We start from the raw sequence: 66,761 nt of genomic DNA, 5'->3' as shown, positions 1-66,761 counted from the left end.
CTGAGCATTGTACCGGTGTGTGTGTGTGTGTGTGTGTGTGTGTGTGTGTGTGTTAGCTCAGTCCTTCTTCCTCTCTCATGCCTGTACCTTAAACAAACACTGAACAGACGGCTGCAGAAACAGTAGCACCTTATTTAGTTGTCCTTATCTTTGCCTGATTTGGTTGTGAAGCCGTTGCATGCAGCCGTGTTAGGACTCCTGCTTATCGCTCCCTGTTTGTCTCTTATTGCATGCAATTGTCTGAGTGTGCAGCTGACCTAATAGATTAAAGTGGCTCCATTTTTGCTTGTGTTCCTTCAACTGATGAACAAAATATGCTGCATTAATTTACTCTGCCTGCTTGATTTATATGACAATGTCATGCTGGCTATCTAATGTAGTGAAGGCTCAGAATACCTCCGTCAGTGACCTAATCTATGCTCTTAATGGGTTTATTTACTGGTTTGTGATGTCATTTTAGTAAAACATTAACATTACTTTGTCAGATCAGTATTCTTTGATGTGAAATATACTCAACAAATCATCTTTTCAATTCTCTGAGAGTATTTAAGTCACATGAATTTGTTCCCAGTTCTCCGAGCAATGGACTGCAGTGTCAGCTGGTCAAGCTTTTTGGTTATTTTCCTATAGAACACCAGTTCTGATCATTGGCAAGGAACATTTGTTCATATTGGGATTCATGCCCATATTTATTCATGTTTAATTCTTTTTGTTTTTCCACAGAGGAGTATGGCTCAGTGGCATCGACTCCAGACTCAACACCTCCATGTACTGACGGTAAGAAACATTCATCCATTAAATTTGTGATTTCAGCTGTTAAGTTGTTTTTCTAAGTTTGGTTTTAAAAAAATCTGCAGGTTAAGAGAAATGTCCCTTTATTCTTTGGAAAGGATTTTTTTCTATTTTTAAAGAGGGTTTTCTCTTTAGATCCCACACTGTCGTTCTAAATCAAATGACACCTGGTTGCTTTTATCTGATGAACCCATTGAGCAGGATTACTGTCCATTCAGATAACTAACCTCATGCTGAACGTAGCTGCTGCAGTCGCTTCAATCAAACAACTGTCTGATGTTTGGAGTCAAATGTGTTTTTATCTACTGCTCAGTTTCATACACAAGTTTTAGACCACCTCAAATTTATTTGAATACTTTGCTTCAAAAGTGCCAGAAGTGGGCTTGATCTGTAGTTTCTCATGTTTTCTGGGTATATTTTACAGTTTTCCACTCATTTCCTGTCCAGTTCTTGTACCCGACCATGACGGCATGATGTGCAGCGTGTGATTAAAAAGCGATGAGAGCGTGTGTTTATAGATCCAATAAGGAAAATCGGAACAAACATTTTTTTGTTTTTGTTTTGTTTTTTTACAAACTGTTGTATCAGTGTCTAAACGCCAAATGCAAAATAGTTTCTTTGCTAAGTTGTCTGTGTTGACCCAACACTGGTGTCTTTTTATGCCTGAATGAGTCACAGGTCGGAGTCAAGTGGTTTAATACAAACACCATTCAACTCAAACTGGTCAAATACTAGACTGAAAATAAGTGAAAAAGCAGCCGAACAACCAAAAATAAAAGTTCAGAGGACCGTTAGACAGCTTGAAAAGCTGTAGATTGGAAGTAAAATGTAAAAGAAACGAGGGACAGATCAAATTGTTTAAGCAGGATTGACTGTTTTCTACATTGTCTGGGCTTCATCTAGGTGGAAACGAGGAGTCAGAGGTGTTTGAGCTGCAAACAGCCAGAGAGTGGTCTGACGACGACGAGGTGGGAGGTCCTGATGATGACGAAGGACAGGCTTCCTCCTCGTCCATCTGGGGGACCCCTCGCCAGAACTCCTTCGAGCAGACTTTCTCCTACATCGCCATCGCGGAGGCCGAAGCCGCTGGAGCTTCGCGGCAGCATCGAGAGCGACGCAGGGCCGGCCCTCGGGGATGTCGCTCTCCTTTGATTCGAACGGACACTTTGGAACTGCTGCTGGACTCCCCCGATGTGGACTGGGACCCTCAGGCTTTTCTCAGTCAGGAGGAAGAGATTTCGCAGGAGAGGGTCGAACTGAGGACACCAAGCCCTGCAGGAAGGGGAGGCGAGGAGCAAACTGAAACTCAAGGGAGAGATGCGGGAGTCCAAAGAGAGGGGACATCGAGCCAGAATGTCCATCCGGCCTCACTGATCCAACAGAACCCCTCACAGACAGTTCAGGGTAAGAAACAAGACAGAAGACTATGGTCAGTGACGTATACTGTCATTCGTTTGTTCTGTATTTTCTCATTCAGACTTTTTTCAGTTCGTCTGCTGAACGTGTCACTGAGCTGCAGTCAACATATCAAACACAACTCAACGTAGAGCAGATCTTAGCGTTTATAGTCGTCATCCATCCATTCATCCATTATCTTTACCCGCTTCTTCCTTTTTGGGTCATGGGGTCACTGGTGCCCATGGAGAACATGCAAACTCCACCCAGAAATGTCCCTGGTTGGGGTTCGATCAAGCAACCTTCTCACTGAGAGGGGGCAGCGTTACCAACTGAGCCACCGTGCTGCCCATTTTAGTCGTTATTTGCAAACATTGATTTCCCCCAACATTATAAACACAATATATGAGTTTATTCATTATTATTTAATGGACTCAGTCTTTTTTTTTTTTTTTTGCAACTTTAGCCTTTAGTTTGTCTTTGCTGTCTGTAATAATTTGTATCAAACCATTTCATAAATGCCAAGAGCGGATTATAAAATTAGACATACAGTGTGATGACCTTTTTTTTTTTACTTTTTCCTGAGGCGCACGTGATCTGATGTGACTGAGACACAAATTAGAACAAGAAAGTTCAAAAGTCAGAGGACCTTAGACGAATAGTTTACATCTTTTGCAGAGAATAGAGATTTGATGCAGAGATTTATAGTTTATATTTTTGCTGTTGTTGGATGTAACTGGGACCTTGAGTACACAGTTTCGTTCCACCTCATGTACCACATGTGATGAGAATGAAAAGAACGAACTTTGAACTTTTAGAAGTTTGGGGAAAATATTCTGAACAATTATATCTTACCTGTTGAAGAGAGCATTTTGAACAAACTCATTTTGGAGAAATCTAGTAAAAATATTATTGATTTGATGAACTAATGACTAGTTTGAGCAAACTGAAGCCCAAAGAGGATCACTTCCATCTTTCACAGTTCTTTAAAAATAATTTAAAGGTATTTGCAATAAACAGCTGCAGCAATTAGCTGCCACACTTCCAGTGCACACTGAGGGGTTTCTGGCAGGAATATTGGACTGTTTCTTCCAAAACCATCATGAGAAGTGAAATTAATAATTAATAGTAATTAATAATTAAGCAACTTTGAGTATTTAGAAAAGTGCTATACAAATAAAATTTACTATAATAATAATAATAATAATAAATATGTAAATGTTTAGGGTTTAACCTTTTGCACATACCACTATATTTTTAAATAAAATTTATTTTAAAACAACAGAAATCCGTTGGTGACATTAGCTAGTTGGTTTGAATATTGTTGTCTTTTTTGCCTAACAGGATTCATTAAACAACAGGTAAGATATTTATTGTTCTTAAGCTTTTTACAGAACCACACTACAGGGTAGCTAAACTCTCCCTTTGAGTTTGAAAAAGGTCCAGCAAACAATATGGTTTTGCTTTAAAAGTATGCAATACAGTAATTGTTTAATCAAACTGGTCATTTTATTTTCTAGATGTAACTGTTGACACACTATAAACAACAAACAATAACTTAAATATACAACACATGATTCTTCGGTGCTTGTATGAATTAAACTTCCAAACAACTCCAGCACACTTGGATAAAACAGCATTTGATGTGACTCACTGATGTCGTCATTATATTAAGGTCAGCTCTTTTTTTATTTATTTATTCCCAGCCTCTCCGACCCCAGAGCCTGAGTCTCCTGTCACCATGGAAACATTTTCAGTTTCTCTGCTCACATCTGTGCGACCCACAGATCAAGTGAGCTTGTCGCCGGCCGTCGTTGGCCCTAATTCTCAGGAACAGCTGGTCAGCGATCACTGGTTTTCAACACGCAACCTAACAGAGGACCAGAGGGTTTATGCCCACACAGCAGGTACAACATTTCACCACCCAGCTCTCTTTATGTTCGTTTTTGTGACTTTAGTTCCTCTTCCTAAACATGTTGGTCCGTCTTTGCTCTGCTGCTCACAGAGATTCCTCCACTCAGCTCACAAATCAATACTTTAATTAAAAAAAATATATCAGATTTCACTTTTAGCATCTGCCTTCAGGGGCAGAAACAAAAGGTCGGGCTGTTCTTTGTTTCTGCTTTGTAACTTTCTCCTGGGGCTTCGGGAACAGTTGGCAAACTGAGGTGGAGACATTCCTGGCTTCAGCTGACTCTCTGGAATTGTTTTTTACATGTGCTGTAGATAATAACATTCACTGCAAAATGTCTTATGGTGCAGGTTTGTGGGAACTGGAGTTAAAAGAAAACAGACTAAGGAAGCCAACAAGATAAGATTCTGTCTTCCAGCCTGATAACACTTCAAGTGGACAATTGCTGCAGTCAGAAGGGAGCTTTGACTCATTTTAGTGGAAGTGGGGGTGCTGTCAGTGACTGTAAGGTCAGACTGATGACGGTTCAAAGTGTCACATTTAAAGTATTCAGAAGAGATTCATGTTTTATTGTCCCCGATTACAGTGCTAAGAACGGAATTGGAAATGATCCGGCTCGAAGGACCAAAACTGTTGGATAATTTAATTAGCCCATCATAGCTCATTAAATAAATAAGCCACACAGGAAGAAGAAGATATTTTCTTAACACAGGATTTAATCTTGCAAGATGGAGCAGCATTTAAAAAAACAAGCATCAAGAATGTCGCTTCGTCTCCAAGTCTGCTTAAAGAGCGCATAAAGAAGTGTCTTTTTATAAATATGGTTCTCAGACAGAAGCGAGGTCAGACAACTCTGCTTTCCAGCTTAGGGCCTTGACTTTATCAGGTGAAAGGCTCCATGCTTCTGTAGCTCCACTCTGTTCAGCCAAGACAGCTCTAACACCACGCATGGTTCATATACATTTGTCATTAATAAGTGAAAAACATCCGTGACCTTTCACATCTCCATCACCCTCTGTCTGTCTTGTGAGCTGGATAACTTTAAAACTAAGTGAGGTGCCAACTTCCTTCTTGGTGTGTGCTGCATCTTGGTGTAAGAAAGGTCACGGTCAAAAATTGGGTTGCCACGTCAAAATCCAAGATGGCTGCCGCCATATGTGTGTGTGTATGTGTATGGGAGGGGTGTGTAAATATAGAATATGGTATAAAAAAATTAGAAGCATGGACTATTTTCAGGCATAGGTGGTTGGTAGAGCTGTTGCTGGCTGCTGGATCGAATCCCGGCCAGGGGTCTTTCTGGGTGGAGTTTGCATGTTCTCTCTGTGCATGCTTGGGTTTTCTCCAGGTACTCCAGTTTCCTCTCACAGACCAAAAACATGCATGTTAGGCTGATTGGTAACTCTAAATTGTCCCTAAGTGTGAGTGAGAGAGTGAATGGTTCTTTGTCTCTGTGTCCCTGTGATGGACTTGGACCTGTCCAGGTTGTCCCCCGCCTCTCGCATAGATTGCTGGATATGGGCACCAGTGACCCCCGTGAATCGAAAATATGGATGGATGGATGGATGGATGGATGGATGGATGGATGGAAAGTACTGATAAATTAAAAAAAATTAAAAACTTTAGCTATTTTTTTGAAACCAGTATTTTACAACAAAAACATCAGCTCATTTTTTTAGGTGTCAGAGACAATAAAATATTACCAAAAATCCTTTAAATAAAATTGTGGAATTTTACTAAAACCAACAAAATATTGTGTTTATAAACAATGTCTTATATATGATTGTCCCTTTGAGTGTGAAACCCTGGTAGTCTTAAGGAGCGGTGGGAGGTGCTGTGGACACGATTATTTTGGGCTGTTGGGGCTTCAGCCTGCTGATCCAAAAACAGCTCAAAGTGGTGAGGGGAGTCCGGCTGGGAGGCAGAGAGGGCCAGAGGGTGCAGGGATACAAGAACAGCAACCAAAATGACCAGTAAAGGTGAGGCCTGTTTGAGTCAAACTGCATTTGTTCAGTTCTAGAGTGGGTGTTTTCATTTTTGAGCTGAAGTGACAACGAACCCCCTTTGAAAGATTTGTTTGATCGAAGATCAAACTAAGCAGGAGAAAAGGTAACAGAAAGCAACAGATTTAAATGTGGATAGATCAAAACCATTTTTCATTGTTTGTGGCGCAATCTTCAGTGTTGTCACTTTGACATGGGGAAGTCCTTTTGTAAGAGGACGGGCCTCACTGATCAGCTCACAAACCGAGCCTATGAAGACGGCAGCTGCAGCGCTGTTGGACTTTAAACTCATGGCTGCTCCAACAAGTGGGTAGAATCTGTATTTGTATTAAAATTTTTGAAGCGGCGGCTTCAAATTATGATCTGCCATTTAAATGAGTTCAAACAGTGCTGCTGTTATGGGGTGTAGCAGTCCAGCTGGCTTCTTCCATGTTTTAAAATTCCCACTTTGAGCTGAACAGATGGTGTGTGCAGAGTCATTTCTGTGACATTTTGTTCATGCTAATGAGCTGTAAGGTCGAGTGAGGTCAAACAAGCCACATCATCATTAATTTTACCTAAACGCAAAGGCAGCACAATGCTTTTATCTGAGTGTGTGGATGGATTTGAATTAATCTTTCAGGAAGTAGTCAACAACGAGATACATTTTTGAAGTCAACCACCGTAAATGTAATATGGCTGCCATAACACAGCAACCTTAGCAAACACTAAAATGGCTCAGGTTTACAGATAATTACCTAAACCTTGGTGAGGTAGTAGCTGAGACTAATCCCTAACATACATTTTGAACACCAACCGATTGCACAGGAAATGTGTTTAAAACTTTGCCATTAACAATTGGGATCAACTCTGTCTGTTGGCAAAATATCTTATGCACCACTGAATTTATTTTTAATGAAGCTCTCAGAAAGTAATCACTGGATGGACCTCTACAACTGATTACCTTTTAGAATCAACTCACTTCAAGATGGCCACCACAGCCAACTGACCATAGGAAAAAGAAAACCACCTATGACCCAGCCATTTTTACAGATTTTGAGCTCAAATTTGATGTGTTAGTGCCTTAGCATAGTCTCTAACACATGGAGCGCAACACATTGTGGGAACATCAAAGTTCATGCTCAATAATCCAGGTAAAAAATACAACAAAGTTAAATCAGGTCCTATGAACGTTTTTTTTTTTTTGGTTGAAACGTTTCGTCTTTCATCCAAAAGACTTCATCAGTCCGAGGAGCCACAACAAACTCAGTCTTATAAGTAGCACACTCGCATAGTGCACCAACCTATTTGATGGTGATAAGATGGTTTCTGGAGTCTGCCCTCTCCCCCGCCGACTCGTCTGAGGCAGCCATGGCTAAAGTGGTTCAAAACATCAAAGCCATGGCTGCCTCAGCCGAGTTGGTGGGGGAGAGGACGGTGGTTGTATGTTGATATATTCGGTCTGTTTGAAAAGAGGTTATTAACATAATTTCACTGTATCCCGGTACAATGATGATAAAGCTTATTCTGGTTCTGATTCTTAAAAAATGTGACGTCATCCCAGTTTGGTGCATATACTGAAATCACTGGGAGTGTGTATACCTTCCCTACCACTATAACATACCGCCCAGCAGTGTCAGTATGTATACTCGAGGCTGTAAATTGTACCTGCTTGCCAAACATGATGGCTGCCCCCTCTTGACTTGGATTGAAAATTAGATTCAAACACCTGACCGGACCATTTTTAACCAAAACTTACACTGTCTGCATCACACACATGGGTCTCTTGTAAAAAAACGCAATATCAGTGTTAAGATGTTTCAGTTTTGACATAATTTTCCAAATTTCACTGGTCCATTAAGGGATTTTACATTCCAGCTTACACAGTTAACTGGACAGCCATTAAAGTGACCATCATCCTTAAAATTAGTCATAATTGAACAATAATATTTTATTTACATGCAAATTATCACAAGCCAATACATGACCGAAAAAAATCTCCCAGACAAACTGATCAAGTAATGAACCCACCCCTCTCTCCTACATGAACATGGAGAGAACAAGAACTCTCAACGAAAAATCCACACATATATGTGCTTGTGTTGAGGAACACAGCTCTAATTGCCTGGGCTCCTGCCTGCCCACATATGGAGAAAAAAATAAATGGCAAGTAACACAGTGAATATCTCAATCCAGAGTGCTGATACCCATACAGTCACCTTTCAATATAAATAAAATGGAAGCCATAGCCTCATCAAAGGTCCATCCATCCATTATCTTTTACCTGCTTCTTCCATTTTGGGTCACAGGGATCGCCGGTGCCCATGTCCCCCATCAAAGGTCCAAACAGCCAAATATTTGGTCAAACATAAACCTGAAAAAAATTGCCCCCCCCCTGGAACAAGGCATGACATTCAAAAATATAACAAAATATGAAGTGGGACAAATAAGCAATTGATGTAGGCCAATCTAACTAGCCCTACCGTTTTTTCCCGTCCTCGCCACAGGTTACTGAGATGATATTCTTTGTGACATATACACCATGGATTTATCTGGGTCCACAAACTCCTTCTCCACACCACCGTGAATGATTCGAAGCCGCGCAGGAAAAAGTAGCCCATAGCGAACGTCTCGCCAGCCACAAAGAAGCCTCTTCACCTCTGTGAAGGCCGTGTGAGCCTTGGCCACTCCTGCTGCATAGTCTGCTGTGATGATGATGATGAGGGATTCGTTGAAGCAAAGCGGGCTGCGACTGCACACATGCTGTAATATTTCCGCGCAGTCTTGGTTGTAGTGCAATTTAGCTACAATAACTCTCAGCTTATTACCTGACTTCTTCCCGCCCGGCGTCCGGTGCGAGTGGGCGATCAGCAGCGTCTTGTCCAGCTGCAGCACCTCAGGGTGCATATTGGCAACTGCTGTGGTGGAGCTTGATATCAGTGTCTCCGGGACTCCAAGGATCCTCACATTGCACCTTCTCATATGCCCTCCACATCCTCATTTCTTTTTCAGCCCATTTATCTCGTCCTTCAGATCTGTCATGGTACTGCGCAGAGTCGCAACTTCATCCAATCAGGTGGACAGTCCATCTTCAACATCTTTAACACTAAGTCTCGCCTGGTCAATTTCTGCTCTGAATGCCGTGATGCTGTTAGCCGCCTCCACTCTCACTGCTTGAACCTCACCCTTAATAAAGGCGAGAGTCTTTGCGAGGGCAGCTTTAATTTCAGATTTAATCACTGCTGAAATTTCTGCTTTATTGAAGCCAGAATGTTCGAATTCAGGGCTGATATGCCCGTCTTTCTGGGATCTGGAGGGGGCAGAGCTGAGTCCCTGGCTTTAGAAGTATCGTGGCCCGAGGCGGTGTCGGGCCCTGTGGCCACGGAACTCGTATACTTGTATTTCTTCAATTTTGTCGCCATTCTACAGCTTTGCCAAGTCAATCAAACAACAATGTCGAATACTGGAGCATCCAATACAAAGGTAGCGAGAATATCTTCATGTAAGGCAGTTTTCAGGCAGCACTGGTGGGAGCCTATGCTAGACCACATCACCGCCACCATCTTGTCCTCCATTATTAAGTTAAATTTGTCACCTGTGTCCATGTGTTGCAGAAAGTGTGTATGGAAAGGTGTATTCAGGGTCTCTGAGGGTAGTAATCGGGTACAGGGATGCTTATAAAAACCTGAGCTGCTGTCTGTGGTTCTGTGTAGAGCTAAATCTCAATGTTTTACTGAAAGAAAAGCACAAAGAGCTGCATCTGTGTCATATAGCACACTCTGGGATTACATAACACAACAACATTACTTTGAATGTTTAGACCTAATCTGTCTGACTTCCATCCATCCAACCATTATCTTAAGCTTGATTCAGGGGACAGCAGCTTGATCAGGGAGGTGCAGTCATCTCTTTCCACAGCCACTTCTGGGAGAACTCCAAGGCATTCCCCAGGTCAGGCAAGAGACGGTCTCTCCAGCATGTCCTTGGTCTTCCCTGGGGTCTCCCCCTCAGTTTAACATGTCTAGAAAACATCCCTAGGGAGGCATCCAGGGGGCATCCTTACCAGATACCAGTTCCACCTCAAGTGGCTGCACTCGATGTGGATGTGCAGCAGCTTTACTCAAAGTCTGTCCCAGATAACTAAACTTCTCACTCAGTCCCTAAGGGAGATTTCAGGTACTCGGTGGAGAAAACTCATTTCAACTACTTGTATCTCAGTCTTTTGGTCACTACCAAAGGTTTGTGACCACAGGTGAGGGTAGGAACATAGACCGACCAATAAACAGAAAGCTGTGGTTAAATAATAAAGCTGTTCATCATTGTAAAACAGGCCTCTGAGAATGCTGCCGTCTCCACGGCAGCTGTTGCTGAGTGACAAAGAGGAGAAATGACAGTCTGACATCTGACAGCAGGTGCTGTGATGGGCTGTTTAAATTCTGCTCAACTTACTCGCTTCTCTCTGATCTGAGGGCTATATTTAGTCGAGGCTTGAGCCTGACATGTTGTAGCTGCAGTGTGATCGCTCTTGTTTGACGATGGAAAGTACCCCCTTTTTGTTTCATGTCTCTGGACTTTCTTCCTCATCGTATCCCATTGTCAGAAATGGTGAATGTTTACATCACTCTTCCTTCACAAACAGCTCTTTAGTGATGGGCTGAGGAGTTAATGTGACATTACTGCAGTCGTTTGTTACTGTAGGGTGTGCAGAGACTCACAATCTTTAACTTTTGTATTTGGTTTGAAACATTTCCAAGGAACCTACACAATGAAAACAACTTCCACCCCAAACTGTTTCAAAGTACCTATAAAATTGTACATTCTTATCATTCTACTCAAAACTTATGGTCAAATGACAGCTACACTTCTGTTAATTTTATTATATATTTTAAATTTCCCTCCACCTACTTTTCTTTCAGCGATAGACCTGATCTACTGGAAGGACATGGAGCGAACCGGCATGGTGCTCACTGGGTTAGTGGTGGGTTTACTGTCCCTGTTCCAGCTCAGCATTATTACCGTCGTCTCCACAGTCTCCCTGGCCTTCATGTGCTTCACCATCTCAGTGCGCATCTATTACTACTTCCTCTACATCCTCGGCTGGGGGGACGGAGAGCATCCCTTCAAGTATGACACTTTTATTTTAATACCATACCAGTGTTATTTATAGAGAACTTTAAACACCCACAGGACCAAAGTGCTGTGCACATAATAAAACAACCATACAGTCGGATAATAAGGAAACCAGGCATTCATTCTTTTGTTTATTTATTTATACTTCTTTCTGGTCAGTTTTTCTGTAATGAACTTGAGCTATGATTGAACACAGTGGGGGGGGTGGGGGGGGGTCATATTTTGGAGGCTTCCTAATGATAATTTGAATTAGTTGGCATAGCCTTATAGCCTTACCACCAATATCTGGGGGGCTGAGATGGGGTAGAGGCAGGGCAGCCGACCTGGGACCAGAAAGTCATGGTTCAATTCCCAGCCATTCCCACATGCCGTGGTGTCTCTGAGCAAGACACCTAATCCCCATTTGCTCCCTGGTCTCTTACATAGCTGCCCACTGCTCCAACCTGGGTATATCCCAGCTGTAATGGGTTAAATGCAGATAACCAATTTTGCCATTGTATGGGAACATACAGGTCCTTCTCAAAAAATTAGCATATTGTGATAAAGGTCATTATTTTCCATAATGTAATGATAAAAATGAAACTTTCCTATATTTAAGATTCATTGCACACCTACTGAAATATTTCAGGTCTTTAATTGTTTTAATACTGATGATTATGGCATACAGCTCATGAAAACCCAAAATGCCTGTCCCAAAAAATTAGTATATCATGAAAAGGTTCTCTAAACAAGCTATTAACCTAACCATCTGAATCAACGACGTAACTCTAAACACCTGCAAAAGATTCCTGAGACTTTTCAAAACTCCCAGCCTTGTTCATTACTCAAAACCGCAATCATGGGTAAGACTGCCGACCTGACTGCTGTCCAGAAGGCCATCATTGACACACTCAAGCAAGAGGGCAAGACACAGAAAGAAATTGCTGAACCAATAGGCTGTTCCCAGAGTGCTGTATCAAGGCACCTCAGTGGGAAGTCTGTGGGAAGGGAAAAGTGTGGCAGAAAACGCTGCACAGCGAGAAGAGGTGACCGCACCCTGAGGAGGATTGTGGAGAAGGGCCGATTCCAGACCTTGGGGGACCAGCGGAAGCAGTGGACTGAGTCTGGAGTAGAAACATCCAGAGCCACCGTACACAGGCGTGTGCAGGAAATGGGCTACAGGTGCTGCATTCCCCAGATCAAGCCACTTTTGAACCAGAAACAGCGGCAGAAGCGCCTGACCTGGGCTACAGAGAAGCAGCACTGGACTGTTGCTCAGTGGTCCAAAGTACTTTTTTCGGATGAAAGCAAATTTTGCATGTCATTCAGAAATCAAGGTGCCAGAGTCTGGAGGAAGACTGGGGAGAAGGAAATGCCAAAATGCCAGAAGTCCAGTGTGAAGCACTCACAGTCAGTGATGGTCTGGGGTGCCATGTCAGCTGCTGGTGTTGGTCCACTGTGTTTTATCAAGCGCAGGGTCAATGCAGCTAGCTATCAGGAGATTTTGGAGCACTTCATGCTTCCATCTGCTGAAAATCTTTATGGAGATGAAGATTTCATTTTTCAGCACGACCTGGCACCTGCTCACAGTGCCAAAACCACTGGTAAATGGTTTACTGACCATGGTATTACTGTGCTCAATTGGTCTGCCAACTCTCCTGACCTGAACCCCATAGAGAACCTGTGGGATATTGTGAAGAGAAAGTTGAGAGACGCAAGACCCAACACTCTGGATGAGCTTAAGGCCGCTATCGAAGCATCCTGGGCCTCCATAACACCTCAGCAGTGCCACAGGCTGATTGCCTCCATGCCACGCCGCATTGAAGCAGTCATTCATGCAAAAGGATTCCCGACCAAGTATTGAGTGCATAACTGAACATGATTATTTGAAGGTTGGCGTTTTTTGTATTAAAAACACTTGTCTTTCATTGGTGGGATGAAATATGCTAATTTTTTGGGACAGGCATTTTGGGTTTTCATGAGCTGTATGCCATAATCATCAGTATTAAAACAATTAAAGACCTGAAATATTTCAGTTGGTGTGCAATGAATCTGAAATATATGAAAGTTTCATTTTTATCATTACATTATGGAAAATAATGACCTTTATCACAATATGCTAATTTTTTGAGAAGGACCTGTACAATGATGACAATCTTGACTTGCTTTCCCTTCCCAAGGGAGATGGTGGTTGACTTTAGGAGGGTTATTAATCAGCATCATTTACCTCTGGCTGTGTTAGGAAGTGTCATCCACATCAGATTCCTTGGGGTCCATCTGATCTTTGTTGTCAACACCACAGCTATTATTAAAAAGGCCACCACTGGTTTCACTCCCTCTGGCACCTGAAAAAGGCAGGTCTACCTGCACCCCGTCTTGTCACTATTTACAGAGGATCTGTGGAGTGGAGTTTGTGCTAACGTACAGCCTCACCTCCTGGTTTTGCAATTGCAAAACTCTGGAGAAACACCAGTTAAGCAGGACTGTTAATATTTGGTGCTCACTGCTGTAGATTTTTTTTACCAATGCTGTGTTTGCAGGTCTAACAATATTTTAAAGAACCCCCACCACCCTGCCTATGGTCTGATCTCACTCCTTCCATGTTGGAAAAGGCATCAAAGCCTTTGTTCCAGATTCAGCAGGATACTGAATAGTTTCAAGGGACTGTTAGTTCAGACTCTAATTTAACAATAAAGGAAGATACTGTAGCAGTACAAACTACAGACACTGATAATGTCACCCGTCTTTTGTTAAATATACTTGCACTATTCAGTTCTTTTATTACCATTATTCTTTTTACTGCCATCACAGCTAATAATGGTAATTTGTGTATTTATTTAATGTTTAATATGTTTTAGCAGCTTCTCTGTTTGTTGTTCTTTTTCTGCTACTTCACCAACTTTTGGGGCGGCTGTAGCTGACTGGTTAGAGCAGTCGTCCTCCAATGGGAGAGTTGGGGGTTCGATTCCATCAGTGTCCATGTGCAAGACACCGAACCCCTCATTGCCACCGATGTGTGTCCCATCGGTGTATGAATGTGATCTAAAGCAATGATTAGTCTCTACAAATTAGCTTTGCAGAGATGTAGTAGAGTGCTGTATGAGTGTGTGGAGGTAAATGAGGACACAGATTGTGTTGTAAAACATTTTGAGTATCTTGATTAGATAGAAAGGTGCTATAAAAGTACAGTCTATTTATCAAACAAGAGGTAAAACTGCAGCAGGAAGGAGCAGCTTAGTGCACTTTGCTGAGCAGATGAAAAATGTGGCCATGACAAAGACAAAAATGTATAAACTTTGCACTTCTTTAAAGTTTAGCAACAGAAATTAGAAGACATTTCAGATGAATGGTAGTTTCCAGAAAACAGCAGCAGGATGGCTTTTATAAGCTTTAAAATGGAAAACCTGTTTGTTGCACAGTAATGTCTCAGCTTTACTATGCAAATGATCCCAGCAAGAAAGCTTATAGGTGCTTTAGCTGACTGGTTCAGCCCAGTTTCCTGTCTGTAAAAAAAGTTAGGATGCCTCTGAGTGTGTTCAGATTGAACTTAAATGTATGTTTCCTTTGGCTTTTTCCTGCAGTTTATTGTCCATGGAGCAAAAATGAGGAATTGGAAATATCCTCCATCTGTGAATATTGTGAGCATAACTTGAAAAATAAGTGAGATACCGACTTTCTTTTTGGTTTGTGGCTACATCTTGGTGTAAGAAAGGTTCCTTTCAAAAATTGGGTTGCCACATCAAAATTCAAGATGGCCACCACCATTTATATGTAAACTTTGTGAGCTGGATAACTTGAAAAGTAAGGTAGTTGCAAACTTCCTTTTTAGTGTGTAGCTACATCTAGGCTTAAGAAATGTTCCTTTTGAAAATTTAGTTGCCACGTTGAAATCCAAGATGGCCACCACCATTATGGTTCGTGTATGTAAACCGACCACTTTTTGTCATTTGAGGAAACTATGCTTTCTAGTTTTTTATATTTCTTTAAATTATAGTTCCAAATGATTGGGGTGGCTGAAGATGAATCTATAGTGGCCAAGGCCACCATTGGCCACCCCCTGGCTCCACCATTGTGCCTGGTGGAGAATAAAATTGCTCCCTCCACTTGCCAGAATTCGTCACTCTGCGTCGCCTCCACAAGGAAAATAAAAAACTTCCTGATATTGTACACAACATAACTCCTACTTCATTTGAATATGTTGCACCAAAAACATTCAGGTTTACTTGCTTTCACAGTTCAAATCCAGTCTAGAAAAACTCTCATCTCGAAAACTAAAAACATTTATTATTCAAATTCTTCAGTGACGGGGGACATTGTTTGTTGCTTGTTTAGTGAAAAGGTCATTTTGACAAAAGTAAATGGTCTGTACTTATATAGCGCCTTTCTGTCTTACTGAGATACTCAAAGTGCTTTACACTACAATCTGTGTCCTCATTTACCCATTCATACAGCACTCTACTAGATCTCTACAAAGCTAATTGAACAAATCATTCTAAAGAGACTAATCAGAGCTTTATCACATTCATACACCAATGGGACACACATCAGAGGCTATGAGGGGTTCATTGTCTTGCCCATGGACACTTTGGCATGTGACTGCTGGTGGATTCGAACCCCCAACTCTTGCATTGGAGGACGACCGCTCTAACCACTCAGCCACAACCGCCCCAGTGTGGCTAAAGGTTTGTCAACAATCTCCTCACCAGTCTTTATTTAAAATTTTAAAAAGCTAATATTTTGCTCACAGCCTGCTCTGTAATTTGTGGTCTTAAAGGAAACCTCTCGTAAACTCTGGTTTCTCCAGATTGGATGCGAGTCTTCAGTCCCTGTAGTTGGCTCACTCGTTTGTGAGACCTGTTTCTTTAAAACCTAACAAAACATTAAGAAGTTGAAGATTTTGACTGCTACTAATTAGCAAAATATTTAAACTGTAATAGAAGTTTTAAACTTTTCAAGCCTAAAACAGACAAACTGCTCACGTCCGAGGTAAGCTAACTGTAGCTTACATGAGTGTTAGGCATTTGATTACTAATAAAGAAAAATGCTTTAAAATATATTTGTAAAAATAATAAGCATAGAAAAATCTACATTTAAATAGTCATTAAGGGAGGCTATGAAAAAGTTGAAAGCACATCATTAAGCCAAGACACTGCATTTAGAATAAAGTGCTGGTTTCTTTTAATTCACACCTCATGAACCAACTGAATCTAAAGGTTTATTGCTTCAGAAATGTACTTTAGATGTCAGAAAATACATTTTTAGAACATTGCCAGTGCGTTGGAGGCTTCGACGTTCCCTTTTTCTTTAAATAAGTCAATGAGCCTGCAGAGGTACGTTTCTACACAAACATGTTTTTTTTATTTTTTATTCTGGTCTGATACTGATGGTGCTTCGTCTTCCATCAGGTCATACTTGGGGCGGGACGTCAGCTTCAGTGGAGAGCAGGCAGACCTGTTCATGCAGAAAGCCATCGTCCTGACTCTGTCTGCTGCTGAATCTCTGAAGAGACTCATTTTTGTAGGAAACCTTTTTGAATCTCTTAAGGTAAGATGTCCTACTTGACCTGTTGTGTTTGTGATATTATATCATAAAGTCAAGTCAAAAATTTTTATAAAGCACATTTAAAACGGCAGCTGTTACGAAAGTGCTTAATAAGATCAAGTCAGTAATTAAAGAAAAAAATAATAACAAGATGTAATTAAAAGCATCAAAACTAAAAACATAAAACACAAAAACAATGAGAAACAATCAAATAGTAAATCAAATCATACTATGTTAAATGTCAGTGAAAACACGTGAGTTTTTAGGGGAGATTCAAAAGCAGGGAGTGAAGTGGCCTGTCTAATGTTGAAGGGCAGATTGTTCCAGAGTTTAGGGTCAATGACTGAAAAAGCCCGATCTCCTCTGAGCTTCAACATAGTTTTTGGTACAACCAAAAACAGCTGGTCAGATGATCTCAGTTCCCAAGAAGGAACAAATGGTTGAAGTAGGTCAGAGAGGTATGAGGGTGCAAGGCCATTTATGCACTCAAAGGTCAACCGGAGAATTTTAAAACCAATTCTGACATGTACAAGGAGCCAGTGAAGAGAGAACAAAACTGGTGAAATATGTTCATACCATACCATACCATTTTATTTATAGAGCACTTAAAACAGCGACAAGGCCAACCAAAGTGCTGTACAAACAGAACAACAGGTAACACACAAAGCAAAATACAAAATGAAGTAAATCAGAAATATAGACATAAAAACGATACAGACAATGACGACAAACCAGTGTGGAGCGTACAGGTTCAAAACACAGATCCTCTGGTGTTGAATGCTACTGAATAGTAGTGAGTTTTTAAACGGGACTTGAAAACCGAGAGGGTGGGGGCCTGTCTGACAAGCAGAGGTAACTCGTTCCAGAGTCTTGGTCCTGCTACAGAGAAGGCCCTGTCACCTCTGCACTTAAGATGAGTTCCTGGAACTGTGAGGAACCCATGAGTTCCAGTTAACAGCCAAGCTGCAGCATTCTGGATGAACTGGAGACATGAAAGGGACACCTGACTGACCCCAATATAAAGTGTGTTACAGTAGTCTGTCAAGTTGTAACAAATGCATGGACTATATTTTTCAAGGTCAGATCTGGTCAACACAGACTTAAGCTTAGCTATCTGTCTTAATTGGAAGAAGCTTTTTTTTGTAGAACAGAGTTTGTCTGTTGTTTTTAAACTTGAGCTCTGAGTCTAAAACCATCCCGAGATTTGTAACAGAGCGCTTAAGATATGGCTGAAGAGAGTCAAAGTTAACAGGAACAGAGACAGTGGTAGAGCTAGGGCTAAACACAATGACTTCAGTTTTCTGATCGTTGAAACGTAAAAACTTTGAAGCCATCCATGACTTAACGTCTAGACATTTTAACAGAGGGTGAACTGTGCATGAACTATTTGGATTTAAGGGCAGATGCATCTCACAATCATCAGCATAGCAATGAAATGAAGACTATGTTTCCTCAGGATAGGGGAGCAGATACAATGAAAACAGAAGGGGTCCAAGAATCGAGCCTTGCGGGACCCCGCAGGAAAGAGACACTGAAGCAGATAAACTATGAACATGTTTGTCTCTGCTTCCTCTTAATTTTTCTCCCATCATCTGTAATGTTCCTCAGTCTACCCTTTCAGCCCCCTGGAGTTTTCATATGCCAGCTTTTTTCAAGTGTGAAATTTTCTTAAAAGACAGCAGCTGTCAGTTCATATACATTTACTGATTATTTAGAAAAGGATCTGGCCTTTATAAATTACAATAAACCTAAATTCTCTTTAGGGTATTAAAATGTGACTTTGCTCTTCATATCTGTCTTGTTCATTCATCTTCTTTTTATGCCACTTTATACTACAAATGACAAAACATTATGTTTGTATCAATCCTGAATAAATCTGTTAGTGTTGTAATTTTATACTCCTGTTGAAATGCAGACATATAGTATTATAGAATAGTCTCTGTCTGCCCATCTGTAAACTTTCTTTTCTCTCAACCATAACTTCTGATCTACTCAAAATACAAACCGGATTCCATAAAAGTTGGGACACTAAACAAATTGTGAATAAAAACTGAATGCAATGATGTGGAGGTGCCAACATCTAATATTTTATTCAGAATAGAACACAAATCACAGATCAAAAGTTTAAACTGAGAGAATGAATCATTTTAAGGGAAGAATCTGTTGTTTCCAAATTTCATGGCGTCAACAAATCCCCAAAAAGTTGGGACAAGTCCATTTTTACCACTGTGTGGCATCCCCCCTTCTTCTTACAACACTCAACAGATGTCTGGGGACATAGGAGACCAGTTTCTCAAGTTTAGAAATAGGAATGCCCTCCCATTCATGTCTAATACAGGCCTCTAACTGTTCAATCGTCTTGGGCCTTCTTTGTCGCACCTTCCTCTTTATGATGCGCCAAATGTTCTCTATAGGTGAAAGATCTGGACTGCAGGCTGGCCATTTCAGTACCCGGATCCTTCTCCTACGTAGCCATGATGTTGTGATTGCTGCAGAATGTGGTCTGGCATTATCGTGTTGAAAAATGCAGGGTCTTCCCTGAAAGAGATGACGTCTAGATGGGCGCATGTTGTTCTAGAACCTGAACATAGTTCTCTGCATTAATGGTGCCTTTCCAGACATGCAAGCTGCCCCTGCCACAAGCGCTCATGCAACCCCATACCATCAGTGATGCAGGCTTTTGAACGGAGCGTTGATAACAACTTGGGCTATCCTTGTCCTCTCTGGTCCGGATGACATGGCATCCCAGTGTTCCATAAAGAACTTCAAATCGTGACTCATCTGACCTCAGAACAGTCTTCCATTTTGCCACACTCCATTTTAAATGACCCCTGGCCCAGTGCAAATGTCTGAGCTTGTGGAGCTTGCTTAGAAATGGCTTCCTCTTTGCACTGTAGAGTTTCATCTGGCAACGGCAGATGGCACGGTGGATTGTGTTCACTGACAATGCTTTCTGGAAGTATTCCTGAGCCCATTCTGTTATTTCCTTGACAGTGGCATTCCTGTTTGAGGTGCAGTGATGTTTAAGGGCCCGGAGATCACGAGCATCCAGTAGAGTTTTACGGCCTTGACCCTTACGCACAGTGATTGTTCCAGATTCTCTGAATCTTTTGATGATGTTATGCACGGTTGATGATGATAACTTAAAAGTCTTTGCTATTTTACACTGGGTAACACCATTCTGGTATTGCTGCACTATCTTTCTGTGCAACAATGGTGGAATTGGTGATCCTCTTATCATCTTGGCTTCTGAGAGACACTGACACTCTGAGAAGCTCTTTTTATACCCAATCATGTTGTCAATTGACCTAATTAGTGTTAACTGGTCTTCCAGCTGTTCGTTATATGCTCAATTTCCTTTTTCCAGCCACTTATTGCTACTTGCCCCAACTTTTTGGGGATTTGTTGACACTGTGAAATTTTGAATCAACATATTTTTCCTTTAAAATGTTACATTTACTCAGATTAAACTTTTGATCTGTCATCTATGTTATATTACGAATAAAATATTGACATTTGCCATCTCCACATCATTGCATTCAGTTTTTATTCACAATTTGTTTAGTGTCCCAACTTTTTTGGAATCCGGTTTGTAATTTAATAAAAATTCATACACATGCATAACCACTAGATGTAGTTTTGCTTACACTTTTCATCACCTCAGTTCCAAGGTAAAGGACACAAATCAAGGTCAAAGTTTAAACAAGGTTTTTGCTTGTCTAGACCATTGCTATAGATTATAATAGTTTGTCAACAGCCGTATAATATGCCGTATGTGGTAATCTATTAATGATAAAGGTAATTCTTACAAACTGGTGGCATCCTAACAGTTTGATTGGCTGATGCTTTGTTGCATTTTTCCATAAACCCTTAACAGAGCGGTGTGAAGTACAACGCAGCATTATTACCAGTCTCGTATTTTTCTCTACTGACTGAAACTTCCAATCACCTGAATAGTTGTTCTAGTCGTCTAATTTTATAACTTATCACTTAAATCTGTTTTCATTCACACTTTAGTTGTTTAATGCCAGTTCAACTGTTCTGATTCCTCAGTCCTCAGCTGTTGTTTTTTTTTGTTTGTTTTGTTTTTTTTTACAAAGGTTACAGCTGTTAAATGCCACAGACATCACATTTTTCCTTTAGTTTCTATATTTGTACTAAATCGTATGTGATTTATTGTAGCATGTAGTGCATTTCCTGCCTTTCTGTTAGTAAATGCTACAGCTAAACATCAGCTCTTGAAACTAGCATTTCTTGAATGCTTTTTTTTTTGAAGGACCAATTTTTGTTTATTAGATGTGGCGACCATTTTGAATTAAGTTGACTTCAGCAGTTAATCAGTTGTAGGTGAACATGAAAGAGTTCCTTTCTCAGAGCTTTATCAAAACCTATTCACTGGTTTGTGAGATATTTTGCTAACAGACGAGCACAAGGGTGCTGTTGGTAGAGCCGCCACCTCTCAGCGAGAAGGTTGCTGGATCAAATCCCAGCCATGGACGTCTCGGGGTGGAGTTTGCATGTTCTCTCCGTGCATGCGTGGGTTTCCTCCAGGTACTCGTTTCCTCCCACAGACCAAAAACATGCATGTTAGGCTGATTGATAACTCTAAATTGTCCCTAGGTGTGAGTGAGAGAGTGAATGGTTGTTTGTCTCTGTGTCCCTGTGATGGACAGGAGACCTGTGCAGGGTGTCCCCCGCCTTTCACATAGTGACTGCTGGATATGAGCACAAGTGACCCCCGTGACCCCAAAAAGGGAAGAAGCAGATAAAAATGATGGATGGTTGGATGTACATGAATACAAACACACAGTTACATGATCGCCCACTACCATAATTGTTTTGTGTATTTATATTTTATATCATCCTCATTTAAATGTTAATATAACAGAAGTATTTGAGGTATTAGCAGCAGACACAGATATAGTAAATGTAAATCAGTGTGAGCTGTCAGTCCTCCCAGTCCTCCTAGTTTGAACTCTGACCTGGTCAGTATGTGCAGAAACCTGAACCATAGGCAAGAGTCTTTTTTTTCAGTCTGAGACAGAGGTGTCCGATATCTGGGAGCTGGAATGTCTTCACAGTGACACTCAATCTGCTGTGCTCAGCAGGGTTGTCCAGTCCTGGTCCTCAAGGGCCACTATCCTGCATGTTTTACTCGTTTTCCCGCTCAAACGCACCTGATCAATGGTTGAATCACCTCGTTGTGTTCTGTAGAAGCCTGTTAATCACACATTGATTCCAACCAGGTGTGCTGGAGCAAAGAAACATCTAAAACGTGCAGGATAGTGGTCCTTGATGACCAGGATTGGACAGCCTTTGCTCTAAGCAACACTAAGCATCGCTTTATGATTATCTTGACTTCTGCTTGTTCCTTTTTAACCTTCAACTAACTTCCTGCAGTTGATTTCTTTGTTTTTTTTACCCAGTCTGTATTTTGTCTGTCCTAGTTGCTGTTTCTGATGTACCTCGTGACGTACCTGGGAGACCTGTGCAATGGCCTTACTCTCATCATCATCTGTAAGGAACAGATTACACCAACAGATAAAATGTTTTAACAACTTGCACTCTGGTTCACACAATACCTGCTCTTCTTCTCGATCTTCCTCTCTCCAGTTGTGATCGCTGTCTTTTCTTTGCCACTTTTCTATAAACAACATCAGGTAAGAATCCTTGACACTGCTACATAAACTATCTCTTCAATCTTGCTACAGCAACTGCTTTTGTTTTGTCCTGAATGTGGCATTGCAGGAGGAGGTGGACGGCTTCTTTGCAAAACTCCAGGCCCATGTTGACAACACGAAGGACTTGTGAGTGTAGCACCATCTTTTGGTTTTATGTGGTTGTTTTTCTTACTGAGGGAACATCAGATATTTGTGTTTCATTGTGAATACTGGTCTAATGATCAGCTTCAAAACTGATGGCAACAGTTAACTTACATTAACTCAGAGGTCTAGTTGGGTTAATTGAATTCTCCTTAAAATAAATGATTACGTAGATTTAGCAACACTGACAATCAATTAAATCAAGAATGACTTTCAGGAGCAGAGTGAAATTATACAGGCACTACTCTGAAAAGATGTTCTTTCAGTTCTTCATAAAATCCCATCCAGTTGTGATTCAGGGCTCAGACAGGTTGAGGTGGAAACTGGCACTGAATAGTTCCTGTTTGATAAAGTTTCAGATAAAAAAAATCCTTTATTTTCTTTGTCTAACTTAATTACCATCATCAAAACAATTCGTTAGGACGTTAACATTGAAGAAAGTGTATAAAGTACAACCTTAAACTCCACTTTGGGTAATCCAAAGGTCCTTTTTTATTCTGTCATTCATAAAACCTTCTGCAGGCATTTTCAGATTGTATTCTCATTACTTATAAACTATTGAACAGCAGGTGGTGGTGAACTCACTGACGAAGGCTGAAAACACTGCTGTTGAAATCTTCCCCAATTGTGTTTTTGCATCAACTTTTTCTTGAAATCAATTAACTGTAAATTTTCTAAGGCATTTTAATTAATGTTTCAACGATTCCCGTTATTGAACACATGCAGTGAAAAGAAACCTCTAATATAGATCTACATTTGCAGCAAAAACACTCCAAATTCATTGGGAATTATGTATTTTTATATTCCTTTTTAGTTTTACCAGTCAGATGAATCATTATGGACTTGTGTCTGGCACTGACAGAGGGATCAGGCTGGAAAGGATGTGCAGCAGGTTAGGCTTGTTAAAGACTGGAATGGTGATGTTCTACCAAGTGAGGAGAGCGTGATGGAAAGATGGAAGGAGTACAGACCCTTTCCAAAAAATTAGAATATCATGGGAAAGTTGTTTTAACTTCCATAATTTAATTCAAAAAGTTAATCTTTAATAGATGATAGATTCAGGGCCCAAAATTTTAACGATTTCAAGTATTTGCTTATTTTTACATAATTTGGGCTTCCAGCTCATGAAACCCACAAAAATGAGATTTCAAAAAATTAGAATATGGTGGAGAAATCAGCCCAAATTTTGCAGGGCATGAAAGTTTTAAACTGACTGACGCACACTAATCATCTACTAAACTCAAAGCTCCTGCACAGGTTTCCCCAGGTGTCATTAAATTGCTTGAGTTTGGTTCAATTGTCTCAGTTCAGTTCAATAAGTGGAAGACTGCAGACATGACTGGCCAGAAGACCATCACTGATTCCCTTCATAGGATGGGTAAGCTGCAAAAGTTCATAGCTAAGAGGCTGGCTGTTCACAGAGTGCTGTGTCCAAGCATATCAATGGAAAGTCTAGTTGAAGGGCAAAATGTGGCAGGAGAAGATGCACCAGCAAAAGAGATGACTGTGGGCTTCAGCAGATTATCAAACAGAGAAGATTCCAGAATCTGGCAGAGATCCAGAAAGAGTGGAATGAGGCGGGAGTCACAGCTTCAAAAACCACTACATACACACGCATCCGGGAGATGGACTACAACTGTCGGGTTCCTCGGTCCTCTTTTCCGATGAAAGTAAAGTTGTCTTTCATTCAGAAATCAAGGTCCAAGGGTTTGGAGGAAGAAGGGTGAGGAACAGAACCCATACTGCTTGAGGTCCAGTGTGAAATATCCAGTCGGTCATGATTTGGGGTGCAGGTGTTGATAAACTGTGCTTTCTTAAATCCAAGGTCACCGCAACAGTCTACCAGAATGTTTTAGAGGACTTCATAATTTCTTCTGCTGAGGATCTGTATGGAGATGCAGATTTCATCTTCCAGCAGGACCTGGCCCCTGCCCATGCCGCCAGAAACACCAAAACCTGGTTTGATGTCCATGCCACAGTGCTTGACTGGCCAGCCAACTCGCCGGACCTAAACCCCATTGAGAGTCTATGAGGTATTCTCAAGAGGAACATGAGGGGCACCAGACCCAACAACAAAGAAGAGCTGACAGAAAACATCAAGGAAATCTGGGTTTCCATAACTCCCAGTCAATGCCACGTCGCATCGAGGCAGTGATTAAGGCAAAGGGATTCCCAACCAAGTATTGAAGATTGACATATCGTTTTGAAAATACCATATTTTGACTGATTTGTTGTGATCCTAATTTCTTTTTTTTCCTGCATAAACTGAGTAGTGTGGGCTGATGTCTTCACGTTATTCTAATTTTTTGAAATCCTGTTTTTCTGGGTTTCATGAGCTAGAAGCCCAAATTATGTAAAAATAAAAAGATAAATACTTGAAATCGTTTAAATTGTGGGCCCTGAATCTATCATCTGTTAAAGATTAACGTTTTGAATGGAATTATGGAAGTTAAACAATTTTTCCATGATATTCTAATTTTTTGGAAAGGGTCTGAGAAGCTAATGTATGAAAGGAAGAGAAGAGGTCTTAGAAACTATGGACCAGGAACGGGAAAGATTACTCCAGGATTAATTTGGAACACTTTGAAACAGCTTAAGGGGAAGGCAGTAGGACCTGACGACTTACCAGTGCAGGTATGAAAATATCTAGGAGAGATGACGGGAAGGTTTTTGACAAAGATTTTCTGAAGAGTGAGAAAATGCCAGAGGAATGGAGAAGTGTGCTGGTGTCCATTTTTAAAAACAAGAATACGCTCACCTGTGACCATAGTTTCCACTTTATTATCCTTTCAAAATAAACAATAAAAGCAGAAACAAACGCAGTACCCCAAATTAAAAGGTGCTGTTGAGAAACTTCACCACCATTTGCTGATGGGTATAAAAACCATAAAATCTGATATAGAAGTATGAGTTGAGTGTTTGTATTTAGTTTCACCGCTTATCAAAAAAACTTAAACCCATCAAAATAAAACAACCATGTCTGGATTTACAGTGTGTGACTTCAGAGTTGGTAGTGGCATTAATCATGATGGAACAGGAGGCTCTCCTGTTCACAGAAGGGCACGTAAGAGCTTCTTAATGCAGTACTGGTACTGACCCAATCTCTGTCTTCCTCAGTCTGCGAAGACTTGTCCAGGGCGGCGGTCCTCCTCCCGATACAACTCCAGGTGGCGCCAAACCTAAAGCCCAGTAAATGCTTGTGGAAAACAACTTTAGAGAAACTACAGACTGACTCAGCAGCCTGTCCTCAGAGGGTGGTGCTCCAGAGACCAGAGAACTAAAAAGAAGTGATTTAAAAGAGCAACGAGGAGGAGGATGCATGGTACTGTACACTCTAACTGTATTTAAGCCGAAGGTGATGGATTTATACGAGTCAGAGGAGTCCTGATTGAAACTCTTGGTGCTGATGTCAGAAGGGAACACCGTTTTTTGGAAAGAGTTTTTAAATATGTGTTAAAACATCTGTAGTAAGAGCTGTAGTCCAAATGTGGTTCCAAGACCACGAGAGTAAACTCGTCTCCCAGACAACGGCGGAGAGGATGGAAAAAAAAAAGGGGTCGCTTTTTGTCACGACCGTATAAAACTGACGACGATGAAACGAACACAGCTGTTTGTGTGAGATGTTCCTGAAGAAAAGCTCTGAATTGATGCCGTTTTCCACCATCTTTTATTTTTTATTTTTACCACAGCTTAACTTTCGTTCACGCATTTTCTATTCTTTTCACAATCACCTGATGCTTTCCCCTCATAAACAATCGTCAAAGATAAACTGCGATTGTTCAGCAGATCATTAAGAGGAAAGACATCCGTCTTCAGATGGGCAAACGGACCATAAGTGAAGGAACGTCTTCACACAGATCATCTCAGTGCTCCTCATGAGCTCTCCTCCAGCTGTGGACGAAGCGTGAAGCCGTGAGACGCAGCAGGTGCCTTTTTTAGAACTGCAGGATTTGATTCGAAGAACCACCTCTTAAACCCGCCGGACCATCGTTTCCCGGAGAACAGTGTTTCACAGAACTGCAAGCGAATCGGCTTCAGGAATAATAAAACGATTCAGGATACTATGCTTTTATTAGTCGATGCTTTAAAACTTTTGTTGCCATGGTAACCCAGAGGAGAAGCCTAGATGCGTTGGCAGGTATGATCCATGCAACTTGATGGCATGTCAGCCAAAAACCAAAACATGTCGTCTTGAATGTCTTCGTGACTTTTTTTTTTTTTTTTACCATATTTACTGTACCATGAATGGAAGTGTACTCAAGGTAGTTTGAACTGGGTCACGCTGTGGTGGGGAAATTCAACTCAACATGTTGGCTGGCTTTGAAAATGTAAAATAAAACCAGTACAGTGATTTCCATGTTTCATGACCTGCTGTTAAGTACTAAAGAAACTACTTTAGACTCCAAATCTTTATTTAAATAGTGTATATACGTACTTTGAGAGGGATTTTAGCAATATATTTGTTGAAAGTTGCATCATTTGTACTCTGTACGCAGTAAGGAACATCTGAAACCAGTTGGTGCAGTGTAGAAACACAATCTGTCCCTCTCTTCAACTGCTCAAAAGGTTGGTTTTTATGTCAAAACATTTGTACACGTGACAGATCTGAGGGATGAGTTCATCACTATAGTTCAGATCTTTAGAAGCTGGGTTCTGTTAAAAGATAATAAATGGTATCTTACCTGTTGTAGGCAGTTCTTTGAATGGCCTCAGCTTGGAGAAGCAGTTTAATTCTGACCAGATTGATGGGCTAATAACTAGTCCAAGTAGTAATAATAATAAATAAATGGAAAATTATTATTTTTAATTGTATAAATAATAGACCAAAGCAAATTGCTTGTAGCTTTAACCCTCCTGCTACCTATGGGGTCAAAATGACCCACAAGGCTTCAGTCTTGACTCCATCCTCAACACGATATAATTCTTTAAATTGCTTTCATTTATGCTTGACCCTAATTTTTACCTAGATCTCAATGGTCATTTGCAAGTGTAAATAGCTGCGGCAGCACCTAGCTGTAGCACTATCAGAGCATCATTGTAATGTTGTGTTTATTTGTCGTATGCAGGTTAACAATGCAATGATATTATTAGGATGAGAAGAACCGATTTGACTCGCTAAAAACAAGAAATACTAAAGCATTCATTAAGGGTACAAAATAAAATCCTAAAAAAGTGAAAAAGAAATATATTTACAAGGTCCAAAAAAAAATATGGTAAACAACAACGGTAGAATATAACAGTGCAGGTAGGATGACTTTGTAGGAATAAGTATTTCACGAGGGACTTCTTGCAGGAACGCCATAACAAATAACTAATGCAAAATTACCAACAAAATAAAGGTTTTTATAAAATGGCATTCACAAGAAGCGCTCTAAAACTTTTTGAGGATGAAGTTGCATTAGGACGACAGTAACCCACATTTTACTTGGCTCCGCTCAGACTAGCCATTAGCTCATCAACCCAATCTGAACTAAATATTTCTCCAAAAGTCAAAGAACTGTCTGCAGCAGGTATGATGATACCTGTTCACAACCCCTCTACTGAACCCCACTTGAAAAGAGCTGAGTTATTCTTTGAACACGTGGAGTTGTGAATATCTTGCTGAAATAAGCAAGTGTTTCTGTGAAAACAGGGACTCCACGGCAGCACCATGTTCCATCATCACACAGCGATGACGGATGGATAAACTGGACAGTTCAGGTCTGTCGTTTCAAAAATTATCTAAATTTTGAGGTTTATTTTTATTTTGCCTTGTTAGTGTTTTTATTGACTTGAAGGCTTTCATTTCTTTATGCATCTGTTTTCCCAACAAATTTTAAAATGAGCCTCATGTTTTCTAAAACCAGTTCTTTTAATTTGAGCATTTTATTTTGTTGGCTTTAAGTTTTTTTTTTTTTTTAATGGTTAACAGGGTTGAAAAGGTTTGCATCTTGCTCTGTTTTTATTTATATTTGAATACTTTTGGACATACGGTTGTAAATCCAAACACGAAGGTGACTTTTGGTGGTTTTAAAATCAACAGTGATATGCTTTACAGTGCTACACCAATTATTTTATATTCTGGAAAGCAGCTATTTAACCTTGGGTGGTGGAGAAAAACAATAAAAAACTAAACAAATTTATGGTGTGATGAATGTTTTTTTTTTTTTTTTTACATGTAGACAGTACTTCAAACTTGTTGGTTTAGAAGATAAAAAAACATTCCTGGATCTGCACGACTTTTGGAAACATCTCGTTAAACTAAGTCGTCATGATGAACGGAGTAATCCACCTCTGCATCCAGAAACATGGACTGAAACGCTACAGTTCAAGGAACAAATCATCCCATGATCTCTCGCATGCAGACAGACCACCGAGTCACCAGCTCATCTATTCTCTCATTTTTACTTGTAAACGTTGATTTTGATGAGTTATAATGAATTCACTGACTTGAGATTTTGCAGGACTTTTCTAAATTTCTGAACAGTTACCGTAACATTGAGCTTTGAGGTGCCATCCACACAGGAACGTGTTTTTTTTAGAATCATGTCAGCCTTTTACATCCTATTATCAATTCAATGACTTTAAAACTTGTTTATGGCATTTCACACAGTGTGAATTGATTTAGTATTTGTTCTGTTTTTATGTTTTCTATTTAATGCTTTTAATTTTCAGTATCATTACTGTTTTTTGTTTTTTTTCATTAATTTTACTCATTGTCTAGCACTTTGATAACAGCTGCTGTTTTAAAAATAGTTGACTTGTCAAAAGGTCATTGCTGCTTTGGCCACTAGGTGGCGGCAGAGGTCAAGTTTTTGAAAAGTGAACTGAAAGTTGTTTTTTTTTTTTTGAAAGGCCTAAAGAAAAAAGTCACGTTGACATTTTCATTCATCTCTAGATCATGCACTTAGTTGTCTTGACTAATTTTAGGTTGTGACTCTAACCCGTCAGCTCCGTTTAAAGTGGGTCAGAGTGAGTTCAACATGTTGAAAATTAACCTCAAGCTTTCAGAGAAGACAAGTCCAGACTTGTCTTCAGGAGCTCAAACGCACTGACCTTATAACTACATTCAACCAAAGGGATTACATGGATGAATCGGCATTAATCAATATTATTGCAATATTAGTTTCCTGTTTAATATTCTCAGTATGATTTTGCAATCTAGTTACTTCTATATATTTTTTCCATTCAATCAATCAATCAATCACTACGTTTTGATGTATTAACAGCTAAAGTGTTACTTTAGCTGTTAATACATCAAAACGTTCAGCTCTTTTAGATGGTGGGTGTTTTTTTTTTACTTTTGAAAATATTTATTTAGAAATGTCTCCATAGAAATCTGTTGAGGTCCTTTCAAATGCTTCAAAACGTTTCTTTGAAATCTGCTTCAGTTAATACTTTTATTTTTAGCTTCTAATGCAGTTTTTGTTTTAGCTAATGGTCTGCTGCTTTTAGCTTTAAACCATCCATCCATCCGTTTTCTTCCGCTTATCCGGAGTCGGTTCGCGGGGGTAGCAGCCTAAGTAGGGAGGCCCAGACTTCCCTCTCCCCAGCCACTTGGGCCAGCTCTTCCGGGGGAATCCCGAGGCGTTCCCAGGCCAGCCAAGAAACATAGTCCCTCCAGCGTGTCCTGGGTCTTCCTCTGGGCCTCCTCCTGGTGGGACGTGTTCGGAACACCTCACCAGGAAGGCATCCTAACCAGATGCCTGAGCCACCTCAACTGGCTCCTCTCGACGTGGAGAAGCAGCGGCTCTACTCTGAGTAGTACTCTACTCCCGGATGATCGAGCTTCTCACCCTATCTCGGAGGGAGAGCCCAGACATCCTGCAGAGAAAACTCATTTCGGCCGCTTGTATCCGAGATCTCGTTCTTTTGGTCACAACCCAAAGCTCATGACCATAGATGAGGGTAGGAACGTAGATCGATCGGTAAATTGAGAGCTTCACCTTTTGACTCAGCTCTCTCTTCACCACGACAGACCTGTACAGCGCCTGCTTCACTGCAGACGCTGCACCTATCTGCCTATCGATCTCACACTCCATTTTTCCCTCATTCGTGAACAAGACCCCAAGATACTTGAACTCCTCCACTTGGGGCAGGACCTCCTCCCTGACCCGGAGAGGGCACTCTACCCTTTTCCGGCTCAAGACCATGGCCTCGGATTTGGAGGAACTGATCTTCATCCCAGCCGCATCGCATTCGGCTGCGAACCGCTCCAGCGAAAGCTGTAGCTCACGATCTGATGAAGCCAATAAGACCACAACATCTGCAAAAAGCAGAGACGCGATCCTAAGGCCACCAAAACGGATCCCCTCAACACCTTGGCTGCGCCTAGAAATTCTGTCCATAAAAGTTATGAACAGAATCGGTGACAAAGGGCAACCTTGGCGGAGTCCAACTCTCACCGGGAACAAGCCCGACTTACTGCCGGCGATGTGGACCAGGCTCTGACACCGGTCATACAGGGACCTAACAGCCCGTATCAAAGGGCCCGGTACCCCATACTCCCAGAGTACCCCCCACAGGGTTCCCCGAGAGACGTGGTCGAACACCTTCTCCAAGTCCACAAAGCACATGTAGACTGGTTGGGCAAACTCCCACGCACCCTCCAGGACCCTGCTGAGAGTGTATCAATCAACCTTTATTTATACAGGTAAATCCCATTGAGCCTCGAGGACTCATTTACAAGAGAGACCTGATTTAGTGTAGAGCTGGTCCAGTGTTCCACGGCCAGGATGAAAACCGCACTGCTCCTCCTGAATCTGAGGTTCGACTATCCGACGGACCCTCCTCTCCAGAACCCCCGAATAGACCTTACCAGGGAGGCTTAAGAGCGTGATTCCCCTATAGTTGGAACACACTCTACGGTCCCCCTTTTTGAATAGGAGGACCACCACCTCAATCCGCCAATCCAGGGGAACTTCCCCCGAAGTCCACGCAATATTGCAGAGTCGCGTAAGCCAACACAACCCTACAACATCCAGAGCCTTAAGGAACTCCGGGCGAATCTCATCCACCCCTGGGGCCCTGCCACTGAGGAGCTTTTTAACCACCTCAACCTCAGCACCAGAGATTTGAGAGCCCGACCCAGAGTCCCCAGGCTCCGCTTCCTCAGTGGAAGACGTGCCGGTGGGATTGAGGAGGTCTTCAAAGTATTCTGCCCACCGACCCACAACATTTGAGTTGAGGTCAGCAGCACACCACTCCCACTATAAACAGTGTTTGTGGCGTACACCCCCCCCCCCCAGCTTTAAACTAGTCTTCTACTTTTAGATAGCCCCTTTCTGCTCTAGCTATAAGTTTTGAACATTTAGCTATAATTTAGCTAGTGCTTTGTTAACATGTAGCTTTTGCTCAATTTTGCCAGGGTTTTAGCTTTGAGCTAGAACTTTATTTTGGTTAGCTTTTATATAGTGTTTTTGCTCCCTTTTAGGTATTTTTAAAACTAATTTTAGTTATTGTTCTGCTAGCTTTTTTTTAATTATTTTTTTATATTTGCTAGCTATTGTAGCTGCCATTTAGCAACTTTTAGTTTCTGGCTAATGTTGAGCTCTATTTTAGCCAGTGTTTGGTTACTTTTGGCAATAACTTTTTGCCTTTTTAGCTAGTGTTTCACAACTTTCAGCTAATGTTTTGTTACTGTTAGCTAGTGTTTTGCTTCCTTTAGCGTTTAGTGAGTCTAGTGTTCTTCTCATTTTTAGTTTTTAGCTAGCCTTATACTTATTAGCTTTTAGCTAGTGTTCTGCTAATTTTAGGGGCGACGTTATAAAACAAAAAATATCCAATAACTGTAAACATTTATTGATATTTTTGACAATAAATGACAAAGAAACCTTGATTTGTACATTTTAAGTCAAAAGAAAAGACTAGATTCATGTAAACAGAAAAAAAAAAGTTTTTATTCATTTACAAAAAAATAAAACGCTGAACTTCAAAAGAACCACTGCAGCGGGACCAAAGAGCTGCATGCGGCCCCAGAGCCGCAGGTTGCAGACCCCTGGTCTGAAGAAAATAGAAACTTCTAGATGGAGGGGGAACTGGACCTGGAGAAGCTGAAATTGATGTTAAAGCTAAAAGAAGCTGAACAAAAGTGAAAATCAACAAAGCACTGTCAAAAATAGTAAACCACTAGCTACTGGCCCAAAAAGCCCCTCTCCAACAACTTGACATGGCCCATGGGCCACCACTTGATAATCACAGTTGTAGCAGGTTTTGTGGCGGAACATTAAGAACAAAGGAGCAGAAATTACTCTTTTTGTCATGGAGGTGGCAGCCCTCTGCCATAGACCCCCCCTGTGGACTCAGACCTCTTCTCCTCAGACTTTAGACCTCCTCCCTGTGGACTCAAGACCTCAGACCTCCTCCCTGTGGACTCAAACCCCCCTCTCCTCAGACCTTAGACCTCCTCCCCGTGGACTTTGGTGGACTCGCCCCCCCTCTCTGCAGGGAGGTGCAGTGGGAGGGTTTAGTCAAATCATCAGTAACATAAGTGTGCTTGGCCCGGCCTCCAGCTGAGTCCTGCAGGATGTAGATCTTGTCAGAGGTTCTGTTGGATCAGCTCTGGCAGCAGCGCAGAAGAAGGAGAGGCTTGTTCAGAAACAGAAAGGATTGTAGGGACTGAGATCTGTTCTCATGTCGGGAGGTGTGCCGCCGTGCAGCGCGGGTTGTCTCTGAATGTCCCCCGCAGCCATGGACCAGGGTCGGACCGTCATCATGGCCCCCCCGGTGCCGCCGCACAAAGCCCAAGCCGCCCGGCCGGGTCAGAACCAGGAGCGGCTGCTGAAGTGCGTCCTGCTGGGTGACGGGGCGGTGGGGAAGACCAGCCTGGTGGTCAGCTACACCACCAACGGCTACCCCACCAGATATGTCCCCACCGCCTTCGATGACTTCTCTGGTAGGTCCAAACTCTGCAGCTCGTCTTTAATTTTACAATAAATCGCATTGTATGTTTACATGGAGCCCACCCCACCCAGATCCTCCTCCTAGCCCCCCCCGCATGACAGTGCGCTCCTCAGGTGTGCGCCCTGATCCATTTGACCCGGTTCCACCGAACCGACGCGCCCCTGCAAGCTCAGTTTGTGCAACATTTGTCTTGAACTCATCACAGCATGGTTTAAATAACTCACCTGTTCTCCATCTTTTATTGGTCCACGAGCACAACATTTACTAAATCAGGATAAAGAGTTAAAGTTGGGTATTTTCCCATTATTTCGTTTTTGTCACAAAGTTCAGCTTAAAAAAAGATTTGCATGTTTGTACATTTGATGGAGACTTTCTAGAAAATTCTACAAGTTCCTCAATAATGTGTTGGTTTGAGGGGAGGGGGGGGGGGGGGGAGGCGCGGTTTTTGGGGGGGGGGGGGGGGGGTTGACTCAGTCTTCTGTGGAGTTCTGCAGCTTAGGCAGACTTTACTGTAGAAACTTTGTTTAAAATGTAACCGGGTCGTGGAAAGTTGAGCTGGTGTTTTATTAAATGTAATAGTTTTTAAGGTTGAAGGGTCATGGTGTTTCAGGGAGACTGATCAAATTACAGAGTGATGCTGTATAAAAGTTTTGCAAACCAACTCTCTTTACTCCCATTTTTATACAGTTTAGACATGAGAACATAGAACGTTGTCCTCTTTCCCTCAGCGTGTCTCTGACGACCCATAGTTCTCTCTCAAATCATCCCAGAAGCAGAGAAAGTCTTCCATAGACACTTCCTTTGAATTTGAACAAGATTCAATTCAGAACAAGTGAAGAATCTACAAAACATTAAATTCAACATGTGTGACCGACTCCTATAGCAACTGTGTAATTTAGTTGAGGAAAAAGGTGGGAATCACCATGGTAACCCAAGTACCTGGAACGTTGGCTTTCACAAAACGCGTCCTTTTTTAAGAGGTTTATAAAACAACGTTCTCAGAATTCAATATTTCAAGACAAAAGTAATCAACCTGGAGTTTCAGAACAAGAGTCTGTCTCTGTTGGCGGTTTGAGTTGTGCTTTTCTAAAATTTCTTCAGAACTCTTCTAGTCTTGGTTTTCTGCCAGAGACGAGCATAGACAAAAAAAAACCTTCTCACACAAAAAAAAAAGGCCACTTCATATGAACACACACACCGCCCTCAGAGAAAAGTCGCTCCGGTTCAGAGGTTTTGAATTGCACAACTCGGCCCATTGTTGTGGGCCCCGACCCGTGAGCCCTCGTCTCCACGCTGGAATGGGCACATCTGTTGCAGAGGCTCTGAGGCGGAGATTGTCTTTCGCCGCTGCGCTGACAGGGACTTATTGTGCCGTTTGGGGGCCCTCAGCAGTGATGTCACCTCTCGGCGCCCGGATTCACAGCGGTCTCCTTGAGAGCAGACTTCTGGGCGGTGACGCAATCCCACAGGTGGCAGAGGAGAGGACAGGAGTTTCTGATCTCTGTCCGACTGCAGGAAACGTTCCAGCGAGTCTTTCTGATCAGGTGGCACGACCAGCCGCCCTCTGCGTCATAAAACACCCTCAAGCCTTCTGTAGAGTGAATGTTATGAAACTGGCCGAGCGATGACTCATCCACTGTCCCAGTCTGAAAACAGAAGAGTTACCGTGTAAACACAATCTGCTTCTTTGTTGTTTTAGTTTTTGTTGCCCTCCTCATTGGAGCATCTCGGAGAGGCGCCTGCCAAAACGTAGCAAGGAACAAAGTCCAAGAGACCGTAAAGAGTTATGGCCTCGATAAAGACGGGAAGAGAGTGTGTGTGTGTGTGTGTGTTGGGGGGGGGGGGGGGTCGTCGTCGTGTTTTTAACCGTCAGGTTGTTGTTGGGCTGTGAACGCAGCGTGCAGAGGGTTAAAATCCTGTTTTTGTCTGTCTGCAGCTGTGGTTCAGGTGGACGGGAGCCCGGTGAGGCTGCAGCTGTGCGACACTGCAGGACAGGTGAGTGTTGTGCACACGCTCATCATGTGACCTTCCAGCAGCTCCTGCAGGCCTTTGAACGCAGCACATTTTAGCGTGCCGGCTGGTTGATGCAGCTGTGGTCTGGACTGAAACATCAGGAGAGGGATTTATTAACAGGTTCAGGGTAGAAGCTGTTCCTCAGTCTAGTGGTTCTACACTTAATGCTCCTTATTCTCCATCTCAGGAGCTTCAAAATGGTTGAATGACAATGTAATGAGTTCAACTTTGGCAGCTCATCACCTGGCAACAAGTTAGTCTTGTTTACGAGAGCGCCGGGTTGAAAATTTAGATTTTTATTGGTCTGGAGAGACGTCATCAGGAACTCCAGCCCTAGATTTAAAATAAGGCCTAGCCAAACGTCACAATGACACCAAACATTATACGAAGGGATTTCCTAGCACTGTTGCAGTCGACAGAATTTTTTTTTTTTTTTGTTTGCCAATTTTAAAGGAAATTAAAAAGATTGTTTTTAAAGACATACATGTTATAAAACTGTGATTTTAAAGTAGATTGGGGAAACTATTTGCTATTTTAGTTACTGGGATCACTAGCTGGAGTTGTTCTTATATAAATAAAGTGTTGGTGTGTTGTGGCTCATTTCGCCAGCACACTTGCTTTAAAGTCTTAAAATAATGATTCATGACATTAGTAAAGGCTCTGTGCAAAGATTCTGATCAATTAATATCTTAAGAGTTGTGAATAGCTATTTAGTTGGTTTAGTTTAGCTCTAGTCCAAACAGAGCCGAGCTTGGTGTGGCTTGCGGTCTCCAAAATATCAATAGTTTACACCGATGGTTTTCGCAAACCTTTACACAGCTGCCAGTTTTGCATCATGTGGTTATTTCTACAGATACAATAATAATAATAATAATAATAAAATGCTAGCTGCTGCTGCCACAGATATCTTTGTAAATTATTGTTGCTTTAAGATGGCAGCAATCCACTTCAGCCTTGGCCCAACTTGTCTGTCCAATCAAAATTAAACTTTTTATTTATTTATTTATAACTGGGAATCGGTCAATGTTCTATCTACATCAGGTAAGATATTAATTGCTCCATTTTAAAAGATCTCAGTTATCACTTTATAATAAAGTTTTGGTAGCATTTCGCCTAAGCAGTTTAGACCTTGCAGCTTTATTTACTGCTTACATTCTACATAAAATACTCAAATCCTCTGCACAATATATTTGCAGTATTACAGTAAAACATCAATTTATAAAAACCAGTTGGGAGGTAAACGTGGAGAAAATTTTGGTAAACCTGAACATATTTCTGTATTTTCCTGTTAAATTAGCAGATGAACACATTTCATGTAACGCGTCGCAGACTTGCCAAGCTGTTTGGGCGGCACTCTGCCTCCAGGAGAGCAGAGGAGGAGAGTTAAGTTTATATCTGTAATAAAACTCAAATGATAATTATTTGGCATGAGTCATAACTGCTAACCTGAACACATGCAGATAATTTATGGAGCTGCAGTGTATTCTGGGAGCACGACTTCATCTCTGCCTGGTTAGATCATCGAGATACGAGCTGACTGGTTTGATCCCTGAAACGGGCACCCATCTCATCTAACTATAGATGTTTATGTCACATCAAGTTGAGACTCTGCTCTTCCATTTTTAGCTCAGATTTAGCCTAAACATGTCGTTTTTAGACATATTTATACCAAACGAGTTGCATAGTGAATTGTTTCAAGGCTTTCCTTGAAACAATTCAGCAAAGTTTGACTTTAAATGTAAATGTATACATTTTTCATTATAACTTATGGGCAGATCTCTCGAACAGTAACATAATATGAACATGTTGATAGGCCTGTCGTGATAACAAATTTTACTGGGCGATTAATTGTCTCAGAAATTATTGCGATAACCGATAATATTGTTTGAAATCTGACAATAATTAGTAATTGTCAAGCTCAAGAAGAAATGTTTGTTAATTTTGTGTGTAGTACCTTTTTTGAACACTGGATGGCAGTATAAGACTGTTTGAACTGAAGGATGGATAGTGAGGGAGCGAGCAGCGTATCTTTTTAAGAAAAATGGAAGGGAGGCCCCTTGACATGACATGGGCTGTCTTGCGTTCCTGTTTTTCTGTTCTCAAAATGGCAGATGCTCGGTGTGCTTTGAGCTCTTTAGCGTAGCTAGCTATAGCAAAGCATAGCATTGAGCATTCATCAGGATCTTTAGCATAGCATTTGTCACACAAATCTTTTGTTGGTTTTAATTTAAAAAAAACATCAGTAAACAAGTTCTCAGCTTCTTTTGCAGAGAAAAACAACTTTTTAGACTAAGGCACGGGTTGCAACCGTAAATTTTGGAGCTTCGACAAGACGGAGGTTTTTTCCAGAAGTCAGCCTGCCTGTTAGCTTAGCTCATAGCTTAGCTGCTGTTAACAATCCAAAAATGTGATCTTGGATGGTTTCAGTAAAAAGAGAGAGACACAAAGAAACAATAAAGCTGATAAATGAAAATGAGGTTGATGATTTTCATTTATCATGCGATTTATTGATTTATTGTGACAGACCTACATGTTGACACTTAAGAGCTGGAAAAGGCAAAGAGTTTAAACGCCTGGTCTGAAAACCAGGGATGCACGATATTGAATTTTTAGCTGATATCCGATATGTCAATATGTTATAACTTATTTGGCTGATAACCGATACTGATACAAATTCCAGTACTTTTCTTCCTAGACCTACTTACAGAGACTACATAGCTTTCTCTGCTGTGGAATTAAACTACTGCATTATTCTGCATGGTCTTTGTCAATTTGGCCTGATAACAAATGCAGATGCCAAAAAGGGGGCTGAAATTGATGTAATGCTTCAACTTGGATTATATTTGAATATACTTGGATATTATATATCTGTTTGTTTTTTTTGATGGAATGGCCGATAGCCGATATTTAATTTTAACACTAATATCAGTCGATACCGATACCATGCCGATAATATCATGCATCCTTACTGAAAACATATGGATTAGGCATAGATTGGGAGTAAATATGTACCTTGACTTTGTTTTTTTTAACCACCTCCTTCTTGTAATATTCGATTTTGGCCTCGCTCAGTTGAAATCCATCAACATCTAAAGGACTTTTCAGGTTTTATTTTCACTCCATCTGACCGTCACTGTAAACACACAACTTGTATCTGCCAGTTTTTGTAAAGAACACATGCAAAGTGTTCTGGGTAAATGTATGAATTATCTTTTTTTAAATAACTGGTTTGTCAAAACAGATTTTTACATTTCTGGGGCCTAAAGGAGGGGGTGTTTTCTAATCCTGCTCAGTGTTTCTCCCTGCCCCAGGAGCAGCATATTTGACATTGAAAAAAGCTGCGTGGGCGCCGCCAGTTCCGAACCAGACTCGTAGATGGCTTGTTCTTTGGAATTGAGGCTTTAGAGCAAACGCTAATACGTGTAAAACCTCACGGTGCGCTCCAAGCTGTACTCGGCGTCAGAAACCTCACACACAGACAAGCTCTGGCAAATGAGGGTAGATAAAATCGACAAACACTGAACTGATGCAATATTCTGAGGGAGGGGAGTGAGAGGGTTTAGTCGAGGTGTGCCAACGAAGCTGACGGGGGAGAGATGATGAGAGGAGCTGTCATCAAATCCGACGGCCAGCGTTGTTTATGACTGAGAAAAGCTGACGGACTCGCGTCAGGAGACGTGTTCGCCTCAAGATTCAGTGTCTAGAAGGTTCCAGCTGTGTTTGGGGATCAGATTGTGACGGGAAGGATTCAGAGAAAGAAGAGGGTTAAACTCAAAGAGTTTATTCTGTGTGCTCGAGGAGGTGGGAGAGTCATTCTGTCAAAGCCGTGTGGCTCCAATGTGTTAATTTTAAAGATTTACTGCAGATGAGCTAAATGAATGGGCGGGGTCTGTCTGTGTATATAAACACTGTTTATGCAGGTTGTTATTGAACAACTGCTGGCACAGTTCTCTTTTCTGCACTGTGAGAAAAAGAGCAGTAATTAAAGACCAGGGCGGCGCAGTTGGTAGAGATGTTGCCTCTCGGTGAGAAGGTTGCCAGATCGAATCCAGGCTTGGGACTTTTCTGGGTGGAGTTTGCATGTTCTGTCTGCATGCGTGTGATTTCTCCAGGTGCTCCGGTTTCTTTAGGCTAATTGGTAACGCTAAATTGTCCCTAGGTGTGAGCGAGAGTGTGAATATTTGTCTCATTGTGACCCTGTGATGGACTTTCAACCAGTCATGGGTGTACTCTGCTTCTCACACAGTGACTCTGGCGACCCAGAAAGGAAGAAGCAGATAGATAATGGATAGATGAATGAAAGACCTGGTGTACCTTGAAGGATTGCATATCAGCAGCAGCATTTTATTCCAGGATCCTCTCATGTCGAGTAATGGCGGTGTTATAGGGCGGCTGTGGCTGAGTGTTTAGAGCAGTCGTCCTCTAATGCAAGAGTTGGGGGTTTGATTCCACCAGTAGTCACATGCCGAAGTGTCCCTAGGCAAGACACTGAACTCCTCATTGCCTACAACGTGTGTCCCATTGATGTATGAATGTGATAAAGCTCTGATTATTATTTGTAGAGATCTAGTAGAGTGCTGTATGAATGGGTAAATGAGGACAGATTGTAGTGTAAACTGCTTTGAGTGTCTTGATAAGATAGAAAGACACTATATAAGTACAGTCCATTTACCATTTTTATTGTTATTTTGGTCAAATCCCAAAATTTACATTTTTCTCATGCCTTTTATGATGAGTTAGCACTTGTAGCTTGCACTAATGACTCAACTACTACAACACCAAATGTTAGCTTAATATTTATGAAATTGGTTGAGTTATACTCTTTATTTTTTGTTGTTGTTGTTGCCTACCTATGTCCATCATGTCCATTATGCCTGTGAGCAATAATGAAGGCTTTGACTGAACAAAACGTAAGATCTTTGTGAGTTTTCTGACAACAACCTTTGCTCAGTATCTTTCTCTTTGTCCATCAGGATGAGTTTGACAAACTCCGCCACTTCTGCTACAGCCGAACTGATGCCCTGCTGCTCTGCTTCAGCGTGGTCAGCCCCGCCTCCTTTCAGAACGTCTGGGAGAAGTGGGTCCCCGAGATCCGCCGCCGCTGCCCTCTCACCCCCATCCTCCTGGTGGGGACGCAGTGCGACCTGCGGGAGGACGTCAAAGTGCTGATCGATCTGGCGAGGCGGAGGGAGAAGCCCGTTCCTGAGGAGGACGCCAGAGCGCTGGCGGAGAAAGTGGGGGCCGTCATGTACGTGGAGTGCTCTGCGCTGACGCAGAAGAATCTGAAGGAGGTGTTCGACGCCGCCATCTCCGTGGGGCTGAGACACTCCGACAGGAGGGCGCGGCGAGAGAGGAAGGTCCGCAGCACGGCAGACAAAATGAAGATGCTGTCCAAGTCCTGGTGGAAAAAGTATGTGTGCGTCCAGTAGGAAGGGAAGATCGTTGGGGGGACGCCCTGGAACTGATTCTAAACTGGAACTGCTGAGGTTGTTTTTTAGAAGACCGAGTTGAGAGTTGAATGTAAGGACTTCCTTTACGTTCAGATGGACGACCACCAAATAAGCTCGTCTGAAAGTCTTCAGAGGAAAAACAGGCAAAAGATGCCAAGAGTTCCTGCCTGAACTGTGACCACATGGGTTCAGAAAATACTTCTGTTGGTGGTACATAAAAGACAGCACAAGGTTGGAACCATCCTAAAAATGACTGACCAGCATTTAGCCATAAATACTGGTGCCGAGAGGGCACGTGGACTGAATATCATACCGGACTCGTCCAGACGGAATGTGATCCGACACGGAGCGGGAAAGCAGAAGACGGCTGATGTTACGTGCCAAGAGTTTACACCTTTCTGTCTTAGTTTTCTTTTGTGGAAAGTCCATTATTTCACGTGTTCTACACTGTTATTCAAACCCCAGAACATCTTTATGTAACATACGTGAAGTTGATGCAAATCGCTCAACTTTAAGGATCCAAATCAAAGATGTGTTTACTGTGCACTGTTAGAGAGAGAATACAGCACCTCGTTACAGAAATCACTTCAACTGGAAAATAAATCGGTGTGAAAACTTATCATTCTACAATCAAGTGTTTGCATATAAATTTAGCTCAAATCTAAGACGTCTTGAACTGTTCTGGCTTTTTGCTCTGAATCTTCAGTCGTACGACAGTTTGAAATGTTTTAATGCTGTTAGACCTGTGCCATAAACTGACCATAATGTGGGAATATGGTTATTTGGACTCAAAATGTGTATTTTGAACTAACTTATATACTGGATAATACATTAATTGTAGATAAAAACTGAAGTATTTAAAGAGTTACCAAGTTGTGTACCTTGTTTTTGGCTTAAACTAGAGTGCGACAATGTTGGTCTGTCTTTCAACCAGTCTTCTGTTTCCAGAGTTTTGTATGCAGTCATCTGTCACTCATAATTTGCCTAAATTATATTTCAAACCTGCAGGGGTTTTTTTTATATTCACAAAGATGCGTCGAGTTCCCATTTTCCTCAGAAATGCTCCGCTCTGAAAGAAAATGGAGTATGTTGTCCAGAAGTTTAGAGTTTTAAAATCTGATCACTGCCCCAGTTCACTAAACTGACGTGGGTAACCGTGTCTGTCTACAGGGCAGTGATGATTGCAGACAACAAATTAGGGTTTTCCCTCCATATACTCAGGTTTTCATGCAGTACATCTGGCTGCTGAGCCAAGTCTTTGATCACAGACCATTTTGCACGTATTCTCTAACTGAAAACTTGTAGATGTAATAACTTGAAACCATCTGTGACAGTGTGGCTGTCAAACGTCCCCAGATTTTATGTGAATGTTGGTCAGTGATGGGAGCAAACATCTGGAAGTTGCAATGCAAGTTTGGTTGATGCGAAAGACAAAGTGGGCAAAGTATTTCGGCTAAAACTCGTCTACGTATTGGTCTGCAGCAGGTGCCACTGTAAGTCATATTTACACAATCCAAAGTCGTCACTGAGGTTTAGCCATAAAATGGCCTTTCCATCAGTGGAAAAGGAGCCTGTATCCTCATAAAAGTTACCGCTGTGCCCGAGATGAGAAAGGATGGATGCAAGTTGAGGAAAAGATTTTAGTGACTGTAAAACGAAAGCACCCGATCCAAGTCAGGTCCTCTGGATGGTTTCTTTGTGTTGAAACATTTTGTCTTTCATCCAAAGGACTTAAATCAGTCCAAGGAGCCACAAGTAGCACACTCACATGGGCCAACCAGTTTGATGGTGATGAGATGGTCTCTGGAGTCCGCCCTCTCCCCTGTCGACTCCTCTGACCTGAGGCAGCCATGGCCATAGTGGCTCAAAACATCAAAGTTCATGCTCAAAGCACCCGATGTTTGTTCTTACTGCTCATGGTGTCGAACAGTGTTGTCATTTAACAGATAATCATCAGTCAGTATTTCCTAATTTTCTCCTCTCTTTTTTTTTTTTTTGAATGACCAAAGAGACTGATTCTTTGTTTGCTTCTTATTTTTCAGAAGCCTGTTGTTCCAACTCTTTGTCTATTTATCTGTTTAATTCAGGCTGAAAACAGCAGATGTACGTCTGTTCAGTAATCATTCATGATGTTTGTGACGCCATCAGGACAAATCTGTGTGCGCACGTGCAAATGCCTCGGTCAGTGGCTGTGCTGTCCAACTCCAAACGATACCGGACAGTACGAGCATTTCAGTTTTTGTCTGAATTTTGACGTGAAAGGAGCAAAACTAAATAAAATGTGAAATATACAATGTGTATTTTTGTTTTTTTATGCTGCCTATTTAGGAAACATTTTTATATAAGTTTGAGAAAAGTACCGGTATTCATCAGTCACAAGGTATTAAAAAACATTTCAGTATATATATTTTAATTTTCTGTTAACATTTTACTACTTTTTATGATAGAATTTAACAATTGTGTATTTATGATCCTTATTATTTGTGTTTTTAAAGGAAAACAAGAACAATATGTGTAATTTGAACATGTGTTGCCTTAAGTATCTAGGTATTTATTTATTTTTACAAATTTATGATTCGAATTACAATTTAATATAATAAACACCATAAGAATGTACAAAAATATTTCAAGACATTGTACTTGTATGACAAAATATTTACTTGATAGTCCAATATATATGACCCATGCTGGCAAAATGAGTTGCAAAAAACATGAAAATGTAGATTTTTGGCAAAATTGAGATAAAAATGAGTCCATAAAAACACAATCTAGCAATCTCAGGACCTAAAAAAGCTCGTTGTTTCGAACAAGTATCTCTTCAGAAATAATCATTTAAATTTGTTTTTAAATTGACTGGTTTTCGCCTGGAAATCCTGTCCTATAATCTTTATTGTAAAGCTTAAAGTTTTCAACATAGGGCTGGAATTTGTAATGACATTTCACCAAGCTTTATACAGACCAATACAATTTTTATTTTCAAACTGGTGCTACCATGAACAAAACTAGCTTGCTGTCAGGTCAGGTGATAAATTGTCGACTTTCAGTAAACTATCTCATTTTGAAGCTTTTGAAAATGTGAAAAATTCCTAAGTGTGATTCATTTTGTCAGCACGAGTCATAAATCAATCCATTCATGATCGTCTGCTTGTCTGTGGTCGGGTAGCAGAGGCAACGGGTCCAGCATGGAACTCCAGACTGAGATCCCTCTCCCCAGACTTGAACTTGTAACAGAGACTCAGTCTGAACCCAAAGCAAGCATTCCACCTTTCTCCAGTTAAGAACCGTGGCCTCTAACTTGAAGGAGCTGATTCACACTTGGCTGCGAAACGCCCCAGTGAGCGCTTAAAGGTCATAGCTTGAAGAGTAGTGTTCAAATTTAGACCTTTCAGAATAAAAAAAGCTGTGTCTGTGGTACCTGGGCCAAAAACTCTCCCAAACCTTTCACTAAGGGCTCAAGAAACTGATTGAGAAAATTGCTGTATCTACGATCACAATTCAATGGGTCTACTATGAATATTATGACATGAGTAACAATCATGTACACAGTTTATCTGGATTGAAAAACAGATCTTTGGTAAAGTTAAGAAAGAGTTCTTTTTTTTTTTAGCCTGAGAGGTTGTACTGGTCCCCAGGCTTCTAATTATGCAGAATCAGATGAATATAATTTCCTAAAATAGGCTTTTTTTTCTTTTCTTAGCCACGTCTACACCACAATATACAACAACGAGCAGAGAACAACAGTCAGCTCTTAGTATTGTTTAGAAGAGCTAATAATAGGTTAGAAAAGGGAGTTTGTGTCTGGCTGGCTGCAGATGAGTATGTTGTCCAGCCTCAGAGTGGATCAAACTAAGGTACGAGTCTAGAGGTTTAATTATTATGGTCTGGATGTCTCCATTTTCCAGCAATATTTTAGCAGAAAAAAAAACATTGTTGTGTCTCGGCACGGCTGCCAGCTTGTGAAAAGCCCTGTGATTTAGGACTGTGGCTTGTGCAATACCTACCTGTCTGCTAGAAGTGTCTTGTTGAAGTCCTCCTCTGTCAGGCACGAGACAAACACATAGGACACAATACATATCAAGGAGATTATTTCTTTGACGAAGGGTCAGAAAAAAGGTCTTTCTGCTACTTTAATCTTGGCTTAACTCAAATACCAGAACTGCCTCTAGAGTAAAGAAGTTGATAAATGCCCAACGAACCAGGCAAACCTACTGTTAGATGAATATGTCGATGTTTGTGTAACTATATGTAAAATACACAAACCAACAGAGCAACATCAATGAATTGACAATAGTTGGTTTTTTGTTTTGTTTTGTTTTTAATCAGAAGAAAAAAATAATTTGGCTATTTTTAAACTGTAAGACATTGATTGAAAACAGTGGAAGCAGTTTTGAGACATATACAGTACATACAAGTAAAGAAGTCATACAAAAACATTTTTGTTCCTAAATTATGAACTGAGAATGTAAATATTCTAAACTAACATTTACAAAGTGGCATTCCTTGAGGCAGTCTGTTCTAGTATTGAGGATGGGTTTCAGCTACCTACTATCACAACAAATTTCAGATCAATATCTATAAAATTAACAGAGTTATAGCCTTATTTGTTTTTTACTAAGGTTGATAAGCTGTGGCAGCCATCTTGAATTGGGAAGGCTCTAAAAACATCATCAGCTGCAGACGGACATCCAGTGATTACTGCTACAAAAACCAAGAACACGCACAAACGCACACAGCAAATTGCATTATCGCTCATCTTTCGTGGCAGCATGGTGGACAGTTAAAAATGTCTCGCAAATAAATGTTCACCAATAACCTCTGTTAAGTTACTTTGTCAATTTTTGAACAGAATACCAAACTTATAACTATGCAGTAAAGCTTAATTTTAGCGTCGCGGCTAGGCATGTGTGGTTTACTTTTATGCTAGGCTAAGCTAACACAGCTAGCCTAAAAACTAAGCTAACAATCTAGCAAGAAAATACTGAGTCATGTTTGATTAAGTGTCACCTCAGGCATTATGGTGCACTATTTTTACTGCATCACATGACCAGTTTCTAGAGTGCTATGTAGTGAATAAAGAAAACTGTTCAGATTTAAACAGCACTACCAAATGGCTGACTCATCATTTAGTGCACTATATAGCAAATGTTTCTTTGTGGTTTTTAGCGGTCTCCTTTAGATTAATTCCCTTTATTGGTTATGTTTATTTTCTGTATTTTGTGTTTGATTCTGTTCTTGTGTGTCCTCTGTGCCTTCACTTCCTGCCTCCCAGCTCTTGCCCCGCCCTCTCTCACCTGTTCCCTGTTGTCATTTTGCACAGGTGTCCACTCTGTTCATCAGCCCCTGTCCATATAGTCTCGTAGTTTTCATTCCCCCTGCAGGTGAGCATTGTTGTGCTTCTTTACCATGTCTGGTTGCTGCCACCTCTAAATGTTATTTTATTTTTTTAAATAATTTTTAAGGTTTAATTCAAGTTGTTGTCTTGAATATTCAAACCACAGCAGCAGTTAATCTGAACTGTTTTTATTTAAAATGTATGAGATGTAAAATTGACTAATTGCAAGCAATCTTATCAAGGAAAGTTTATTCATAAGATGTCCAACTCCCTTAAAAAAAAATCACAAGATGGCTCAAGATTTTAAAAAAATAATAATAATAAAATAAAAAAGACCTCGTGCCATGTACCTCATAAATTAAAAGGAACATTACTGGAGTGTTGTACACTTGTACCATAACAGACAGTTTGAAATTAATGTTCATGTTGATAAATTGTGAAATGGGTGGCCTAGTCAGCTGTATCCTTCAGCTGTAATATCTCAAGTGGTCAATGAACTTTCCATTCCTATAAACACTTACTTGCATAATGTCTGAGAATCGTTTTGTAACAAGTGAACTCTGACTCCACATGAAAGAGCAGTGCTGTGGTTGGTTTTTATGTCTTGAAGTTGATGAAGGATTTTTCTGGCACCCCTCAGATAATTACCAGCGTAATGACTTGAGCTCAGCCCTGTGGGTGGGATTACTGATGAACATTAACTATGTTAAGCAGGACTGTGGGTTGGGAATGGGTCCAACATATGGACTGTGGTCCACTTTGTACATTGTCTTAAGGATTAAGAGTTTACCCAAGCTCTTGTAATGCGATGCAATACGTCTGGGGCCCTGATTAAAACATCCACACATAGATTAAGTATAATTTATTATTCTTGATGGCATCTGACAACAAATTATGTTTAAAACACCTGCAGGACACCCAAGAATTCAGATGAATGTCTTTATATACATTTAATAAAGTGTTAAAGAAAAATGCATTTAAGACACCACTGGATTTGATATATTCATAAGTGTTCTCTTTGAAAAAGAAAGTCTAACATTTGTCAAACCTCCTGCTGTGCTCAACAGTACTCCTGAAAACTTTGCTTTGTACAAAGTCCTCCCCAGGCCATAGATAACAACATGCATCTTTAGTAGAGTTTTCTTGGAAGAGAGCTGCAGCAGGAGTCATGTGATGCAAGAATACAGCTTTCAGTAAATTTGTCTCATTTGCCTTTGAGTCTTGCATCTTTAAGATGTTTTTCGAGTATAAACTTAGCAATTTAATGTCACTGCTTTTGTCATCGTTCTCAAACAGGATGCACAGTTGATGCAATAGTAGAGCAGCAATGGGTAAAAACACTTGGACTTCCATCCATCATTATCTTTTATCCACTTCTTCCTTTTCGGGTCACGGTGGTCACCGGTGCACATATTCAGCAGTCACTGTGCGAGAGGAGGGGGACACCCTGGACAGGTCTCCGTCCATCACAGGGACAAACGAGACAAACAACTTTTCACTCTCTCACTCACACCTAGGGACAATTTAGAGTTACCAATCAGCCTAACATGCATGTTTTTGGCCTCTGAGAGGAAACCGGAGAAAGCCCACGCATGCACGAGGAGAACATACAAACTCCACCCAGAAAGGTCCCCAGCTGGGATTTGAACCAGCGACCTTCTCACTGAGAGGTGGCAGTTTTACTAACTGAGTCACCGTGCTGCAAATATTTTTTTGTCAAAATTCCTATGGGATCCATCTATACACTACTATACTGCAATATGGGAGTTGGGAAATTTTGTATTTTATAGATGATATTTGATTTTATACACTGACTGGCCAAAAAAAAAAGTTGCCACCTGGATTTAACTAAGCAAATAGGTACGAACCTAAATAGGTACGAACCTAAATAGGTACGAACCTCCTATTGGATAATTACTGCATGGGCGATTCATTTTTAAACTGGCAACAAATTATTTAACCCCAACTAGTGCAATGAGATGTTTCTCATTTCTTAAACAACCATGTCAAAGACACATCGCGTGGTCGTGGAAATGATGTAGGTGTCATGATCAGCGGCCCCCGCTGGCCCCCATCTGCTCACTTCCCTGCCCCTTCATGACATGTTATGTTTTCTGCCATTCTGGTCATAGTTTCTGTTCATGTTTATTATTCTCATCTCCTGTCAACCTGCATCTCTGCCTGCTCACTTCACCACACTCCCTCAGCTTATCACAGCAATCAGCCCTGATTCCACTCACCTGTTCAGCTCATCTGGTTCACCTGCTCTGCACCCTTCAAAAGATCCATTCTCCCTCTCCACCAGTGTGAGATTATTACACTTTCCATGGTCCCTGATTTTCAAGCCTTCATAGTTTCATGCCTGAACCTCAAGCCTTGTTCTCTGGACTATTGACCTCACGGCTGCCTTTTGGATTTCCCATTTTTTGCCTGCCCCTCATCTGGTTCTGTTCTGCCTCTCTGACCACGGTAACGACCTCCTCTTCAGTCTATGACCTCGACTCACGGATCACCCTTTTGGATTGCCCTTTGGATCACAAACTTTCATTGCCCCATTGTCCATAGCATTAAAGGCCTCCCTCTGCAGTTACCAGCAGCCTTATTAATAAAAGCTGTTAATTTTTGCACTCCTGTGTCTGGCTTATTTTGAATTCAAAACCTTGGTTTGTGACAGTAGGTCTGTTTGAGAAGGGTCAAATCATTGGCATGCATCAAGCAGAGAAAACATCTAAGGAGATTGCAGAAACTACTAAAATTGGGTTAAGAACTGTCCAACGCATTATTAAAAACTGGAAGGATAGTGGGGACCCATTGTCTTGGAGGAAGAAATATGGCCGATAAAATCCTGAATGATGGTGATCGGCGATCACTTAAACGTTTGAAATCAAATCGAAGATAAACAACAGTAGCACTCAGGGCTATGTTTTAAATAGTGAAAGTAAGGTTGTTTTCACACCAGATAGTCCGGTAGACTCGGTTTGGTTCGGCACCAATATTCATGACCTTTTGTTTATATTTGAGTTGGTGAGTTTGCATTCACACTGCACTGTGCAGTCGAGTCAACCTGTTGAACCAACCTGTTCCCCCTCTCGCCTGTGGGGGCGCTGCACCAAGAACTACTGAAAGAAACGACACAAAAACCTCTGAAGACACGTCTTCTTCTGTAAATAAAAATAAAAACGAAGTGGCATCAAGTTTTAGCAGTTTTAGGAGTTATATTTTGTCATTTTTCAAAAATGGACTTCGCATGAGCAAAAGATGAGACACAAGACCATGGAGAATATTGTTTTCCACACAAGGCAGCTGACGGCTCAATATAAGGTCAGAGAAATGCGTGTTTGTTTGTCCTGCGGAGCGGGTCCGGTCTGTTTACATTCACAATGTACTCGAACCGCGCTGGAGTTCGCTTCTACCGGACAAGACCTAGGTTTTAGCCCGGGCCAGAGTTCACCTTTTTGTTCCATGACAGAGTTAGATGGTGCGTTCACACCTCCCCAAAAGAACCGGACTTTCTAGGAAAACGAGCTAGAGTTCGATTAAAGCGGACTAAACAGGGCTAGTGTGAATGCACCCTAAGAGCATTTCCACACAAACAATGTGAAGGGAACTCAAGGGATTGGGACTGAACAGCGGTGCAGCCTTAAGAAAACCACTAATCAGTGAGGCTAACCAAAAAAAAAGGCTTCAATTTGCTAGGGAGCATAAAGATTGGACTCTGGAGCAATGGAAGAAAGTCATGTGGTCTGAGTCTAGATTTACCATGTTCCAGAGTGATGGGTGCATCAGGGTAAGAAGCAGGTGAAGTGATGCACCCATCATACCTAGTGCCTAGTCATCAATGAAAGATCTTGGTGAATAATTAATGCAACACTGGATGGAAATAGATCGTGTGACATTGCAGAAGCTTATCGAAACAATGTCACAGTGAATGCATGCCGTAAGCAAAGCTACAGTAAAGGCGGTGCAACGAAATATTAATGTGACCTTTTTTTTGTGGTGACTTTTTTTTGGGCCAGGCAGTGTATGATTTTCTTGTAACTAACTGACAACAGCACCATCACTGCTCAAATCATTAAAGCTTGTTCACTCCAATGCATTTTTATAAAACGTATTGTGCATATGACCTCCTGAGACCCTGCATCTTCATTTATTACCAGTAGGTTTGGAAACATACTTTTTTACCTACAGTTCTTTTCTTTATGCTGTTCTACTAATAAGAAATAGTCGAGAAAAATTTAAATTGTTCACCGATCAGCTTTGCACTTAAGAGTAAGAGCCAATGGCAGGAACCAGCAAATTTATAGGGGTTGCTAATTTAAAAAAAAGAAAGAACTGATAAAAAAAAATTAATTTAAACCAAACTATTGAGATTAATTTAAAACAATTTTCAGCTGAAACAAAAAGCTAAGTGATTATTTTAAGACATTTTAATTTATTTTAACTGATAAACACAAAAGTGGACAACCTTAAAAAAAAAAAAAAGGCTAAATTTTGTTTACAGGTAGATTGTGCACTACTTTACTGTTATTCTGGTCTTTAAACAGTAAAGTTGAGAGAAGCTATTGTTCGCTAGTTGATTAGCCGGCTAATTAGCTCGCAGTGTTTATAGTTTTTTTAACCAATGGATGAAATACTTTTTGTACATTTTTATTTTAAACTTAAAATAAATGAGTATTCTCTCTGGTTAAACTCTGGTTAAAAATTTATATTGCAGACTATCATTTTTGTTATTCTGCTCTCTGAAAGTAAAGTTAGAAGCTATATAAGCTAATGTTAGCTGGTCAGTTCGCCCACGGTAGAGTGTTTATTGTTTTATCGTTTGTTTGTCACTGATGGATGCGATGCTTGTAGTTTTTATTTTATTACCTTCAAACGATGAGTAACATCTTTCTAGTTAAAAAAGTATAAGTATATAGACCAGGGATATCCAACTGGGGGCTCATGGGCCAAATCAGGCCCACGGGTGAGCTCAGTTCAGCCCACCAGTGGGTGCATTTTGAAATAAAATTTGATTTTAATCCATAAAACAAACTTAATGACACTAACTGCTGGTTGTCTGTCCCCTGAGCTCTTGGCTTTCAGTAACTGTGGCCCCCTGAGCAATTTAGTTGAATTGTCCTGATATAGACTATTGTTTTAGTTGTTCTGCTCTCGTTGGAAACTAGACAAGCTGATGTTAGCTAGTTAGTTATCCGGTTAGCGAGCCCGCAGTAGACTTTTAAAATTTTATTTACCAAGAGACAAAGTAATTCCTTTACCTTGCTTTGGTACATTTTAAAAAGAACGCGTAGAATATCTGGTTTCAAAATGCCTTGATTATCTGTGTTTTTACTGTTGGTAACATTTTTCAAACATCTAATTATTTTAAAGTTTGTTTAAAAGTTAAGGATGAATTCTCAGCCAACATACACAACTGAGTGACAGCTCTCACCTAAAAGTAGGCGAGGGGTGAGGGGGTGTGTGCTTTACTTTGCAATACAACCTGAGGAAACCATACACATCTCATTAAAAGACATCTAAACCATAGGAACAATATGATTAGAATACAAAAATAAATCAAGTTTAAGCAATGTTATAATTTAAAACTTGCTGTAAATCCAGAAATCAGCCCCACGCCTGTTTTCAAATAAATACAGTAGGTTTTATTACAAAAGTGTCAGTGGTGGATAATATTAGTGTTCAGACTTATTAATAACAAAATTAATCTCTACAGTTCTATGGACTGCAGCCACCAACCTGCTGTTAGCTAACACCCAGGTTACGGGGGTGGGCTGTCTGGTATGGTACAGTATGGTAATGGTGGTGCAAGTAGGATTAGGTTTTAATAAGCTTATATAAACACCCCCCACAGTGCGGTCTCATTAGGTGAAGCTAATTGAGTCGCTCTGTCCCAGGGTCAGCAGGGCCTCTTTGAACAGCCCTGTGTTTTATTATAAAGAGGCCTGTCTTGTGCCTCTCAAACATCTGTCCTGTGATCTCACACACATGTGTCTTTCTCTGAGGCCAAGTTTTTGGGTTCACACATTTGTGTGCTTGCACTGTGTAAACAAATAAATTGGCGGTGTACTCGTAGCCTACAGCTGTATGCACAGTTTTAGCACAACTGTAAAAAAGAAAAAAAAAAAGTTTATATAAATTCTGAGTAAAAAGCATTTGTTAATTTCGTCCACCTTCTTGTTTTCTCTCCCACTCTCTGCAAAACTCGTGTTTTGGGTGTCTATGCATTGTTGTCTACCTTTTTGTTTGTCTCTTGGCAAAATATCTTGTGAAATGCTTAAAGCATTTTAAATAAACTCTCAAAGTAATCACTAGATCTACAAATTATTAACTTTTGAAGTCAACCTGACTGAAGATGGCTGCCACAGCTATTAAGCCTTAACATGAATAGTTACAACTGAGACCGTTTACTGATATTGAGCTAAACTGTGGTGTGGCAGTAGCTGAGAATAATCCCCAAGTCTTACTCAGAGCGCTAACAGATTGCACAAGCTATTTGTTAAATAACGTTTGGAGTCAATCGTTGTCGTCTTGGCAAATTCTCCCACAAACCACTACTACTGTACAAGTGATTAACTTTTATGTTGCTCATGGAGTCAAACATTTACACAAGTCCAGAGTTCCAAAAGAACAGGTCCTACAGATTTGTTATAGCATTATTTGACATTGTTTTTGATTGATTCCTATTAAATATGAAGAATTAATCACAAAACATCTTTCCACAAAAGTTTATCAATAAGTCAAGGGTCCCTGTATGGAGACCCCACAGTCCAGATCTGGACTCGAAGTTTTATTTAGACCCAGATCAGTTGTTAAATTTGAGAAACAAAATCAAACATTCCTGATGCATGCTCAATAATCCAGGTAGAAAAATCAAAAAAAGTTCAATCTGGTCCTCTGGACATTAAAAAAAAAGCAAAAAAATGTAGATACGTTTCGTCTCTCATCCGAAAGACTTCCTCAGTCTGAGGTGCTGTGTTCAGCTCAGTCTCTTAACAATCAAACATTATTTTTATTCCATCCATCCATCTGTCCATCCTTGTGATTTGTCCATCCATCCATCCATCCATCCATCCATCCATCCATCCATCCATGCTATTCATTTGGAACAGTTCAACTTTCATTACATTTCTGGTAGAGCTGTCATTTCTAACCCGAGCCCGAAGCCCAGCCATAATAATGTGCTGGATGGGCGGGCCGGATCGGTGTCGAGCTTTTGATTGTGTCAGCGAATGCACGGCTGACAATCCAATTATATGGCAATATGGCTTGCCATTACTATCCAACTATATGGCAACATGGCTTGCCAAATCATCACTAGTCACACGCGGCCATTTGACCGTGCACTGACCGGCCTTGAAAGAGGTAAAATAAAGTTCAGTTAAGCTTCAGATGGGACTATACTGCTAGGAAGCGATCCATCGCCCAAATGGACGTTCATCTGCTGCACTCAGCGGACGCACGCGGCCGACAACCCAAATAGATGAGATCCCAAAGCAGACATGTCAGAGCATGGTCCAAGTCTGAATAATGCAGAATGCAGGCAGAAGCAGGGATTTAACGCGCTTTGACGGCCATGAAAGGACAAACACCCCCTCAGCTCTGATCTTCTGCCCCCTTTACTCAGCCGCGCGCATCCACCGACTGTTAATAACTATATAAGCAGTCAAAGCTTAATTTAAAATGTTGGGGGATTTTTTGGGGGGTTTCGGCCCTGTAATTACTGTTAATTTGTCGGGTCAGGTGGGGTTTGAAAATGATGGCTACGGGCTGGGTCGGGTCGGATTTTTGGTGCCCGAATGCAAGCAGTTCCACTTTTCTCACTTACGGGAATCCTCACGCCTGGCTCTTGGTTTCCCAGAGGTTTCCAGCCCCTGAAGAGGTAAAGGTCTGAAATGTAATATGGTCACTGAAGAATACTAGCTTAGCTTTGCAGTCAGTAAAAAACTTTTTTTTTTTTTTTTTTTTTACATTTTGGAGTTTTGTTAGAGATAAAATTCTTTAGGCACGTATTGCAGATTTTGTATTGCAGATTTTTAATTGAAGACAACTGATATAAACCATCAGAGTAGTGATCTTCAGTTAAGAGGTTTTTTTTTGTTTTTTTTTTGGACTTATCTTCACATTCCAAACAATTGTTGCTGTAAATCTTATCAGTGTGAGGAATGAATTTGCCATTTTATAACTCAGTGCTGCTTTCACAACACGCTTTCTTGCTTGCAGCCTTCACATGTGGCTGTTGTATAATATACTGCACGTTAAAGAGAAGATGGCTGTGTAATTCCACCTCTGTTTATGGTTGAGCACAGCTGAAATGATTATTACCCAGTGTCAGATAGAACGAGGTGATCCGTTTCTTGTTTGCTGTTTTGAACACTCTCCATCAAAAGACGCAGTTAATAACTGACTGTCAGAATTTCAGTTGTTGTCACAAAAGGCCCTGAGACAAACCTTTTATTTAAATGTATTACTCTCTGCAGTTCAGACCAACCAGATGCCACATGCTTCCTGATAGGGAGAACATCTGCTGCTGCTAAATGTCTCAAGTTGCACTGCACTGTACCCGTTTCGGTGCTTAGCGCCAAATTGTATGTGGGGCATGAAAATTAGCCCTTCGCCTGCAAAGTAAGTGATATTGCTGATGAAGCTGGAGTTTAATTCAACGAGGTTGGGGTTTCCAAGAAAAACAGCTTTTCTCAGTTGATCATATTCCCTGTTTGAATCCAGCTCAGTGATGTCACTGACAGTAGTTGTGATTGGCTTACAGCTGCATCCCACTCAGCTGATGTTATCTGATTGGATTGTATTGTACTGTGGACAGAAATGGCTTGCGGGTGTCGTGACCTCATTTACCTCAGGACATAATGTGTTTTTATCGGCACTTCCTTGTGTCTTTCTTTGCTGCATCCCTTGCTTCCTCTTTCTATTCTTTGCTTATCAGCTTATTTTTCTGACATTCCCTCTTTCACAACCTGATTGCTGACTGAGCCTGTGAGGCTTTGATCTCTCACGTGGGACAGATAAGGATAAGGGATGTTTGTGTTTGTGTATCCATAAGCTTACACGCACACGTTTATGGCCTGTGTTACCCTGCCTCGGTTCTGTGTCACGGTTCACCGCTGGTTAGTTTTTAAATCAAATGGCCTTCAGGCTGACTGATTCATGCAAATCCTAAACACGCTAGATAACACGAGAGGGATTTAAATTCACCCTGGTACTACTGACATTTACAAAACAATCTGCAAATGATAAAGAATCCACAAATTTAATGGTCGCTGGTTATTTTGCAAATACTTTGTACCTTCCCCAGTGACTAGTGGTTTAACCAGCTCAATACCATTAGACCCAAGTGTGTCTAAACAGAAATAATGCTCCACACATCAAGGACTGAGCTGAGCTGTGGTCATTAACATTTGTTGAATGTGTCTTTAAAGGGAGCACGTACCCTACCATAGCCTTCAGACACTGGTTTATTAATAATTATATCAGGTGAAAGTTGATGGTTACATGAAAAATCCATCCATCCATTATCTTTTACCCACTTCTTCCATTTTGGGTCACGGGGGTCGCCGGTGACCATGTCCAGCAATCACTGTGCGAGGGGCGGGGGACACCCTGGACAGGTTGCAAGCCCGTCAGAGTTTCTTTATTGTCATTCGCACCTCATGTGGTACATGTGGTGGAGCAAAATTATGTACACAGGGTCCCAGTTACATCCAACAATAAAATGTAAAAGAAAAACAGTAATAACATCTGAGATATGAACTAAGAAAAACATCAACTAAAATATACACTAAGCACTCATAACATAAAAACATTACGTCGAACATCAGCACAAACATAAACATGAGTCTGTGTGAGCAGATGAGCACGCATGAACACATCAACATTGAAACAGATCAGCAGCAACATTGAAACAGATCAGCAGCAACATTGAAACAGATCAGCAGCAACATTGAAACAGATCAGCAGCAACATGCTGTGATTTTTTTCACAGTGATTATTCTGGTTAGAGATTCATGAGTCTAACAACCTCAGGGTAGAAGCTGTTCCTCAGTCTAGTGGTTCTACACTTAATGCTCCTCAACCTCCTTCCTGAGGGGAGTGGGGCAAAAAGTGTGTGTGCTGGGTGAGTGGGGTCCTTCATGCCCTGCTGTATAGTCTGTTGTGGTAAGTAAAACTAGTCCATGTACGATCCAACCTTCTCCTGGGGATGTATGAGATCTCAGATACAAGCAACTAAAATGCGGGGTGGCCTGGTTCAGCTTTGGAGTGAAGGTGAAGCGATCCAACATCCAGGGAAGAGCTCAGCTGCCACTCCTCCACATTTAAAATGAGTCAGCTGATGCTCTCTGGGGTTTGTCATGATTTACGGACATCTGCTGAGTGTTTTACTTTTTTGTAGTTGGTGGGACTTCAATAAATCACAAAAATGTCTCAAGTTGAATTTTTCTGTATCTAATCAGGATCTGAGGCTGTAATCCATAAACGATTCACAACAAATAAGTGGATGAACGTATAAAAGCGTAATCTCTTTTACAGTTTTCTGGAACTTGCTCAACACGCATGCTCTCCCGCTCGGCCTGAAGAGATTCATCTTGACAAGAAACAGAACCTATCGTGGCCGGGGACAGTCTGTTCCCTCCTCTGCTCTACCGTTCTTACTGATACACACGAAATCTGGATCAGGATCCATGCAGGCTTTATTGCTGCAAGCTCGGACCGATCCAGCTGTTGGCGGTTGTACAGGACTGGTTACGTAAGCTTGCCGCTCTCCCACCATGCAGCTGAGTATTTTTCTTCGTACCACGCTGTGCTTCAAGCTTCTTCTTTTTTTTTTATCAGCGATTGAGATAACACCTGCAGAAGCACTCCATTTCTCCAGAACGTTTCACAGCTGATTGAAAAACAGCAGGATCCAGCTTGCACCAATGTCTGACGTAATTATTGGAACTTTGTTGCTTTTTCTTTCACAGGTTTTGTTACAAGTTGTTGTTTTTTTTAAATATTATTATTTGTGCCCTTTGTACTTTTGTTACCCTCATGGACATTCCCTTCTTTTTCTTTGTGTTCTTTTACGCCCGTGCTCACTCCCACATCTCTTCTATCCCTACAGACCAGTCCCACTTGTGAATATCCACATTCATTGTTCCTATCAAATAGAACAACAATGCCTCATTCATCAGACACTGGCCAGTAAAATGACCTTTAAATTCTTCTCTTTCCCAACCCCTCCAGTCCACTTTATTCAAATATCTTCTTTGTTCATTTTCCACCTCCACAGTTCATAACACAGTCAGCCATTTTCTTTATTGTCAAGTATCAACCTGCCATAGTGCAGGGTCTTTAGGCCAGTCTCTCACTCAGCTGCAGCTGTCGGTGACTGGTTGGTAATGGTATTTGCAGAGGAATTGCCAAATTGTCTTGAAACTCAATTTCCTGACGTGAGGAACCCAAAGGCTTGCAGTCTTGCTGCTTGAATTTTGAGCATGTTCAGAAAATTAATGCAAAAAGTTCCCTCTCCAAATAGTTTCAGAGTTGTCTCGGGTATCTGAAACCCTTATTAGTTTAGTTTCTGTAATTCTAGGGGTGTATTTTGATACCTGTATAAGAGCTCTCCTATGACTGGAAAAAAAAAATTCCCTTAAGGCCCAAGTCTTAAAACCACACTTGTAATAAATAACTTGTTTAAAAAAACCTGGTCCACATTGTCCCATCTTCATTTCAAAAGTGTACTCCAGTAGATTAAATCATCTAGGGCTCTTTCATTGAACCATAGGCGTTGCAACAATTACGTACGTATATGTGATGGGGATGTATCCCCCTCACATTTAAAAACATACCCATTTGGACCCCGCCCCCCCCCCCCACACACACACACACGTACCAGGAAATGTTAGTTCATCCAGTGCTGTTTCTATTTCTTCGTGAACAAATCCATTCCACTTCATTATTAGGAGATTACTCACAACTAGAAGTCCACTCCTGGTTTTCCTGGTTACCCTCACCACACTGCATGCAGTGTTTCTCCTGGATCACTTGTCTTGGCAGGGCACTCATCTCTGAGACGTTTTTTTGTGGGGGGGGACACCTCTGTTTTGTGTGTTAGCTTAATGCTACGTTAGTGGTGTCAGTTGTTGACCAGGGTGGGGGATAGGATGCGTAAGAGAAGCAGAGCGCTACGTCTGTAGCATTTTAGCTAGCATGTCTGTATTGCACACCACTAGCTTAATGCTATGTTCATGCTGGCAGTTGTCGACAGGGTGTGTGTGTGTGTGTGTGTGGGGGGGGGGGGTCTATTCACACAAGGAGGGCTGTTGGTCAGGTTACTTCTTGTTGTGCCATGCTCTAATAAAATAGTTACTGAATTAAGTGTTTACTTATGTAGTAAAAGTACATGTTTAACAACCCTTAAAAATACACCAGAATGCAGGCAATAGCGTCTACTTTATTCAAAATTTTCTGGGGGAGGACCCACAGACACCACTGTGTTTCCCTGCACATTATAAATGCTTCTGACGCCAGTACATTGAACAGTTTGTCAAAATGACCATACAGACCAATCTATAGTTACTCCCAGATATGGCAAGCATTGTAAAACAAGAAGAGGCATGGAGCAGAAATCAGCAGCGTTACCCATCCATCCATCCATTATCTTTACCCGCTTATTCCATTTTGGGTCACGGGGGTCGCTGGTGCCCATGTCCAGCAATCACTGTGCGAGGGGCGGGATCCACTCTGGACGGGTCGCAAGTCCATCACAGGGCCACATAGAGACAAACGAGACAAACAACCATTCACTCTCTCATTCACACCTAGGGACAATTTAGAGTTACCAATCAGCCTAACATGCATGTTTTTGGTCTGTGGGAGGAAACCGGAGAGCCCAGAGAAAACCCACGCATGCAGAGAGAACATGCAAACTCCACCCAGAAGGCCCCTGGACCAGGGTTTGAACCAAGAACCTGCTCGCTGAGAGGCAGCAGCTCTACCAGTTGCGCCACCGTGCTGCCAGCAGCGTTACCAGGAAGTGTAATTTGTGTTGGATGTCTCCTTTGTATCTTTCTCTAAACCTAACAACATCTTTGTAGGTAACACATTTTAAAACTAAATACAAAGCTGTTGTGCACTAACATCGATCTTCCCTTAGTCATAAATTAGTTTAAAACTATGACCGGGTCATCACACAGACCATATCATAACTTCTTCACATTAATTGAATCACAGCACCAGCTCACATTTTCACACGCCCACCATTTTGGCTCTGTTACTACTTCGAGGCATAAAGGCATATCAAGGGTGGATCTTCCTTACCACCTCGGTCCATTCAGAAATTGCACAGAAGTGGTTAGAAGGCATCTAAGTCCTGGCTTTAGGCATCGTGTGAAAAAGCCTATAAACATTCGAAAAACTTCGGCTTGTGGCTCAAACCCTCAGAACTCAGACTAGAAAAAGATAATTTTCCCATTTTCCTCCAACTAGTCTCCAACCGGCACAGCCCGGTGAGATTCTGGCTTCAAAATTTCACGCTTCTTTGCACATGCAGGGACGCTACTCCTTATTCTCCCTGACGTAGTCTTTTATTCTTCAAAGTGAGCTCACACTAACGGCTGCATTTGTCCACTGAAGTCACACGCAGCTCTGCCCTCAATGATTGATTGCCCAATAGTCTCGAAACAACAAAAAAATAAATAAAACCTCTGGTTGTGCCACAGTTCACAGCAGGAAAAGAAAACCCCCCACCCCCCGAAGAGGCATGACAGGAATAACCAAAGCACCACTAACCCCAACAATCACCTTCTTTCAACAAAGAATTTAAAAGCTTCCATTTTTAGTGTTTAATTGCTGAAACCATTGCTGTGATCTCCAAGACGGTGGCTCTAACTACCCAGTGTGACACACACACACACACACCGTGACCTCAGCCCCCCAGCAAGCTTTGAAACCTGAGAACTCAGCCCTGAACTCTGACCTGCAGACCCACTCCTCCCACAGCAAGGGGAGCCCTCCTCTACTCCCCCTTCGGACAGGATGTGACCTCAAAGAGGAGCTCTGTAGGGGGGCCTTGACCCCAGACACAGTCCAGACTATGTGTCTGGACTGATCCAAGACTGAAGACAGAACCTGACAAAGAATGAAGGTTGTTCAAACATTTGTTAAAAGGAAACTCTCAGTAATGTTAAAGGTGACTGTTCTTGTAGGGTCTGAATGTATTCAAAGCACAACATTGTTTTTAGGGTTTATTGGAACAAAAAAGAACAAAAAAAAAAAACCTTGTCACCTGTTCAGATTAGTAGAGAGCACATCCCTGCTTCTGGTTTCACTTGTTTTAGTCATTCCAGGTCTGTAAATGAGAACTGATTCTAGAACATTTCACCTGGTTAAAAAAAAAGTCAAATAAAAATAACTAGAGAAATTGCATTTCCTGCGATAATGCAATGAGAGTGCTTATTGCAGAAGAACTTGCTAAAAAGCAGCTGAAATTAGCTAAAAACATGCTTGAAGCAGCTTATAGTTGAAACGAAAGAACAAGCCTAAATTAGCAGAAGAAATCAGAAAGAACACATATTTGCTGAAACAGGTTTAAATGAGCAGAAGTTAGCACAGAAATTAGGAAGTCAGCTAAAAAAAAAAGCTGAAATTAGCAACAACAACAAAAAACAGCTGAAAAGAAGCTGAAAAAGCAGAAAGAAGCCTAACCTGTCAGAAGGGAGCGGTGTTTAAGGACGATGAAAGTCAGGTGATAACTTGGTGTTAGCAAAATATTTCATGAAACAGTGGACACATTTTTGTAAAACTCCTCGAAAACCTTTGTGTCAGCTGAGTAATATTCAAAGAAAAGTGGATTTAAGATGGCCGTCGCAGATAATCCACTGCAGCAAACAGTGATAAATGGCTGCACAGCTCAGGGTGTGGTAGTTACTGAGAGTCATCCTCATCCCGTGCTGCGAGAGTTCATGTTACAACTTTGTTTAAATCGAGCAATCTATGTAAATTCTATGTAAATTCTATGTTAAATTCAGATCACGACAACCTGAGTCACAAAAGTGATCCGGTTCACTTGAATCTGCTTCGCCTAAAAAAGACAAAAACAGAGAAAGAAAGAAAATGGAGATGGTGGATGTTCACATTTACATTATTCAGAGATATTTATTTTACAATTTCACTCATCATTAAACAAACGTACAGCTGATGGAACAAAAGAGTAAGATGTGCAAATCAAATTAAAGTTCATAAAAATGTAACTTATTGTTCCATATTTTCCTAACAGAGCACTTCACTCTCAGACTGCAGGCTTACTTGTGGTTCCTATAGTTTCCAAAGGTAGAATGGGAGGAGGATCTTTCAGTTATCAGGCTCCTCTCTTGTGGAACCAACTTCCAGTTTCTGTCTGTGAGGCTGACACATTGTCCAGTTTTAAGACTGGGCTTAAGACTTTCCTTTCTGATAAATCCTATAGTTAGGGTTGGCTTGTTATGCTGCTATAGACTTATACTACTGGAGGACAAATTGACCTCATTTCCTTAAATGAATTGTTAAAATTGAATAGTTTTCATTTGATACTATTTCTAACATGTGATACTCGATCTACCATTGTGTATCTGTTCCTCTCAAACCCAGCTGGTCGAAGCAGATGGACGCTTGTCCTGAGCCTGGTTCTGCTAAAGGTTTCTTCTTCATGAGGATGTTTTTTCTTTCCCCTGTCGCCTTCATGCTTGCTCAAGATGAGAGTCTGTGATGGAGTTAAACTCAAAGCAGTCTGCTCCTCAGATAAATAATATTAGCTTACATTTTATGTTCATGAATGTTTCTGTTCAGTGCCCTGAGATGATGTTGTGACTTGGTGCTATATAAATAAGCTGAACTGAAATTAAACTAAATTGAATCTTTATCTATTATTGTACCTGACTTTTTCATCCAAACCAGTGACTTGACTCATCTGAGTCTGCAGCATTTCCTGTGATTCGTCTGTTTTTTGTGTGTTTGTTTTCTTTTTTATTCAGTGAGTTTCAGATGAGTCTTCCAAAGGACATGTAAGATCTGGGTTAACTGGGACCAGGATCGGTGAGTCCTCACTGTCACGGTTTCTGTTTACCTGTTTATTCAGATCATCTCCCCACCATCAGCCACAGAAACAGACTTTCAAAGTGATAAAACGTTTATTTTAATTTTTTATGTGTGTGTTAAAAGCAGAAAGCCTATAAATTTCAAGATACTGAACAACTTATCTGTACTAATCCATGCTGCTGATCTCATGCTGCTGTACTCATTCATAGCCATCTACTCACTACAGACTCATGTTGAGGCTGCTGTTCAACACACCTTATCATTTTACATTAGTAGTGTTTAGCGTATATCTTAGATCGTTTAGCGTATCGTTTAGTGTCTATCTTAGCATATATCTTAGATCCTTGCATACTGTTTCTTTTTATACTTTATATTTTTGCTATTTTTGGGTGTAACCGTGACCTTGAGTACACAATTTTGTTCCACCTCATGTAACGTGATGCGAATGACAATAAAGATCCTTAAACCTTGATTCTTGTACTGATACCAAGCAGTTTCTAAGTGCAGGCCATAAAAACACTGATTTCACTGAAATGACAACATATAATATTATAAAGTGCAATGTGTGGTTCAGGTGAGGGACACGGTATTCTTCATGTATTTACTGACGTCATACTGGTTTTAATTAGAGTATTCGCAGTGTAACATCTCGCCCAGTCATTCTTCTTGCGCAAGGGAACTTTTGTCCTCTTTTAGAACAAAAAGCCTTTTCTTCCTTTTCACTGTCCTCCTCTTCCGCCCAGTTTTCACCTTCTCCCATCCTCGGCATTACGACCCCATTCAACCACTTTGTTCTGTAAAGTTTATAAGAGCAAATGTTCTTTGTGAATCCACATCATCCATTTGCTTTTGTTCCTCTGTTTAGCTAAAGCTTTTCTCCGAGTGCGCTGCTGAAAGCTGGTCAAACCACACCGGTCGAGCCGAGCTACTTCTCGAGAATGGCTTTGATGCCTTCTTTAAACCCCCCACCCCCACCCCACCCAGTTTTGTCCGATTCCCTTTTCATTTTAAAACCTCTGATTCTTTTCTTTGTTGGTCTGCAGATTGTCAGCCAACAAAACATGAGGAGGAGCTCAGCTGTTGAAAGCAGGGAGGGCGTTTGGACATGTCTGAAACGAGGTCATGACGTCTGGTGTGTGTCAACGCTAAAGCTGCTTTGGCCTCAAGAAGATTGAGAACAAAAACCTGCTGCAGGATTCTACTGCTAAAGTACCCCCAAAGTTCAGTACAGTGCTGTTCAGATGAACACATTCTGTCTTGGTGTTCTAGTTTTAGTCGGGGCTCTTGTCAAGAAAACTCTGGACTGTGTTCTGCAATGGTCTAGTCTCAGTGACATTTTACTTAATCAGTCTGTAATGTTGTCATTTTGACATTTTAGGCCAAATATATTTTTATGCCTATTAGCTGACAATATTTCTGACCTCATAGAGTGGGCTTCTGTGGAAAAGATATGAACAAGTAATATCTTACTTGCTGTGGATACACCTTTAAACGGCCTTAGTTTGGAGAAATAGTTAAATTGCTACTGGATTCACTGGACCAAGATCAAAGTGGACTGCTGCCGTTTTAAAACAACTCCTGTCAAAAAAAAAGAGAAAAAGAACTGCATTTAATGCTAACACTACAGCCTTCTCAAAAATGGTTTAAGTAGGAGGCTAATGGCTCAGAGTAGGAGGCTGGAGTCATTTCCCAACATAAACATTGCACATAGATGTTCTGTGTGGTGAAGATGTTCATGAGCGCAGACCGTTTAAACACTGATCGCTGATGAAAATAACTTATAGTTATGAAGTCATCATCAGTAGCAGCAGTTTTGTAGAGGATGGAGAACGAGACATGTATACTGTAAAAAAGTAGTAAAGTAATAATTCATTACTTTCAAAAAACAGTGTTTGCACATTTTAACACCAGCTGATGCTCTGCAGCCTGAGCTGAGATGAAAACTAGTCCTGGAGGAAACTCCAACCGTACATTTCTCAGGAAGTTTGTAAAGATTAAATCTATTCACAGGTGTTTCACATTTGTCTACTTTTTTTTTTTTTTTTTCTCTGCTTAGCTGATGATTCCTCTGCTCATAATGTTCAATCTAAACATTATTCCTCTTCCACCTCTTTATATATTGTAACTGTGAGTCCAGTTGTTGGTTCTTCATATAGTCTAAAGCACTATGTCAAACTCGAGGTTCGAAGACCTAATCTGATTCTGAACACTTTATTTCCTCATACAAAAAGTCAGCAAGACTCTCTGTACATCCATAGTTATGAAAATCTGTATAATTTACGGAAAATCCATAAGACTTGACATGTATGACAATGAAATGAGGTGTGTGCTGCATTCAGCGATAGCAGTAACGGGAAGGATCTTTTTAACTTTTGTCAGTAGGCTGCTTGGGACATGTGAGTAGGTGGTGAAATTGCCACTTGCCACCTGTTATTGAGAAGGCAACACTATATTCAAAACCTTTACATTGCTGTTTACATAAATTTCCACATTTATTAAAAAGCAGAAATTGCAGCAGCAGCAATTTGTAGCACTTCTGCTGCAACCGGAAGCCCTTCTGGCTGGAATATCAATATTTCTGCAAGAATAATTGTCCAAACCATTATCTACAACAGGTAAGACATTGCTTATATTTCTGCAGAACTCCACTTTAAAAGATCTGAACTATCCCTTTAGGCAGTGCTTAATTTGTAAACCAAACAATGCCGGAATGCAAATAGTGGGGACGGGGGGTGTCTGGAGGTCCTCCCCAGAAAATTTTGAATAAAGTAGATGCCATTTCCTGCATTCTGGTGTATTTTAATGGGTTGTTAAACATCTACGTTTACCTACATTTGTAAACACTTGATTCAATAACTATTTTAGAGAGCATGGCACAAGAAGTAGCCTGACCAACAGCTTTCTCCTTGTGTGAATAGAGCACGGTCTGCTTCTCTCATGCATCCTAACCCGGGATTTTGAAAGGTAGAAGTGGAAATGCTTGCTTGAAGGGGCAGCTCTTATGTGATATTTGGAAGCTCTAAGTGACTGTTGTGTTTAAAATTAGTGTTTATGTAATTATTTTCAAATTACATATCCAAGATAGGGGCAGCACGGTGGCGCAACTGGTAGAGCTGCTGCCTCTCAGCGAGCAGGTCCTTGGTTCAAACCCCGGTCCAGGGGCCTCTCTGGGTGGAGTTTGCATGTTCTCTCCGTGCATGCGTGGGTTTTCTCCGGGTGCTCCGGTTTCCTCCCACAGACCAAAAACATGCGTGTTAGGCTGATTGGTAACTCTAAATTGTCCCTAGGTGTGAATGAGAGAGTGAATGGTTGTTTGTCTCGTTTGTCTCTATGTGTCCCTGTGATGGACTTGCGACCCGTCCAGGGTGTACCCCGCCCCTCGCACAGTGATTGCTGGACATGGGCACCAGCGACCCCCGTGACCCAAAATGGAATAAGCGGGTAAAGATAATGGATGGATGGATGGATATCCAAGATAGGTTTTATTCATTCCAGTCAGTCAATTTTTTTAAACAAAGCCTTTTTATTTATCTATTTATTTTTATTTTTTTAACACAAACACACACAAAAAAAGAAACACAGAACAAAATCCCCTTTCACCCCACCCCTCCCACACCGGATCTGTCACACATACATAAATAGTCTATAGAGGCATTGTCAAGTTTTCAACAAAAGACAGAAAAGGCTGCCAGGTGTCCCAGAATCTTTCCGCAGATTCCTTCAGGGTATATCTGATTTTTGCCAGATGGATATGGTACATGACTTCTCTTATCCAATGTACATATGATGGGGGTGGGGTGGGGGTGGTGAGTCCTTCCAATTGCACAAAATGAGCCTTCTGTCCAAAAGAGAGACAAAAGCAATCACATCCTTTTTGTACTTGCTAAGGACGTATCCACAGGGAACACTCCGAACAGTGAGATGAGTGGTGATGGGTGCAGTTTTTCCACTTACTACAGAGAAGTTGTCCAAAATAAATTGCCAAAAGGTCTGCAGTTTGGGACAGGTCCAGAATGTATGCAGGAGTGTAGCTGGAGTTTGTTTTCAATGATTGCATGCAGGGTCCAGGTCGGCTTTGATCTTGGACAGCTTGTCTTTGGACAATGCACTACCTTGAATTGAATTACAGCATGTGTCAGACAGATTGAGGATGAGTAAATGTTCTTAATGATCTTTCATCAGATTGAGTCTGATATGAATTCTTCCAAGTCCGTTTCCCTTTTCAGTTTAAGAGAGCCCAAACTGGTCTCATGGTATGAACCGAGCAGTGTATAGAGCTTGTTGAGGGCCCCCTTTGTGTCAGACCTGCACTTCAAAATCTTAACTACAAAATGTTTAGAGGGGTACAAAGGAAAATAATCAGAGTTAGACCTCATAAAATGTCTCAGCTGCAAATATCTGAAAAACTGTGACTTGTGGATATTAAACTTCTGTACCAGCTGCTCAAAAGAGGCAAATCTGCCATCAATA

The 66,761-nt window shown here is 41.1% G+C and overlaps 3 protein-coding genes across 3 annotated transcripts in view; 2 read left to right on the top strand and 1 right to left on the bottom strand.

Annotated features, from left to right (window-relative positions):
- The window catches only part of ppm1na (protein phosphatase, Mg2+/Mn2+ dependent, 1Na (putative)), an 11,051-nt gene extending 9,787 nt beyond the window's left edge, over positions 1-1,264 (bottom strand). The window contains exon 1 of the mRNA XM_037677801.1: positions 1,249-1,264. Within this exon, the coding sequence (XP_037533729.1) occupies positions 1,249-1,264 (16 nt within the window). The remainder of the gene's footprint in view (positions 1-1,248) is intronic.
- A 4,798-nt stretch (positions 1,265-6,062) lies between these two features.
- rtn2a (reticulon 2a) lies at positions 6,063-26,098 on the top strand. The gene is made up of 7 exons (XM_037678183.1): positions 6,063-6,075; positions 10,995-11,202; positions 16,593-16,731; positions 22,176-22,245; positions 22,342-22,388; positions 22,477-22,535; positions 25,668-26,098. The coding sequence occupies exons 1-7, from the start codon at positions 6,063-6,065 to the stop codon at positions 25,741-25,743; spliced, it is 612 nt and encodes a 203-aa protein (XP_037534111.1). The 3' UTR covers positions 25,744-26,098.
- Positions 26,099-33,047: 6,949 nt separating this feature from the next.
- Positions 33,048-42,631, top strand: rhoub (ras homolog family member Ub). Its single transcript, XM_037677506.1, has 3 exons — positions 33,048-33,423; positions 35,368-35,426; positions 40,418-42,631. The coding sequence occupies exons 1-3, from the start codon at positions 33,204-33,206 to the stop codon at positions 40,871-40,873; spliced, it is 735 nt and encodes a 244-aa protein (XP_037533434.1). The 5' UTR covers positions 33,048-33,203; the 3' UTR covers positions 40,874-42,631.
- Positions 42,632-66,761: the final 24,130 nt, after the last annotated feature.

This window comes from Nematolebias whitei, chromosome 6, assembly GCF_014905685.2.
Source record: "Nematolebias whitei isolate Nwh7 chromosome 6, NemWhi1, whole genome shotgun sequence".
In the NCBI taxonomy this organism is placed as follows: domain Eukaryota; kingdom Metazoa; phylum Chordata; class Actinopteri; order Cyprinodontiformes; family Rivulidae; genus Nematolebias; species Nematolebias whitei.
This window is presented reverse-complemented; position numbering and strand designations above follow the sequence as displayed.

Bases quoted from the DNA above. Each gene is read 5' to 3' on its own strand.
- rtn2a (XM_037678183.1), top strand. The intron at 11,203-16,592 runs GTATGACACTTT...GTCTTCCATCAG, and splicing joins GACGGAGAGCATCCCTTCAA to GTCATACTTGGGGCGGGACG. The intron at 22,389-22,476 runs GTAAGAATCCTT...GTGGCATTGCAG, and splicing joins TTTTCTATAAACAACATCAG to GAGGAGGTGGACGGCTTCTT.
- rhoub (XM_037677506.1), top strand. From the start codon at position 33,204: ATGTCCCCCGCAGCCATGGACCAGGGTCGGACCGTCATCATGGCCCCC. The intron at 33,424-35,367 runs GTAGGTCCAAAC...GTCTGTCTGCAG, and splicing joins CGCCTTCGATGACTTCTCTG to CTGTGGTTCAGGTGGACGGG. The intron at 35,427-40,417 runs GTGAGTGTTGTG...TTTGTCCATCAG, and splicing joins TGTGCGACACTGCAGGACAG to GATGAGTTTGACAAACTCCG.